Consider the following 51554-nt stretch of genomic DNA (forward strand, 5'->3'; position numbering starts at 1 on the left):
CGGAAATTGTTGATTCTAAAGGAAAGCTTTGTCAGGATTTAACACAAACTCTCAACACTTACATCACAAAAAAGAGAAGAAAGATAACTTCATTTTGATTGGATTTCATTTTTTGTGGAATTGAAAAAAGTTATACTTTAATGCAGTTCAAATGTTTACAAATTGGATGCGGTGAAATGAAAGAAAATCTGAAAATGAACACTCTAGAAAACAATGTAAAGTGTGTTTAGATAGATGTAATCTAGAGCCATGCATGTTGATTTTTAATCCAAGGGTATCCTGCTATTGACACACTTGTTGAATAATGCAACAGAACGTGACAACAACAATAATTAATGAGGCAGACTAGACAGTGCAGGTGAGTGCAGGTAGGGTAAATAGAACAGGTGAGTGCAGGTAGGGTAAACAGAACAGGTGAGTGCAGGTAGGGTAAACAGAACAGGTGAGTGCAGGTAGGGTAAACAGAACAGGTGAGTGCAGGTAGGGTAAATAGAACAGGTGAGTGCAGGTAGGGTAAACAGAACAGGTGAGTGCAGGTAGGGTAAATAGAACAGGTGAGTGCAGGTAGGGTAAATAGAACAGGTGAGTGCAGGTAGGGTAAACAGAACAGGTGAGTGCAGGTAGGGTACACTGTAACGGATTGGCAGTCGTGGTGAAGGAATGAGGCTCAGGAAGCAGCGAGCACAGGGTAGTGGCGTATTTAATGTACACTCACTCATTAAACAAAATACTCCCACACACACGGGAGAAAATACACACGGCGTAAAATAGCGCCAACACGAACATGAACCGTCACTTTAGAAATAATCCCGCACAACACGGAAGCGGACCAGCTAACATAAATAGCCCCGCTAATTAACCAAACTAAACACAGGTGCACAAAACCAAAAGGAAGGGAAAACCAAAAAAGGAAATCAGTGGCAGCTAATAGGCCGGTGACGACGACCGCCGAGCGCCACCCGAGCAGGAGGGGGCGCCACCGTCGGTGGGAATCGTGACATAAACAGAACAGGTGAGTGCAGGTAGGGTAAACAGAACAGGTGAGTGCAGGTAGGGTAAACAGAACAGGTGAGTGCAGGTAGGGTAAATAGAACAGGTGAGTGCAGGTAGGGTAAATAGAACAGGTGAGTGCAGGTAGGGTAAATAGAACAGGTGAGTGCAGGTAGGGTAAACAGAACAGGTGAGTGCAGGTAGGGTAAACAGAACAGGTGAGTGCAGGTAGGGTAAACAGAACAGGTGAGTGCAGGTAGGGTAAACAGAACAGGTGAGTGCAGGTAGGGTAAATAGAACAGGTGAGTGCAGGTAGGGTAAACAGAACAGGTGAGTGCAGGAAGGGTTAACAGAACAGGTGAGTGCAGGTAGGGTAAATAGAACAGGTGAGTGCAGGTAGGGTAAACAGAACAGGTGAGTGCAGGTAGGGTAAACAGAACAGGTGAGTGCAGGTAGGGTAAACAGAACAGGTGAGTGCAGGAAGGGTAAACAGAACAGGTGAGTGCAGGTAGGGTAAATAGAACAGGTGAGTGCAGGTAGGGTAAACAGAACAGGTGAGTGCAGGTAGGGTAAATAGAACAGGTGAGTGCAGGTAGGGTAAACAGAACAGGTGAGTGCAGGAAGGGTTAACAGAACAGGTGAGTGCAGGAAGGGTTAACAGAGCAAGTGTTTGGAGGTTGCAGCCATGTTCCTCCTCTTTATGTTAATGTTGTCATATATGCAAATACACCCAGTGTACAAAGATGTTGATGGAGAGGCAGACGGGGGGGGGGTCTTAGTGAGATTGAGACTCTGGGCGACCCTACCTCCATTACCGAGCATACTACTCACCAATGTTCTATCATTAGTGAATAAACCTTACGAACTCAGAGCGAAGATCTCCTTCCGGAGGGACATCAGATTCTGCAACATACTCTGTTTTTCTGAGACCTGGCTTTCCTCCGACATCCAAACGGATGATATACAACCACCGGGTTTGACAGTTCATCGAGAGCATAGGAAGTGAACAAAAGCGGAGGGCTCTGCTCATTGACCAATAACAAGTGGTGCGATGGAGGAAACGTACAGGAACTTCTGCTCTCCCGACTTGGAATAGCTGGTCATCAAATGTCACCCTTTTACATTCAGAGAGAGTTCTCAGGGATTATCGCCACGGCTGTGTACATCCCGCCTAAAGCCGACACCAAAAATACTCTCAAAGATCTTCATTGGAGCCTGAACAAACTGGAGACTGCTTACATTTTAGTCATTTAGCAGATGCTCTTATCCAGAGCGACTTACAGTAGTGAATGCATACATTTTTTATTTTTTTTCCCCATACTGGTCCCCCGTGGGAATCAAACCCATAACCCTGGTGTTGCAAACACCATGCTCTACCAACTGAGCCACACGGGACCCAGAGGCAGTATTAATTGTTGCTTAAACAAAAGTAAATTGAGAACTGTGCTCCTGAATTACTATCAAATAAATGTACTGTCCAACACTCGTTGATTATATGCTGGACCACTGCTACAAGCCTTTTCGACACGGGTATAATCAAATTCAAATCAAATCAAATTTATTTATATAGCCCTTCTTACATCAGCTGATATCACAAAGTGCTATACAGAAACCCAGCCTAAAACCCCAAACAGCAAGCAATGCAGGTGTAGAAGCACGGTGGCTAGGCAAAACTCCCTAGAAAGGCCAAAACCTAGGAAGAAACCTAGAGAGGAACCAGGCTATGAGGGGTGGCCAGTCCTCTTCTGGCTGTGCCAGGTGGAGATTATAACAGCACATGGCCTAGATGTTCAAATGTTCATAAATGACCAGCATTGTCAAATAATAATAATCATAGTAGTTGTCGAGGGTGCAACAAGTCAGTAACACAAGATTAAGTGTCAGTTGGCTTTTTCATAGCCGATCTTTGAGAGTATCTCTACCGCTCCTGCTGTCTCTAGAGAGTTGAAAACAGCAGGTCTGGGACAGGTAGCACGTCCAGTGAATAGGTCAGGGTTCCAGCAGGTCTGGGACAACAGGTCTGGGACAGGTAGCACGTCCGGTGAACAGGTCAGGGTTCCATAGCTGCAGGCAGAACAGTTGGAACTGGAGCAGCAGCACGGCCAGGTGAACTGGGGACAGCAAGGAGTCATCAAGCCAGGTAGTCCTGAGGCATGGTCCTAGGGCTCAGGTCCTCCGAGAGAGAGAAAGAAAGAAAGAGAAAGAGAGAGAGAATTAGAGAGAGCATATTTAAATTCACACAGGACACCGGAAAAGACAAGAGAAATACTCCAGATGTGACAGACTGACCCTAGCCCCCCAACACATAAACTACTGCAGCATAAATACTAAAAACTAAAAAACTGACTGGTCTGCACAGGCCATCTCCCATCCTTCTTTCTTTCTTTTCTGACCGTGACTCCATTTTGCTCCTCCCCGCCTACAAACAAACACTCAAGAGGGAAGTTTCAATGGGCAGGTCTGTACAATGCTGGTCTGACCAATCAGAATCCTTGCTCCAAGACTGTTTTGATCGTGTAGACTGGAATATGTTCCGGGTCACTCTGGGGATAACATCAATGAATACGCTGACTCAGTAACCGGATTCATCCAAAAGTGCATAGATAATGCGATACCGATATTGTCTTTCAAAACTTACCCGAATCAGAAACTGTGGATTGATGGCAGCCTTGTCAGGAAACTGAAGGAGAGACCAGGGACAATTGTATGGTTAAACTGTACAAATACGACCTATGCAGATTGATCAACATGGCGAGACACAAGTATAGAGACAAAATGGAGGTACAATTCAGTGGGACGGATACGAGGCGTACTGAATGTCTTGCCGTGGATCCCAACACCACCTTACCGGACGAGCTAAACAGCTTTTTCTCACGCTTCGAGCAAAATGACTCTGAGCTGCTGAGGAGAGCCCCTGAGGACAACGAGGGTTATGTGCTTATGGTCTCCAAGGAGGACGCTTGGAGGTCATTCAAACTTTAAGCCTCGCAAGGCTGCCGGCCCAGACGGCATCCCTAGCCGCGCCCTCAGAGCATGTGCAGACCAGTCAGTTTTTTAGTTTTCTGACATTTTCAATCTCTCTCTAGCTCAGGCTGTTATGCCTTCAAGATGTCCACTATCATCCCCATGGCCAAGAAAAATAAAGCAACTGAACTGAATGACCACCAACCCGTAGCACTCAATTCCATCATAATGAAGTGCTTTGAGAGGCTAGTCAAAGACCACATCACCTCCTCCTTCCCTGACACAGTCAACCCTCTTCAATTCGCTTACCGCACAACAGATCCACGGAAAACGCAATCACCATTTCATGGCACACTGCCCTCACCCACCTGGACACGAGGAATACATATGTAAGGATGCTGTTCATAGACTAAAGCTCGGCCTTCAATACTATAGTGCCCTCTAAGCTAACCAAAAAGTTCACAGCCCTATGACTGAACTCCTCCCTATGCGACTGGGTCCTGGACTTCCTGACGGGCCACCCCCAGGTGGGGAAGGTTCAGTAGACAACATTACCTCCTCCACACTAATCCTCAACATGGGGGCCCCACAAGGGTGCATCCTCAGTCCCCTCCTGTACTCCCTGTATACCCACAACTGCGTGGCCTCACACAGTTCTAAGTTCGCTGACGACACGACAGTTGTAGGCCTGATTACCAACAATGACGAGATGGCCTACGAGATGGCCTACGAGATGGTGCCAGGTAAATAACCTCTCCCTCAACTTCAGAAAAACAAAGAGCTGATTGTGGACTTCAGGAGGAACCAGGCTGGGCACGCCCCCATCCTCATCAACTGGGGAGATGGTGTGGAGACGGTCAAAAACATCAAGTTCCTCTGTGTACACATCTTAGAGGAGCTGAAATAGTCAAACCACATGGACACCATGGTGAAGGAAGAAATTCGGCCTGTCCCAGAGGGCCCTCACAGTGTTCTACAGGAACACCATCGAGAGCATACTGTCAGGCTGCATCACAGCCTAGTACAGTAACTCTACTGCCTCTGACTGCAAGGCGCTACAGAGTGTGGTACACTCTGCAGAACCCACCATTGGGTGCACATTGGCTGCCCTCCAGGACCCCTACAACACCAGGTGTCGCAGGAAGGCCAAGAAGATCATCAGGGACCTCGCTTAGCCACCTGACATTTTATTCCCTCTCAACAGACAATTTCCCTGCCCACACCCCAGTGGACATTTATATATATCATTTGAAAACATCTACAGTATATGTTGTTATTATTACTAGATTTGTATTTTTTGTTATTGTTTCATTCACACCTGCACTGTTAGAGCTCGGAGATTAAGAATTTCCCTGTACACTGCAACTACATTTCACTGTACCCTGTGCATGTGACTAAATAAAAAATAAAAAATAATATAAGAAAAAGTGACATTTGACAAATTGAATACCTGAATTCCCACCAAAATCCATGAATTCCATTAATTGTTTGTCTGAGCCAATAAAATGTTTTATGTGCTATAATTCTGTCAATATCTGATGGATTATGACACTTCTAAGAATATTTTCATCCATTGTCCAACTGTTGAATTTATTAGAATTGTATTTAAAAACCTTTTTAACAATTTCGATGACCGTTGCTAGGAAGATGCAACTATCACTCTTTTTAACTATGTCCTTAAACATCTTGATGGAAGTAAGACCCATTCCAGACTACTATTTGTTGACTTCTCTTCAGCTTTTAATTATATACAATCACGTCTCAGCGGAAAGTCTTTTGTCCAATTTTGATCTATCATAATCAGCTGGTTGATTGACTTTTGAACCAATAGAACTTTAAGGCTGAGAGTCAATGGTTCCCTGTCCAGCACACTATCCTCCTCAACTGGTTCACCACAAGGGTGCGTCCTTTCCCCACTGTTGTTTGTACCGCAGAGCAATCACAACTAGACATATCATGAAGTTTGCAGACAACTCAGTTATCGTGAGTTTTTTACAGGATGAGGAGGCGAGCCATGACCCAGTGGTGGAGGAGTTTTTTGGATGGCTTGACCGTTCCAACTTAGAACTTAATGTCAAGAAAACCAAGGATAAGGCTATTGACTGCCACAAATACAGACTGTGATAGATGGTGAGCCAGTGGAGACTGTTGATCGATTCAAATATGTTGTCACTTTCCTTGACAGCAAACTGAGTTTTGAGGCCAATGTGGATGCTATCTGTGCAAAGTGAAATCAGTGCTTCTTCCTGATGGAAGATCCTTCCTGGTAGATAAGACGCTGATGACAATATTTTACAGGTCATTAATTTAATCCATTTTAACATTTAATATGATCTGCTGTTTTGGTCATCTCAATGTAAAGAGTAAGAGCAGGCTGGGTAACATTGTAAAACTAGGAAGCAGGATTATTGGTAGGAACATAACTGGCCTTTCTCACCTGTGTCAGACACTAGTCACACTGTGCAGGAAGGCACAATCCATTCCGAGGGACTCTCAGCATCCCTTGTTTGAGTCATTTATGTTGCTTCCCTCAGAGCGCAGATACAGGCTCCCCACGTTTAAAAACAATAGGCCTAAACTGTCGTTCTGCTATCATCTTCCTCAATGACCTGTAGTAGTACTGCTAGTTGTGTACATGTTGCTGTATGCCTTGTTTTGATGTGTGTTCAATGTGTTTTTACTACGTGCTGCAAAATAAATTGCCCCCCGGGGATAATAAAGAATACTCTACTTAAGGCTGAGGACATCTCCATGTGCTACACATGGATGCATTAGGGATTGTGTTTAGCATCAGTATCTGCATCTGTATGTCTACATCTGTATGTCTGCATCTGCATGTCTGCATCTGTATGTCTACATCTGTATGTCTGCATCTGTACGTCTGCATCTGTATGTCTGCATCTGTATCTGTACACTCTAATCAAAGTTATTGTAATTTATTTTATAAATGACAGCAATAGGTGTTCTGAATAATCTGATATAGGGGTTGCTGTATAGTGGTATTATAAACATGGGACACTTATCCGTCATTACAGAAGCATTGATCCTCTTTGGGAGTGAAGAAGGGAGGAGCCATGCAAAGAAGGGGGAAGCAACCCATAAGAAGGGGGGGACCCAGGAGAAGGGGAAGCGACCCTTTTTTCTTAACCTGTTATTTTCCTTCTCTTGTTATGTCTGTTGCAGCAGGCTACCCAGCTGTGTTCCTCACTGTGGCTGCAGACAAGACAATGACAGGCATGTAATGAAACAGGGTAATATTTGTACAGCTATATGGTTTATATTCCATGTCAGAGATTGGCTGGGATCTGTAACCTTTACAATTGCACTATGCAGAAATCTCTGCACCATTTCCTGGTTGCTAAAACTCAAATAGTTTGTCTAATTTCAGTTTATGTGACAAAATAGGCGTGAGGAAGGGGGGTGCGACACTGCCATGGTGGAGAGGCCTGTCTAGACACTTTACAGGAAAAGAGAACATCTTGTCCTCTGAGACAGAGGTGTGGCAAGGCAAGAGTCAGCCTCTGTACAGATATTATACTTAATGCACTGTATTGATTTTCTTTCATCTAACATGTTAACTACTGTGGTGTAGAAAGTGTTTGCGTGGGTGAATGGTGAGTTTGTCGGCTTATCATGGAAAGGCAGAAACTCACTCAGCCCAATTGGCTGAGATTTACACGGATAACGGTTTCCATGGCAACCACACACCTTGCCGCATCACACATTGTGTGATTTCTTCAGCGCACCTTGTCAAGGACTCTAAACCCTGTGTATGTGAGTGAGGTGTGTGCAAGTCCCTGTTAGAGGGTGGCGTTGTAGATCAGAACACAGAGTGCTGAGATAAAGCACAGATCAAGCTCAGGGTCAAATCAGCCAAGTCAATGTGACTCTCGAGTCTCTGATCCTTGTACATTCTTCCCAGTTCTGTCCCTCACAGGACCACTGCTTTGTTCTGCTGCAGTGCTAACATAACACTGTCAGAGTTGGCTACACTCGTAAGTCGTGACTGGCAAAAATAAATCGTGATTCTGTGACTGTTCCCCTACTGACAGATATCCTGGGAGTTGATAGAATGAACCTACTGACAGATATCCTGGGAGTTGATAGAATGAACCTACTGACAGATATCCTGGGAGTTGATAGAATGAAATCACCTCAGTCCAAGCTGCTAAACATCAGGATTCATTCATCACTTTGAGACATTGCTGAAGGAATAGGCCTGAGGTGACCATATGGCAGTGAGGCATAACAGCTGGTCTACAGTCTACATGACTGGTACTGGCTGGCACTGGCTGAGTGACTGAGGGTTGAGGATGTGAAGGGTGAGGGAGCAGAAGTCAGGATGGACAGTGTTTCACTTCAAAGTTCCTTAGGGTTAGGGTTTAGGGAAAATTGGATTTTGAATGGAATTTGAGGTCCCAACAAGGATAGTATAACATATGCTGTTTGTGTGTGTGTGTGTGTGTGTGTGTGTGTGTGTGTGTGTGTGTGTGTGTGTGTGTGTGTGTGTGTACATGGGTGCTTATGCATGCACAAGTTTGTAAGTACCTGTGTGTGTGTGTGTGTGTGCGTTCACTGTTCAGTGATATTCCCTCTGTCCTCATAGCCACACTGCCAAGGCAATACCTCTGTGTGGAACTCAGGTGAACACCCAGCAAGTCGCTGACCTGTGGGACATTAATATTAGTCACAGATAGACTGACAGTGTGGCCAGTGAGCCTGCGGAATGATTGTTTTAGGTAGCCGGAGCGGTAAAGTTCACCAACACTTTTAATGATCCTAAATTTTATATTTGATGTGCTTCCCTGCAGAGATTTGTGTTTAGTTGGCTGTGGATATAGTTGGTGGTTTATTCAACAACACGTCTCCCAGGTGGGTTAGAACAGAATTGGTGCTGTGACCTATAACCTGAACCCAGCTATGTTCCTCACTGTAGCTGCAGACAAGACAATGCCAGACACGTAAAGAAGCAAGGTAATATTTGTACAGCCATGTGATTTATATTCCATGTCGGAGATTGGCTAGGATCTATGACCTTTAAAATTGCACTATGCAGAAACATATATTGTTTCAGCTGTCTGAAGCTCGAGTACAAAACTGAAAGTAAAGATGCAAAAACAAAAACTTATGAACGGGAAGCATAGAAATAGTGCACATAGAACAGACCTACAGCTTCTTAGACTTGCTTTCAAGTAGAATGATAGATCTATAACCCATATTTCTATGTGAATTTGGTCAAGTTGACCAAAAAGTTACATATTGCCACTTTAATATAATAGAAAATCTGATAGGTTTGATGGCTTGATGTTTAACAGCTCAAGCGTTAAAAAAGTGGATGAAATATCACACCTGCTTGTAATTGTTTCTTTCCATTCCCTGATTATACACTAGCCAGGTTTACATCAAAATACACAGGAGCAATCACTGTTAATTGAATGTCTCACCCAAGTCCTCGGCTATAATCTGTAAACCTATTTCTAGCAACCTCACAGGAAGAAAGCTCAATAGATGTGATGTTCTTGAATCAGTGGTGTTGTTACCACTGCTCTGTAGCTGTTGACGAGGATAGACATAATGTAGGAGGATGTGTGTCTGTAAGAACTGCCAGTGTGCGATCTGTCTGAAATGGGTACTAAAACTCCCATCACATCTTGGAAATATGCTAATTTCAACCTTATGCCCTTTATTGTAATTCAAATTCATATATACCTATTGATTTTTGAAGAATATCACTTCTAAATGCCTCATATTTTGCTCAGTCAAGCTGTATGAGTTGATTTACCTGACCATTATCAGGCAAGAGGAACACCCATCTCCGTCTACAGCGCAGTTCGTTCAAACTCAGGCAACAATGAAGGTCATTAATGTCAATAACACTGACAGGTTCCGGCTTCTTTGAGCTTTTCATGGCTCAATAACGCACATAGCTGCCAACACTGGCACTAGATCTCTGATTGTTATGGAGGTGTCCCTGTATACCAGCCCGATAGACAGAGACAGCAACGCAGCACAATCTTGCACTACATTGGCACCCATCCTCTTCAATTAACCTGCAATTGATCTGCATGCACTCTGTAGTTTCCATGTTCCATTGGAAATAAAACACCAAAGCTCCTGCTTCAATCTGCCATCTATCTCTCAGCTTCACAACAACTTTCATGAGAGACCAAGAGTACACTCTTTGTAGTAGCTAAATATTTTAGCTTTCCTCTGCTTTAAGTATAACTCTTTGCTAGTGCTGTTATTACCTTCAAATTCAATATTCTACAAGACTGTACATCCTTTAAGATGAATAGCAACACCTAACTGGGATGGGAGATATTGATCAGTATAAAAGAGGGTTTTATATAAAAATGATCTATACATGGTTTCATAGCAGGAAACAGCCCTGAAGATTAAACAGGGGGTGTTTTGAGGGGCAGACACAGATGGCCTCAAGAGGGGATTGTTTGTTTGTGTTCCAACAAGGCCATTGCCAATGAGAGTGAAAGCGATACACGGCTGGATACTTCCTTTTTCCATCTCGATGAAAACCTCTGTTAAGGTAGAGTGAGAAATAGTGATGTTGGCAACACAATAACTCTACGCTCGAAGGAAAAAAAACAAGCAACTCCCAATAGCACTTAATTCAGTGATATTTATTTCCAAAAGGCACTCACTACATTTAATGTAATGGTGGCACAAGTAATACTGTGAACAACGTCCAAATACTGAGCAGGTGTTGCCCATGCTAGATCAACATGGGCAGTTAAAAATGCTATTCTAACCATCCTCTTCTGAAGCAAGTGGTGGTATACAATCAATACCATATAGCATTCATATTTTTGCAAAATAGCATGCTTTTGTGTTCCATGTCTTTTTTAATACGCATTTCTTTGTTGCGTTATAACATTGAGAGTCCTTTGCTGCATTCACACCATGCTAATTCTGCACCCATATCAATGCAAACACAAGGAATGAAAAGACTGTGTACATACGTACAAATTTCGGTGTGTATATGCCTGTGTGAAGTGTGCGCTTGCGAGTGGGTGAGAAATTGAGGGAGATATACAAAGAGGTAATGTTATTTAACCCATGCATCTTAAAGGGTTTGTAATTAGATTATTATAATACTATTAGTAAACCACAATTGAAATGCAAAGTTGATTCGTGCATGTTGTCAGTGTCATTATCCCTCCTCTGTCAGAACACATCAATGTTCTTTATAGAACACATCAATGTTCTTTATAGAACACATCAATGTTCTTTATAGAACACATCAATGCAACATGGTACACTATGTATAACAAAGATGTCGTCTCAGAGTAACACACTGTGTTCAAGCAAATTCTTGGATTTTTTGTATCATACAAGTTATCGCCAAAAAACCTCTGTCCCAAATTCTCAAATTTGACAGTATCCTGTCTAAGCAATTAGGGGCATTTCCTCCTTCCTTGCATTGTGGCTAATCTTCCGTTCCATTGTCATAAACTGTCATCTTCAGAAAGCCATTCTAGGTGCAGCCAAAGCTCCTCTTTTACAAAGTGTGAATGCAGCATCCTTTAGTCACATTTCAACGACAACATTAGGACCACAAGCCCTGAGATTCAAGTTTTAAAGAAAGTTCATGAAGTTGGTAGCGTAGTCATACACTTAGACATTAAACAGCTTAGCTCATGTAACATGCACACACAATGTGGCTGTGTTTATTCCTTTTTTATCCATTTTTCATAGAGTTTATGTATTGTGATGGAATGAGAACAAATGACCAAATCCGAGTTACTCTCCAGTCTTTCACAATGTTTGTTCTTCTCTCAGCAGCTCAGTTCTCTGGTCCTAAAATGACCTCAGATAGTGGACTTTGATAGTATTTAGGACTATGTGCATATAGGTCCCAGACTCCCCAAAGAGACATCATAGCAGTCTGCTACTGCATCTTATTTGCTTTATCATTGACTCTTCTGATTAGCAGCCATCTTCTCTTCCCTCAAAATAAACATGACCATCATTTTGGTTGTTCTGTACCACAAGAACCCGGAATCTCAATATTTTACCACGTGATTGTAGAAACTGATGATGCCCATGTCTTAACTTCAGGTTATTACGGCACAGTGAATATTGAATAACATTACATAGCACACAGGGACACAACTGTTCCCCCAATATCAAGCACACAAAGGAGTGAGAGAGATGTAAGGCACATACGGTAGTGATGTTTAAAACGTATTTTTGTCAGGAGGAACAGCCAACAGTCTTAAGGATCCATCTGGATATGCAGCTCCTTTTCTTCAAGTTCAAATGTCTCCTCCTCAGTTTCTTTATCTTTGGTCTGTAGTGGTATGAATGGTACTGTAAAACCGTTCTGGGGCTTGCACACTTCCACGAACAGCGGCAGATCGGACAGGCTGGTATTGAACTCTTTGTCTAACCCCTCATCTTCCTCCTCCTCTTCCTCCTTACTCTCCCCCATCTCCATGGGCGGAGTACTATAGGGCCTGCATCGTAGTTCATCTGGGATGTTTTTCTTCAGCTCGCGGTTCTTGTTCCTCTTGGCCAGCTTGGTGACAGAGCCCAGGCGATTAAAGATGTTGTCCTCCGAGGCCGCCACATTGTCGGACCGGTGTGGATCACACTCGGCCCCTCTCAGACGCAGGTTGTTGAGCTTGGTATCAATGCTCTCCTGGGACGAGGTCTTGTAGGGGTTGGTGTCCAGGCTGTTGAAGACGGCACGGCGTTCCGGGGAGAGCATGTCCATGGAGACGGCCCGCTGGTCCAGGCCCAGCTGACGGCGCTCCATGCTACGGATGGTGGCGGCCCGCTGGAGCTTGTCGCTGACCTCCACGCTCAGACGCCGCCGCGTCTCCCGGAACTCGGCGCGCACGTTGGCCTTCCACTCAGCCGCGTGGGCCTTGATCTCACCGACCTTGTGCATGTCAAGATAAAACCAAGGTCATTTCACACCATGAAATACTATAACGCATGACAATCCAAATTAACCGACTTTTACCTTAAAGGAATAGTTTACAGAATTGGTGGAAGTAACTACCCACTGGGCATATACGTCAGTTCAACTAATGTGAATTCAACGTGAAATCCACAAAACATTTCACATTTTCATTGGATTTAGGTTAAAAGTTGGATGAAAAAAATGAAATACGTAAGCCCATGTAGTATTCAACTACAACATTCCAGTTCTATACCATAGTAGTATACCGTAGTCATATAATCTTACCTCCTCTTTTGTCTTCTTGGACAGAACCCTCAGCCAGTCACCGATCATACTCAGCACTGCAGCGAAATAGGCCAAACCCACCAGGATCCAGAACCACACCAGTGGTCTATACCAATTACGATACTCCACCCTCCGGTCCCCTCCTGTAGGATGTAAACCAACAATGAAATATTCAGCATGATGAGAGACCTGGGTCATGTTCAGGAGTGCTAACCATATCAAAATGTTTTTAAACTGAAACCAAAAATGTGTGTTTCTTATTGGATAAGTGCATGCAGCAGTCCCTCCCTGTTTCAGTTCATTTTCTTCTGTTTGGTGCCTAATGAACACAACCCTGAGTCACAGATTATTTTGGCACATATTTATTTTATTATTATTTATTTTTTACCCCTTTTCTCCCCAATTTAGTGGTATCCAATTGGTAGTTCCAGTCAACAATCCAGAGAACAGAAACGACCAAAGCTAATTTTCTGAAGATAAGCGTTTGTGTGTCAAAGAGCGATTGGAAAATAAATGATAAGTGTGGTGCGGCAGCAGCTCTGTCAGAGAGATCGAGCTATGACAGCCTGGTAATTGACATCAATTTCACTAAGGCAATAGACAATTGATTTTCACATTATGAGCCCTCTCCACGTTCACTAAGACCCCTCCATGAATGATAAATATATAGCCACAGTAGAAATGGCACAGCAGGAAGAAATGACAGACACCTCCTCCCACCATAATAGAGTTTAAAGCTAAATGAATGGGTACAAACAGTTGTTAGAATGATAAATGTGGTAATATTTCAAAAAAGGCACAAGCACATCTGAGCTATCTTTTTGGCAGGTGCATGGTAATAGTTGAATAAGATGAGAAAAGAAACCCGCACACTGCTCTTTAATAATCTTTACATATCGACCTCAAGGCCTTCGTCAGAGCAAGAGCAGTGTGCGGGTAACACTTTAATTTAAATGCTTTATTAGTTGTTTTAAGCATGTACTGTATGAGCCTTTACGATGTCTTAGTATAAAGCTTTTAACGTGAAGTCTGACTCAAAATGGCAGCAATTTAGAGATCCTTATCAGATAAACATCTGGTTATGGCACCTTCACTGCCTAAACCGTCAATGCCTAAACCTTACAGTACAGAAATATGCTAGCTCTCACCTGCCACATAGTCTCCTATTCCAATAGTTGTCAGAGTGATGACAACAAAGTAAATGGCCTCCAGTCCTGTCCAGCCTTCTATGTGTTTGAAGATGACTGCAGGGATGGTGACGAAGAGGATGCAGCCCGCCAGGATGAAGAGTAACGTGGAGGCCACTCGGATCTTTGTCTGGCTGATCTGGTTCTGTTTGCGCTGGGGGAGGAGAAGAGGACACACACACGAACAGGCGCACACACACACAGTGGAGGCGATGGAGGTCATTTTAACAGAAGGCACACAGTGTGTTGTCGTTCTGTGGTGGCATCCCTACTAAGTTCTAGTAATGACATTTGTGACTCTGACAAGGTGGCATCTATTTATCCACTCTGACACCGCCTGGTGATGAGCTAAAGATGCATAAGATGCCTGATTAGATCAAATGAGACGTAACGGTGGTTGTGGCTGTGGGCTGTCACAGAGGCATAGCTCACTCAGTACAGCTTTCACCCCAGGGGTATATTCATTATGCAGATTGTTGCAAAACGTTTAGTCTGTTCAAAATGTTTTGCAACAGAAACCGTTTACTCAAAATGGAAAATGTTTTGCAATGAATACGAGAGTTTCTATTGCACAAATTCAGGTAGGTCCCTACCCATTTCTTTCCGTTTGGTTCTTAAACAGTAAATGGTTTCCGTTGCGAGGCGTAATGAATACCCCCCAGGTATTCCTGTTTGACTGCAACACTATAAAACCCCACAGGGCAGATTGGAGCTGTTGGGCGAATCAGAGTAAAGCATGACAGCCATCGCCGCCTGCTCATTAACATCCCATAATGTAGACCCCATACATCATTAACAGAGGATAATACCTCACTCAGTATGGGCAAACTTTCACTTTCAATTTGGAAACCCCCCCAGATCTCTCTAATCTCTAGTCCAGGGGTATTCAACCTTTACCCTACGAGTTCCGGAGCCTGCTTGTTCTGTTCTACCGGATCATGAATTGCACCTATCTGGTATCCCAGCGGAGCAATTAGAAAATGCAGTGGAAATGGCTTGGAGGTCCAGAGTTGAGTTTCAGGTCTCTAGGCTATCACTATCTCACATTTAAAAGTTATTTTGATGATAATCAATAATTATTCTTATAGTACATCAAAATAGCATCATTATTATTCATATTGTTCATGCTGTGGATTACTGTATGCTGTGAACTTACTCTGAACATTTTCTCCACCTTCGCGATGCTTTTCACAAAAATGGTCCCTAGCTGGTCCCCCACACCAGCTAGCAGAAACCCAAACAGAGGGATGCCGAATATTGCATACAGGATACAGAAAATCTTCCCGCCCTCCGTGCTGGGGGCAATGTTACCGTACCCTGTGGAAGGAACAAAGAAGGAGAAGAGTATGCTTTTCAGATGTGAAAAGCCTTAAACCTCTATATCCTATCAACGACAGACAACCACAGTGGGTTTGTGCAACACAAATCCATCTCCTCTTCCCCATAGACTTATACACACACTGCTATCTACAAAAGGCTAACATGGGCTGTCTGCTAGCTAAGCTTCTGTCCCTTTGCCCACCGCTTGCAGAGTGTCCGTTTCCATTTGGAATCACAGAAGTGGGTATAGGCCAGTCCAACTCTTCTGATTTAATTAGAGCCATGCCACTGAATTGAAAGTGAAAGGACTCCTTCCGCCCCTCCATCAAACTAAAGGCCTTCAGTGGTTTGGAAGGTTCTGTTGAAGACAATGCTATGATTGATGATCTGATTCCACACCTATAACACAACGGCAGAGCAACACAGAGACAGTTTCCTGGACCCTGACTATGCCCATTCCATTTCCTGGACAGAAATTAACTTTCAATGCATATTCTCCATTGAGTGTAGTTTTTTATTCCAGAAGTAGACTCAATCTGGTTCCAGGAAACTGGCCCATACGGTCTAATGTAAATGGCACTACCTCAGGCAAAATGTTAGAATGTTTCATCAACCAATGCACTTGACTTTACTACACCAACACTGCCTGATAACTACTCCAAACATCCTCCAAATCATTCCTAATCCTGTTGAAAATTAATAACAAACACAAACAAAGAAGTAGCGAACCACGAAGGTGAAACATATGGTTTAGCTACGTCAGCTTTCCACCGTCGTCAAGGAGATAATGGAGACCATTCCTCACTCTGACAGTAGCATGACTCCCAGGAGCAGAGCAGCTCACTTTATTTCATCTGACAGGAGCCTCATACTCACACATTGATCTCATATTAAAACCCCTGAGAGGCAGTTTGCTGGTATGGACCTTATTCACAACTGAACGTTCTCCCAGCTACGCGGGTAGCTAATAAACGATCCTGTCTTTTCAAATCAGTGAAGTTGACAATACCATTCTTGTGAGTATCCCAAATGTAATACTATTGTTTTAGGTGAGCAGAGGTTTTAGTCACACTTTACTTGGATAGTCTGGATAGTCCATCTGTAGATGTTCTACAGATAGTATGACCATCTGTTGATAGGAAACTGCTTGCTGAGGTTAGGGTTAGGTTTAGAATAAGGGTTAGGGTTAAGGTTATGTTAGACCTAGGGTTAGGTTTAGAATAAGGGTTAAGGTTATGGTTAGACCTAGGGTTAGGTTTAGAATAAGGGTTAGGGTTAAGGTTATGTTAGACCTAGGGTTAGGTTTAGAATAAGGGTTAAGGTTATGGGTAGACCTAGGGGTTAGGTTTAGAATAAGGGTTAGGGTTAAGGTTATGTTAGACCTAGGGTTAGGTTTAGAATAAGGGTTAAGGTTATGTTAGACCTAGGGTTAGGTTTAGAATAAGGGTTAAGGTTATGTTAGACCTAGGGTTAGGTTTAGAATAAGGGTTAGGGTTAAGGTTAGACCTAGGGTTAGGTTTAGAATAAGGGTTAGGGAAACGGTTAAGGTTAGATATAGGGTTAGTAGTTAGTTTAAATGTTACTGATACTCTATGTTTCACAGAATCGTGGCTGGATGACGACATGGATATTCAGCTAGTGGGATATACAATGCCCCAGCAAGATAGAACAGCACACTCCGGTAAGACGAGGGGGGGTGGTGCATATTTGTAAACAACAGCTGGTGCACGAAATCTGAGGAAGTCTCTAGATTTTGCTCGCCTGAAGTAGAGTATATTGTGATAAATTGCAGGCCACACTACTTGCCTAGAGAGTTTTCAGCTATACCTTTCATGGCTGTTTATTTACCACCACAGACAGATGCTGGCACCAAGACAGCACTCTGTCAGCTGTATAAGAAAATAAGCAAACAGGAAACCACTCACCCAGAGGCGGCGCTCCTAGTGGCCGGTGACTTTAATGCAGGGAAACAAATCAGTTCTACCAAATTTCTATCAACATGTTAAATGTGCAACCAGAGGGAAAAAAATTCTAGATCACCTGTGCTCCACACACAGAGATGCGTACAAAGCTCTCCCTCGCCCTCCATTTTGGTAAATCTGACCACAACTCTATCCTCCTGATTCCTGCTTACAAGCAAAAATTAAAGCAGGAAGCACCAGTGACTCTGTCTATAAAAAAATGGTCAGATGAAGCAGATGCTAAAATACAGGACTGTTTTGCTATCACAGACTGGAACATGTTCCGGGATTCTTCCGATGGCATTGAGGAGTACACCACATCAGTCACTGGCTTTATCAATAAGTGCATCGAGGACGTCGTCCCCACAGTGACTGTACGTACATACTAGAGGTCGACTGATTAATCGGAATGGCCGATTAATTAGGGACGATTTCAAGATTTCGTAACAATCGGTAATCGGCATTTTTGGACACCGATTATGGCCGATTACATTGCAGTCCACGAGGAGACTGCGTGGCAGGCTGACTACCTGTTATGTGAGTGCAGCAAGGAGCCAAGGTAAGGTGCTAGCTAGCATTAAAGTTATCTTATAAAAAACAATCAATCTTAACATAATCACTAGTTAACTACACATGGTTGATGATATTACTAGTTTATCTAGCTTGTCCTGCGTTGCATATAATCGTTGCGGTGCCTGTTAATTTGTCATTGAATCACAGCCTACTTTGCCAAATGGGTGATTTAACCAGCGCATTCGCAAAAAAAGCACTGTCGTTGCACCAATGTGTACCTAACCATAAACATCAATGCCTTTCTTAAAATCAATACACAAGTATATATTTTTAAACCTGCATATTTAGTTAATATTGCCTGCTAACATGAATTTATTTTAACTAACTTAACTTTTCTTGCATTCTGTGCAGCAGTTTGGGCCGCCTGGCTCATTGCGAACTGTGTGAAGACCATTTCTTCCTAACAAAGACTGTAATTAATTTGCCAGAATTTTACATAATTATGACATAACATTGAAGGTTGTGCAATGTAACAGCAATATTTAGACTTATGGATGCAACCAGTTAGATAAAATACGGAACGGTTCCGTATTTCACTGAAAGAATAAACGTTTCGTTTTCGAAATGATAGTTTCCGGATTTGACCACATTAATTACTTAAGGCTCGTATTTCTCTGTGTTATTATATTACAATTAAGTCTATGATTAGAGCAGTCTGACTGAGCGATGGTAGGCATTCATTCAAACAGCACTTTCCTGCATTTGCCAGCATCTCTTCGCTGTGCTTCAAGCAAAAGGAACACTTATGTGAGAATGCCATTCATTGACTACAGCTCAGCGTTCAAGACCATAGTACCCTCAAAGCTCATCACTAAGCTAAGGATCCTGGGACTAAACACCTCCCTCTGCAACTAGATCCTGGACTTCCTGACGGGCCGCCCCCAGGTGGTGAGGGTAGGTAGCAACAGATCTGCCATGCTGATCCTCAACACTGGAGCCCCCCAGGGGTGCGTGCTCAGTCCCCTCCTGTACTCCCTGTTCACCCACGACTGCATGGGCAGACACGACTCCAACACCATCATTAAGTTTGCAGACGACACAACAGTGGTAGGCCTGATCACCCACAACAACGAGACAGCCTATAGGGAGGAGGTCAGAGACCTGGCCAAGTGGTGCCAGAATAACAACCTATCCCTCAACGTAACCAAGACTAAGGAGATGATTGTGGACTACAGGAAAAGGAGGACCGAGCACGCCCCCATTCTCATCGACGGGGCTGTAGTAGAGCAGGTTGAGAGCTTCAAGTTCTTTGGCGTCCACATCACCTACAAACTAGAATGGTCCAAACACACTAAGACAGTCGTGAAGAGGGCACGATAAAGCCTTTCCCCCTCAGGAAACTAAAAAGATTTGGCATGGGTCCTGAGATCCTCAAAAGGTTCTACAGCTGCAACATCGAGAGCATCCTGACTGGTTGCATTATTGCATGGTACGGCAATTGCTCGGCCTCCGACAGCAAGGCACTACAGAGGGTAGTGCGTACGGCCCAGTACATCACGGGGGCTAAGCTGCCTACCATCCAGGACCTCTACACCAGGCGGTGTCAGAGGAAGGCCCTAAAAATTGTCAAAGACCCCAGCCACCAGAGTGCCAAGTCTAGGACAAAAAGGCTTGTAAACAGTTTTTACCCCCAAGCCATAAGACTCCTGAACAGGTAATCAAATGGCTACCCGGACTATTTGCACTGTGTGCCCCCCGCCCCCCAACCCCTATTTTACGCTGCTGCTACTCTCTATTTATCATATATGCACAGTCCCTTTAACTATACATTCATGTACAAACTACCTCAATTGGCCCGAACAACCAGTGCTCCCGCACATTGGCTAACCGGGCTATTTGCATTGTGTCCCGCCACCCACCAACCCCTCTTTATGCTACTGCTACTCTCTGTTCATCATATATGCATAGTCACTTTAACCTGTCTGTATGTAGCCTCGCTACTTTTATAGCCTCGCTACTGTTTTTTATTGTCTTTTTACTGTTGTTTTTATTTTGTTACTTACCTATTGTTCACCTAATACCTTTTTTGCGCTATTGATTAGAGACCTGTTGTATTCGGCGCACGTGACAAATAAACTTTGATTTGATTTGAGATGAACTATCCAAATAAAGTGTTACGGAGGCTTTAATCTACAGATTATACTTTAGGAGGTTTTCTGCATTGTTTTCAACAGAGCACTTCACCTCCTACCTCACAAGAAAACTTGAACGTTAAAAAAAGGAACATTGGTCAATGAACAACGGCCTCAGTGTGAATAAGGGGATACTATAGGCCACCACTATAACCACTGTTTGATACAGAGCAATCTATTGCCTTTTCCTGAGAGGGCCATTATTAAACAGATTGAATGGTCAAGAATAACAGGTAATGTAACTACAGATGTGAATGATCACATAGGCCTCAATGGAAATAAACAGATAGCGGTGACCAATGCAGGTGTGTGTGCAACAAGATGAGCATTTCGCTAAATATGTGTATGCAACCAATAACATTTGATTTGATGCTATTACCTATGGTTGTGATGACTGTTCCGGCGAAGAAGAAGGCACTGCCCAGGTCCCAGTGACTGGAGTTATAGGATGTGTCTCCTATTGGGCTGACCCCAGCATTCACAGCATCTACAGAGTGCTGGACACACAAACACAAAAGACATTCACCAGTTTAAAAGGAATTAGACAACTTCATGTGGATAAAGATGATGGTATTATGTTCAAAATGGCAGCATTGTTTGGTGGTACAGAGTCTCTTGAGAGTTTCTCTTTCAGTTATCCTACAGCTATAAAAGCATGTGTTGATTGCTAAACCGTAACATAATTTGCTTGTTGAATAGCTGAATTCTCAGGGGGGCTTTGGCATAAGGATCTGTCAAACCTTCCCATGTGATTTCCTAAAGGAGCCAGTTGCGTAACATATGACTGCTGTGTAGCTTAGCGCTGACGACGCCTCTGCACGGTGAATCATCAGGACAGTGCCACACACACAGAGAGAGAGAGAGAGGGCACGTGGGGCGGGCGGGGCACATGATGCCCACGATGTCCTGAGCAACCCTCACACTCTGTGCCAGTCTTCCAGTCTACTCGTCAGGAAGCCGGCATGCCAGATGGAACATCGGCGTGTCGCGCCACAGGAAGTAGCTCAGGGTGTGAGGGATGGTGGGATAGGTGGAAATGGCTGAAGGCCAAGTAAACAAGAGCAGAGCAGGAACCACCATGACAGTCCAGAGGTAGGGGGACATAGGTAGGGGAAAGGGGTAGGGGACAGAAAGAGGACAACGGGAGAAGACAGAGGACAGAGGGACCTGATTGTATCTGATCATCACTGACCATGCTGATAGCTGCTTGTGTAATGGAGGTGGATTTTCAAACCATGCTTGAGTGTTGACTAACCTTGCCTGAGACCTGAAGAATTTTGTTACTGTAGCTACAGCGGGCTAACACAGTATCGTGATGCGCAGGAGACCTGGTTTTGAACTCTGGTTGGTTACACATGCAATCAGCTCCTCTTTCCAAACTGACAGTCTAATCATAGCTTATGTTTGATGAGCAGTTACTGTACATCTGCCCCAGGCTTTGTTTGTATCATCACTATATAATGAAAGAAATCTGACTAAGATCTTTGGACACGCTAAATTTTGAAGCACAAAATACCTTCTAATTTCCTGTGGTAAGAATCTACTAGTCATTCGATGCCTCTCCTCTCCCATGTAACAGGTTGTTGCAATGCATGAGAATGGTTTCTCAATCAACTTATCTAGTAAAATAATGTATACAAAAAAGCCCCATCCTATTTGAAGTGAGGAGGAAATTCAGCAAGTCTTGGAGGATAAAAATGATTATTCATTGTTAAAGCATTTCGGGTTGCTTTTAACAATAAATAAGCATTTTTTTTTATCAACTTCCAGTGTCCTCCAAGAGTTGCTGAATTTCCTGTTCACTTCAGTTTGCTCCTCAATTCATGCACCTTGGTTGGAAAGCAAGGATAGCAGCTGTGATCCTTTCCCTGAGCCCCATCCTTTCCACAGATTATTAATGACATCTAAATGAAACCCCTGCCTGTATCAGAGGACTGGTGAAGACCTGGCACTGGGCAGAGCAGCAGCATGCCTGGATAATGAAAGGTGACTCAGCGTTTCTATCAGAATGGGTTTTGCTTCAGGACACCTTGAATAAGTTCCAAAGAGATCAATGTCATCTCCTTTAGAAGCAGCCAACACCATCAGGGTTCTGCACCCTGAAATGCAGATACAGGTATAGGATCTTAATCCTGCACACCAGGAAATGCAAACTTAGTGTATTCAAGGTTTGAAAAGGCTTCTAAAGTTTGTAATTTCCACTTTAAAAATGTCAGACTTGATTTGCCCTAAGTAAAAATGTATCAACCTCGACAAAAATCTCCATTAATTATAATCCACACAATAATTCACATTTCCTGTTACGTTATTTTCCTGCAGTGAGAAACTGGTCGAATTAAGATCCTATATCTGTTTGCATTTAAAACATAACATATGTAGGATCTGATAGATCTTTCACACATGTTTTACTCCTGTGTTAAGGCAGAGTGGGTTGTGAGGTCCTTCTTTAGCCTCTGTTAAACCACATGGTCTGTATTGCTTCTATAACATCCTATTTATACAGATGTAGGATCTTAATTTGAGCCAGTTTGCTATAGCAGCAATATAATCATGCAGCAACAGGAAATGTGAATTAGTATGTGGATTATAATTAATGAACATTTTTGGTAGGGGTTTAAACATTTTTAATTAGGGCAAATAACACTTATTTTCTCCTAATGTGCTTGCGTAGACATTCTTCTGCTGAACCTTGTCTGTTTATTGAGGGCCTTCTCAGTTAACCAATACATGCCACATACATTTATCTTTTTGTCAGGATGCACAGACAACACATGCAGTATTGTGTGAAACTTGCCAAGATATCTTGGTTATATTGTTACATTTTGTTATTGCCACTTGTGCATTGCAGCAAGAGACTAGTACTAGTCATGAGTTGATATAGGGGGACTAGATTCTGTAGTGGATGTAAGCTCAAAGTCACTCCCCACCCCCATAAACAGTGAGAGAAAAAGTGCTGTAGAGATTCCACAGGAGAAGGTTGTCACTGTGTTCACCACAGAACTGACACAGAGTACAGGGGGGAGATATACATCTCCCCCAGTACTCTGGCCCAAACCCTGCTCTTCCCGGCCCTGCCATGCGCTGCCTGTCCTGTAGGCTATACCTCAGGGCTAAGAAACTAGAGAAGCAGCCTGGCACACGTCCCAGCACTGCTTATCATCTGCCCTTTTCTCTGCCAGAGAAATCACCTTTCACGTTGGATTGGAGGAGGATGTTTACGATGCTGTGTGCATAGACGAAGAGCGGTGGGGTGATACAATCATAGCCATAGTGTTGGGTAATTAATAAAGGCGCCAGGGTAGAACCTCAATGGGATGGAGTGACATGCCAGGGTAGAACCTCCGTGGGATGGAGTGACACGCCAGGGTAGGACCTCCGTGGGATGGAGTGACACGCCAGGGTAGGACCTCCGTGGGATGGAGTGACACGCCAGTGTAGGACCTCCGTGGGATGGAGTGACACGCCAGGGTAGGACCTCCGTGGGATGGAGTGACACGCCAGGGTAGGACCTCCGTGGGATGGAGTGACACGCCAGGGTAGGACCTCCGTGGGATGGAGTGACACGCCAGGGTAGGACCTCCGTGGGATGGAGTGACACGCCAGGGTAGTACCTCCGTGGGATGGAGTGACACGCCAGGGTAGGACCTCCGTGGGATGGAGTGACACGCCAGGGTAGGACCTCCGTGGGATGGAAGGGATCGAATGACACACCATACACACCAGCCTGCACCCTGCCTCATGTTTGACAATGCTGGCTCAGTTGTTGACAACAATATGATCTGGCAAAATACAGTACTCAAACAATTAGTCAGAATAAAAGGCAAAGTAACCCAATGGCTTCAGAAAAGATGAAAATGGTCTAATGATCCTCTAGATTCAGTGTGATGGAAAGACCTAGTCACCAGAGTATTGTGGGTACTGTAGTAAATCAAGCTACACTTATAACATGATGTGGCACATTACTGGACTTTGAGGGACAAGATACTGTAATGAGTAACCTGTTCAATCCCAAGCGGCAGTAATCACACCAGAGCAGAGACCCTGAGAAACAGTTGACATTCTCCCAGCCCACTTACATACATCCTGGGTCCTCCAGGACAATAGCCCCTAATGAATAATTCATTCCACAGCAGATGCTTTTAAGACTTGCGGCATAATTTAACCTCCCTGGGCTGAACATGTAGGCAATTATCTCTGCTTTACCAATGAAGAACATGCCTGAAGCCACTTTTTAAATGTTAAGCACTCCAAAGATGATGGTTCAATTTTAAATCCCATTTTAGCTTTTAGATTACAAAATACCTTGCATGCTGCCGCATACGAGTCACAAAAATCCACTCAGGAAACAAAGTACATCTATGTCTAACACTCCTATGTCAGCTAATGTCAGTGTAGAAATGTAAAAATGTATACTACCGGTCAAAAGTTTTAGAACACCTACTCATTCAAGGGTTTTTCATTATTTTTGACTATTTTCTACATTGTAGAATAATAGTGAAATCAACAAAACTATGAAATAACACATGGAATCATGTAGTAACCAAAAAAGTGTTAAACAAATCAAAATATATTTTATATTTGAGATTCTTTAAATAGCCATCCCTTTGCACACTCTTGGCATTCTCTCAACCAGCTTCACCTGAAATGCTTTTCCAACAGTTTTGTTGGCTGCTCATCCCAAACCATCTCAATTTTGTTAAGGTCGGGGGATTGTGGAGACCAGGTCATCTGATGCAGCATGCCATCATTCTCCTTCTTGGATAAATAGCCAATACAAAGCCTGGAGGTGTGTTGGGTCATTGTCCTGTTGAAAAACAAATGATAGTCCCACTAAGCCAAAACCAGATGGGATGACGTATCGCTGCAGAATGCTGTGGTAGCCATGCTGGATAAGTGTGCCTTGAATACAGTGTCACCAGTAAAGCACACCCACACCTCCTCCGTCATGCTTTTTGGTGGGAAATGCACATGAGGAGATAATCTGTTAACCCACACCGCATCTCACAAAGACATGGCGGTTGGAACCAAAAATCTCCAATTTGAACTCCAGACCAAAAGGAAAAATTTCCACCGGTCTAATGTCCATTGCTCGTGTTTCTTGGTCCAAGCAAGTGTCATCTTCTTATTGGTGTCCTTTAGTAGTGGTTTCTTTGCAGTAATTTAATCATGAAGGCATGATTCACACAGTCTCCTCTGAACAGTTGATGTTGAGATGTGTCTGTTACTTGAACTCTGTGAAGCATTTATTTGGGTTGCAATTTCTGAGGCTGGTAACTCTAATGAACGTATCCTCTACAGCAGAGGTAAATATGGGTCTTCCATTCCTGTGGCGAACTCATGAGAGCCAGTTTCATCATAGCGCTTGATGGTTTTTGAGACTGCACTTGAAGAATCTTTTAAAGTTCTTGAAATGTTCCGTATTGACTGACCTTCATGTCTTAAAGTAATGATGGACTGTCATTTCTCTTTGATTATTTGAGCTGTTCTAGCCATAATATGGACTCTTTTACCAAATAGGGCTATCTCCTGTATACCACCCCTACTTTGACACAACACAACTGATTGGCTCAAACGCATTAAGGGGGAAAGACATTCCACAGATTAACTTTTAAGGCCGCACACCTGTTAATTGAAATGCATTCCAGGTGACTACCTCATGAAGCTGGTTGAGAGAATGCCAAGAGTGTGCAAAGCTGTCATCAAGGCAAAGGGTGGCTATTTGAAGAATCTAAAATCTAATTTGATTTAACACTTACTACATGATTCATGTGTTATGTTATAGTTTTGATGTCTTCACTATAATTCTACAATGTAGAAAATAGTAAAAATAAAGAAAAACTATTTTGACCAGTAGTGTATATTTTTAGGGGACAACGTATTTTGGGTTGCAGATACTCTATATACACTGAAACATGTCAATTAATGCCGAGTTGCCTATTTAAACTCTGCAGTAAAATATCCATTCTGCATTCTAAGCATTACAGGGCCAGAGCATGCAGTGAGGCATGGCAACTGCATTGGCATCCCTCCATCCCCTAGCACCATTTTCCAGAGAGGAATTAATCCGAAATGGGACAGCCCTCTGCTTTAGCCCGTTTCCCTACTGCGTCTGAGTTCTACTGTAACTAAGATAAACGACCACCTCGTTTCACAGTTAAAAAGTTCAAACAAAAACAATTACAAACGCTCTCACTTCCAATCATTGCCCAAACCCGAGATCCTTGAGTAATAGCGAGCGAAGAGTATCCAAGTCATTAATGATTACAGTTCACACTGGCATCTTTGTGTTTCACTGTGTATTAGTGAACCGGCCAGCATAAACTCCGCTTGACTCCCTACCTGGCAATTTGTTTCCCTACACCAGTGGGACTATGGCCTGCATTGTCCTGCATTATCCTGTCCTGTATTATCCAGTGTTTCACAGCTGAGGGGTCAATATCTGGCTGATCCAAACACTGTTTTACGAGGAGCTGGGAGCGTTCAGCCCTGAAAACTCTGCTGGCGCTTGCAGAAGTGAGAGCGCTGCAGGATAAGTCAAATAAAGCTCTGTTTATTAGGCTTCTCCTCACCAGATTCACTACTTCACGGTTTTCATTTTCCAGGAAGTGAAACGTTAGTTTGAAGAAGCTATTGTTTTCTGGAAGCTGTTGTGAGCTGGGTGCGAGAGGTTCGTCTCAATGACCTGTGGACCTTTGTAGCTCAGTTGGTAGGGCATGGTGCTTGTAATGCCAGAATAGCGGGTTTGATTCCCGGGACCACCCATACGTATGCACGTGTGACAGTAAGTTGCTTTGGATAAACGTGTCTGCTAAATGGCTTATATGATTCTATCAACTAAAAGGGAGTAGGACTCTAAGAACAGGCAGGTATACCCTTTCAAGTCAAATGGATCAAGATGAATCTAAAAGAGGAAATCTATAGAATGACTTAATGTAAAAAGCATACAGTTGCATGATAGGGGTATCTGCCAACTTTCTTATTAGCTATAGATAGACCTGATGAAAGAAAGAGAAGTCAGTATTGCTGCTGACAGCTACATAATGTATTCCTGGTTGTATGGACATCATCATAGCTATCCTATGATACAGATTAAATAATGCCATACATCTGTGACGGACCGGGATTCGAACCTGATTCTCCCGTGCGCCACAAGACTGTGTTAGCCTGCTAAACGAAAGCTTAGGCATTAGCTTGGGGAGCTAACACAAATCTTCAGGATTCAGACTTACAATTCTTATCAATCATGCGTGCTTCAGCGAACCACCGCCGTTACACATCCACCTAGATGTAGTTATTGTCAGTTTGTCATTCTGATCACTATTCTACCACTTCTCCTCAGTCGTGTCTCTGAGCAGTTATTATGCCAACCACGTTCCCCGTGAGGCACTAGCAATAACGAGTGTCATTAGGCATCACAGTTAGGAGAGTCTGGCAGTGATAGCCAAGGTCTGAATTACTCCACATGCTGGCACGCAGGCGTCTGGGCATAATGGCCAAAGTAGCACACACATAGGGCATTTACCAATCATAATGCAGAGTCACGCCCACAGTATGGTGGTCAGTGGTCGCTTTGAATTCAGTGTGACACACAGCTAGACTCTATAGTCATGTTATTAAACTAGCCTGTTTAGTGTGGTTCCTATCTTAGTCCAGGATGGCTGGCGGTGTTTAGTGTATAGTGTTTGTGTGGGGCTTGGCTAGCATTGGATCAATACAGAGTTCAGGTTTCAGGAGACCTGAGTCCCCACTAGGGACCCCAGACAACTGGAGACAGGAGAGCTCCAGTATCGACTGCAGACTGGCCTAGTGGCTGCTGCGGTCTTTCCTTACCTTGATGAGCGCCTCCAGCTCCGTCGGTGAGACACAGGGGTGTTTCTGCAGGAACGCTGCCTTCTCCGCTGTGATGGTCACCTTCTGGTTGCTCTCGAAGGGCTGCTCCAGGGCCCGGAATACCAGACCTCCCCCGACCAGATAGGCCACCACAACCACGAACACCGCCACCACCGTCTTCCATTTCATGACGGTAAACAGGGGCGAGCCGTCCTTGCCCAACGCCTCCATGCTGGCCACCATGCTGGCGGGCCTTGACGGAGAGAGTCGGGGAACGGTGCAGCCCATGGGGTTCTGCATGGTGGCCACACTGGCCTGCACCAGGCTGGAACTCATCATGCCTGGCTGGACCTTCTTTTGGGGGAACAGATTGGTCTGGGCTGCCACTGCAGAGAATAAAATGATGAAACATTATTGATAGGAGCTGCACTATGGGTAAAGTTCAATTTGTAATCACACACTGGACAATCCAAAAATCTATGAAAGGAAGGGGTGGAATACACTACCGTATGCACGTTAGGAATAGGTGAATAACCTTGTAAGAATACCATATTGAACTGGGCTTGATTTCCTGGGCAGTTTGGGCTTCAGTCTATCAGTCCCAGGAGTATGACAATGAAACAGTAGTGGAGTGTGTCTTGATGCTTGAGGTTTTGAGATGGTAGAGAGAGCGAGAGAGATAGAGAGCGAATCTCAAAGTGTTCTATGGGCTTTCAGAAAACCCATTACGGTTAAAAGCAGGCATCTCAGAGCGCTATTTCAGCCAGTGGATTCACAGGATCTGGACTGCTATGGCTCGTAGCCTCAAGCAGGCTGAGAATGCTATGTTATTATGGATTAAAAAGTGAGCCATCTTTATGAAAAAATGATGGGTTGGTAGATGATGTCCTAATGCTGTACTGTCTGAATAATATTTGAAAAGAACACCGGGAGTTGATTTTCTGTTTGTCCCCTTTTGATATGGATTTGTAGTTATAAACATTCACAATTCATAGCCAAAGCATTGAAATATTTTTTCCAGCTGCATTGCTTCTTTTTCATGAACCTCATAGTCATACCTTCAAGATGCTCGTTTTCACCATCACATTATGTAAGATTATGCATATGCTCGTATTCATTCCTTTACACTTGTGTGTACTAGGTAGTTGTTGTGGAATTGGTAGATTACTTGTTAGATATTACTGCATGGTCGGAACTAGAAGCACAAGCATTTCGCTACACTTGCATTAACACCTGCTAACCATGTGTATGTGACAAATACATTTGATTTGATTTTGATTTGAAAGTCGTCACCGTTCTGGCACATCTCATGTGTACACACTATACAAAGAAGCCTTGGTTTTGATGATGAAAACCAATGGAATTAGTGCTGGTGATTTATGTAACCATTTAATAATGTCACTGTAAGGAAAAACATTCACTACAGTGGTCTTGCAGGTTCAATGAATTTTGATGAGTAACACTGCCTGCCACAAAAAGGAGAATAATTGTATGTGCAACACTTGGCTGCATGTAGCCCATAAAACACGGCTGACATTTCTCCCAGAAGGTCACACTGATGATAGCAGCAAGACAGGTAAATCACTTGCTACACTGGTGGTTGGAGAGGCGGCTGGGTAAACATGTGACTGTGCACGAGAAGAGGGCAGCCGCATGGACGTGCCATACATGCAGGATTGGCGGGAACTACCCATGCAGAGCTCGAGCTCTACGTCCGATGAGGTCATGTGTTTTTACCCCATCTCTCAATGGAGCCCTATACTGCAGCAGCTGTAACACACCAAGGTATCTTTAATGGCATTATATTAGCCATTTATCCTTCACCTCAACTGACTAGAGTGTGGCCATTGTCAGTTCCCCTCAAATAGAACATAAACAAGGGCATAGACCTTGGTGAGTGACTAAATTATGTTCACATATATTTATACATAAAAGGCCAATAGGAAACATGGTTCCCTCTTCGGACTGGGCGCAAACTGGTTGAATCAACGTTGTTTCAATGTAATTTGTCAACATATTGTGGCGTGGAATCTATGTGGAAAATACATTGGATTTGTAAAAAGTCATCAACGTAAACTGTTGTTTAAGGGTGAAATTTCAACATAGAATTATGTCATCATGGTAACAAATTTTCAACATATTTCACACAAGGTTTGGCTATGTTGAATTTGTACCTTTGAAACAATGTCAGATCTGCAACGTTATATCCACTATCAGAAAAAAAAGAACTGGACAGCACATCCTACTGGAGAGTTGATTTACCTACAACTATCCATCTGGTCTCCCATCCAGGATTTTAACCAAGCCCAGCCATCCTTGGCTTTGATATTTGTCACTGACAATTACCAATGTGCTATCATGATAATGATGATTGAGAGGTCTCTTAATCACTAACTAGACTCTCTGGTGCTATGGAAGTCCTTCGAAAGGGCATGTTTAACAGGGCAAACGAAATGCAACCATACATCATCAATGAGGCTATTTAGACCTATATAGAAATTGCATAGTTATCAACAGCTATTGTTTCAATAGACAACACATATAGGCCTAGGGTTTCAAACTTTGGTTCAAGTTAATAATGGACATGTTGGATTCACGTCTCCAAGTTAAAGACCATGACCACCTTAAATCTAACTTTACTTAAAGTGCATTTAGTTTGATTTGATCCTATTTTTTAACTTAGATTTTTGGGTGAGATGGAGACATATCAATTCTTAATTTGGAGACTGGATTTAATGTCTGGGTTTAATGTCAGTGGTACAAAATATACATCTCCTTCAAAATGTTGATATTTGGTTGCGTTGACAACCAAACACAATTCAATAACACTTTTGAAATAAAGTAAATAGTCTATTAACTTGTGGACAAGTTAACAAATCATGTTGGATTCACATCTCCAACTAAACAAAAATGTAAGTTAAAGAATAAGATTAAGCCAGTGGCTCAGATGAAACTATCTAAGCATTAGTTACATCTCTTTTAAATGTTAATATTTGGTTGCATTGTCAACCTAACACAATTCTATATGACTTTTGTAATACAGTAAATAGCCTGAAGGCTCTTACAAACTAATGTAACCATTTTTATTCAACCTTAAAATGAGTAACAGTAACCTCAATGTGGCCATGGATGAGTAACTATAAAAGTATTATGTTATCATAGAAAGTGTGCATGTTCAAGATAGCAAGTAAAGGTTGCAGGTCTGTGGAGATCTACACAATAAATATCTGTGCAGAATCTCGAACATCATTGATCACTTGCACTACGTACTTTTAATGTAATCTCAACTACAATCCAGGTCATTTGGTTCTGCTATTAGATGAAGCACAGTGATAAAACATTAAGTTGTATGAATAAAACATATGACATTGTATTCCCATTTGAACATTGTTGTTTGAAGTGCAGTGATAACACATTTAGATGACAACTATACCAAAAATCAGACATGGTTTTTCCATTGGAATTTGGTTGTGCTTTTAGACAATTGGAAGCATAGTGATAACACATTGGGAATTCAACAAACTTCAGGCTGTCTTTTTGAGTGTGTGAATAAAGGTTGAAATCTCATTGATCAATGTCTCAAACTAAAATTACCCACATTTCCACGTTGAAATGCCGTGGTGTGCCCAATGGGGTGTTTGTGAGGATGGGATGGGGAAATGCTACCAGCATGAGGTAGGCTAATAACTGCAAGGAGTCGTATCTGTGTAGTTAGAGTAACAAGAATTTAAGCTTTCTGCCCATATAAGACATGTCTATGTCCTGGGAAATGTTCTTGTTACTTACAACGTCATGCTAATCACATTAGCACATGTTAGCTCAACCTTCCCGCGGGTGGGAAACCGATCCCGTAGAGGTTATTTAGGGTTGGGATCATTCTGAGGAAATGTTCACATGGTATGTTTAAAAGCAATAATTGATGATATATCTCTGTCCGCTTTTGTATATAATCTAGATCTTGCATTCTACTGTACTAGGTACTGATTCATCAATTTTCTGATGTGTTTTCTTGCTTGATCATGTGACGTGCAATAATCCTTGAAATAGAAGCCAGGTATGTGTGCCGACCACAGGAGGTTGGTGGCACCTTAATTGGGGAGGATGGGCTCGTGGTAATGGCTGGAGCGGAAATAAGTGGAATGGTATCAAATACATCAAACAGATGGTTTCCATGTGTTTGATGCCATTCCATTCGCCTTCATTACGGCCATTATTATGAGCCGTCCTCCCCTCAGTAGCCCCTTGTGGTGCCAAGATTTACACTGATGATGGCCTGAGGCCGAAATGTTTGTTTTGTTTTCAACTTACGCACTATGATTTTTTGGGCACCCTGATGTTTTAATAAAGATATTTCTTTTGCACTCAAGACTCAGTTTTGGATTTATATATTTTTTTGACAGTATGCAGGTCTCCATCTCTTCCAGTATTGTTATTCTGACTCCTACGCACCTGGAACAGACACTATTCAGTAGTAAGGTCCTTAAAAAAGAACAGACAACCTCATCATTTTTGAGTTGGGATCAGAGCCATAGCCAACATGTGGCTCCGGGTGGGATGAAAACAGGGCCTACTCTATGGGGTAGAGGGGCCAGGCATAGAATTAGAAAAGAACTGAGGACCATCGTGTCGAGATCAATGCTGAGCTCACTGAGCAACCTGCTAGCAGAGGTGGAGAAACCTAGAACATACTGGGGAAAAAACTTAAAATAATTATTGATCAGAGATGGACTGGCCACCTTGCCACGGTATCAGTCATTCTGAAATCAAGTGAACATCACAGAGATGCTCAGTGAAATCAAATCTACTCACGCATATGGCACAGATGTAAGCCAAGCTTTAAGTTTATTGCTAACATATCTCCTCGACCCTTCTAACAAGTTACTGCAGTCAGAAGCTACGGATCTGCACACCGGTGTCAAACTTTTCCGCAGTGCGTATGGGTGTGTTGAAAAACTGCAATGTGGTGCTGGATTCGAAAAGCTTAGCGAGGCATGCCAGTAGGGCACGAGCACACCAGATCCAAGCAAACAACTGAGACTCATGAGTAAAACTCTGCAGGAATATGGAGTTGAAAGCAAAGTGGGTAAGCATGATGATGGAAGCGAGAGGAAGTGTAAATGTGCTGTGCTGGGGGAAATGTCATCACGATTTAGCAAAGGAAATAGTCAACTGGTGGAAGCTCTGTACCATGGATCCCGAGAACCCAAACTTTTTGGATGTGAACAAGGTTAAGCCACTGTTGGATCTAACCAAAACTGAACCAGTGGAAGCAGAGTTTATTGTGGCTGGTACATTCTTGCAAAGTGAAATCGCAACCACAGCCAGCAAAAACCAATGGACCCCACTCAGTGTTTTTCCAAAGATACAGTGGGCCTTTGTCAGCAATGTCGACTGTGCTGTTATCACTGAAACATGGATTAACATTTTGGGCATCTACAATAATGTGTGAAAATTCCTTCTCCACTAGGGCTGGGAGGTATACCGGTATTGATGCATGGACTGGTCTGGTTAGTTCTCTCTCTCTCTCTCTCTCTCTCTCTCTCTCTCTCTCTCTCTCTCTCAACAATGTTGATGACAACGAGGCAGTTGACACTTTGCTTCTTAATATAAATCTACTAGCATTCTATAATTACACTATTAGCTTGTGTTTCTTACATCTGCAAACCGCTAGTGTGTCTTTTCTTAGCAAGACGTTCCTAAATCTTGTTAGCCGCTAATCGCTAGCTAGCTAATAAATGTACTGCGTAAGAGCAAACGTAAATAGCTATACAGCCTGAAAATACCAGTGATGGTGTAGACCTAAATCAGCATGTTTGTGCAACAGTATCTTCTAAATTAGAGGTAAACGCAAAGCAAGAATATGTTAGCTACATGAAGTAACTAAGAGAAAACATTCAATGTAGCCAAAGATTATAGGGTCCCATAGGAAACACCTATCAACACTTTAGTTCCTAACCTGTCAAAATATCTCCTCCCTGGCATTTTCATTCGTTGTCATGTCAAACACTGTATTAAAAGTGCCCAATATTATATAATTAGAATAGACATTCTATTTCCATGATTCCAACAGTTAGCCCTAGTGTTTTGCTCTAAATCGCAAGTCAAATTGCAACATTTGGTTAAAAATAAAGCCCAGATTGCTTTCCCATATTGTGCAGCACTACGTGGCAGTGTGGAAATGATCTCAAATGCAGAAATTGATGAAAATTAGGACTGTTTTGGGGTTGAAGTGCAATTAAACAGTGTAAAACAATCAGAATGTAGAACGACCCATTGATATCACTTAGAATATATGTGTTGCCACCCCAAGGTCACGCACTACTCAAAGAACTTAAATTATTAAAAAACATAAAATACCGTCAAATCGTCATTTTTTTTTTAAATACCATGATATAATATTTGGGCCATATCGCCCGGCCCTATTCTCCACTATGAAGAACGTATTCAGTGAACACAGACACAGCATGTTACATCAATGAAAAGATCAGCTTGTCCAGCTGGCATTTGAGAGTAATCTGACAAGTACATTTCACCAGGAAGGAGAATGGAATCAGAAACTTCAAAACCTTATCGAGTAGGCTGCAACTCTTCTAAATGGTAAGTTACAACATTTATGGCCCTGGCCACCATGCAAGAATTATTCATTCCGATTTTTTTATGTAATGTTTAATTACATTAGTCCTATGCTTTTTACTTCAATGCATACTAGATTTATCTGTGATTCTTCATGTCCAATCGATGGTGCTGTTTTAAATGAGCACATCTTGGGCTACCAGTCTTCATGGGGCTTCTCTTCAAAATGGCATGCTTTCTTATGTACAAAATTACAGTTGTGTATGTGGCAGCATTTCAGATAGGCCTACATTTTTATGTCGCAGTACTATAGGACCAATATAATTTGTGTAGCCTACTAAAATAAGTAATCAAATGTTCAATCGGTTATCATTAATTTGCATTACAGTCGTTGTGTGATAGGCTACTGTAAAACTGATGTCCATACCATGAAAATGACACAGACTATTTTTTTGCCCCCCTCCCTGCTCTCTTGCTATAGCGTGTGTGCGGTTTGGTTTTACTATCCTTGTGGGTACCAGAAGTCAGACAAGGACGATTTGGACAAGTGGGGACATTTTGGGGGTTAGGTTTAGGGTTACAATTAGGGGTTAGGATTAGTTTTAGGGTTTGGTTTAGGTTAGGTTAGGTTGAGGGTCAGAATTTAAGGGTGAGGATTTTGAACGGTAATACATTTAGTGGTCCCCACAAGGATAGTAAAACAAACGTGTGTGTTGCTCTCTGAATGGGAATTTACTTTAATTTGCTGCAGATTGAAAGTGGCTACTGTCATGTTGGGCATTTAACATCAAATATGAATATAGAATAATGACTTGGTTTGAATTAGTTAGTTTATCTGAAACTCTCCCACGGAAAATAATGCGCACCTGGAGAAGTGGCGGCTTGGCTTACTATAGGTTACGTTCATTGCGTAGTGAAACAAATTCGACAGAAATGTAGCCTGTAGCTCTAATGATTGAAGTTTAAGCTATGAAGCCTGTAAGAATCTTTCATAAGCTAGTGGTGCTCATCGTGTCGAGCTGTTCTGTGCTTGTTGGTAGGCGCAAATTGTGTGTTGGCCTATGGCAGCTAAGGCTGCATTTCAGATAAACGTGTGTGTCTTAATGGGACATATATTTCGTGCGTTTTTATATAAAACAACGGTTGTTGATGTGTATGGCTACATTTCAAATCCATTTTTGTACATTCGAACAGCAGTAGGAACACTGCCTTGTTTTATTAGGACTAAAGCAATACTAGCTGATTTAAAATGCCCCCTCAGGCATGTCATCCTGGTACCAGGCCTAGATGAAATGGATCCATAATAAGTAACAGTTGTGGTAGGCTATGCGCCATTCCTCGTTGGATAGTGGTCATGCAACACATGCTCCTGTACGTGGTGTACACATTCACTGCTGTCATAAATTGACGTATGTCAATAACATCAGTTTTATGGTTATCAATACAGTTAAAGTTTCACCTATAGTCCAATTATATAAAGGTTAGGCTATTTCAAGTATGTTTAATTAAACAAAAAAGCCTATAGTACACGTAAGGTAATCTTGGAAGCTTTAAACTCAATCGATCTGTTTTTAATGTTTTATTGATTACCAACAAACGTTCCAATACAAACCTGGCGAAGGGTTGGGGTGCCCTGGTTTTCTTGGGTTCTCTGTGGGAAATTTCATCTTGATTTTCGGTTTGCCACAATGGACCGAACCCTTGGCGAAAACAATTGACTGGAAACAAAAAAAAAACCTTGTCTTTATGTGAAATCTTTCAACGCCCTTTCTATTGAATCCTTTGTTTTTAACCGAGAGAGAATGGAGAACGGTAGAGAGTAAAAACACATCATCCGTGTATTATTTTGCTAGTCAATGAGAGCGAGGTGTACACCCGGGTAAAAAGCTCATTACAAGCTCCCCTCTCCCCGCAGCAGCCTCTACTCAAGGAACACCAGCGCGGCGCTCACTCGATATTGCTCGTTGCACCACATTCCACGCCAGTCCTTTTGTATTGTAAACAACTACAACACGTAGGAAGAGACCGGGCTCCTACGGCGTTGACGAACTTCACGATTACATGTTCAAGAATTGCTGTCTCTACCGCTGTAACAAATGTAGACTTCAGCAAAGGAGTAGGCTAATTGGGTGATGGCGCGTATGTCTCCCGCTCTTTTTAATGCTAGTGCGCCAAGAGGTGGCGTGTTCTTACGGCAGCACTCCGACCCCGGGAGGCATATGCCATCCACGTTCAACATGGAGAAGTCAGGTTTGCTTGCATTTTAGATGGGCACGGCATTGATTAATACAGCTTGTCTTGTTAGCCAACCTTTCCAAAAAAAAAACGAGGCTTGTATAGGCTGTGTAGAGCATGGAGCTCACGGACAAAAGCTCCCCTTATGAATGAGGTGGAATGCGGCAGCCCCCAGGTATTGAATATAGCAGGTGGTGGTAGCTGATAGTGGATATAGTGGTCCCTGCGACAAAGCTTTATCATAACTCCCTGTGTTTCTGTACACATCATTACAGTATCCAAACATGCAGAAGAAATCAATCACCGGTGGGTATCTCTGCCCACTTCTCATTTTGAGTTGGAACATACATATTTTTGGCGTACAACGTACAGTATTTTTAGGTCAGACAAAGCATTGGCATGAGTCATATTTCCATGGTGCAAAGATTAGGAAGTCAATTAGAGATATATTTTGTATACAAAAATAGGCTACTATATTGTTTTTCAATGTGCCTAAAACGACGTTTTGTATAGTTGATGTGTAGTGGAGTTGTCACAAGCGTAGCCTAGTGGTTAGAGCGTTGGACTAGTAACCGAAAGGTTGCACGATCAAATCCGCGAGCTGTCAAGGTACAAATCTGTCGTTCTGCCCCTGAACAAGGCAGTTAACCCACTGTTCCTAGGCCGTCAATGAAAATAACAATGTGTTCTTAACTGACTTGCCTAGTTAAAAAAATAACCAAAGTTGTTGGATTATTTATGACTTAAAAACGTACTGTAACTACATGGATGGATACTGGCGTGAGCGTAGCAGAACAGCGAATATGAGCACCCTTTGAACTGGATATGCATCAAGTTATTTCAGCACCATGGACAGCTCCTACGTTGGGAGAATGGTGCGCTGAGGTGTTTCCATCCTTTACACCTCTCTCTCGCATTCTACATGAACACACTACACAGAACAATGGACTTTCATTAAAAAGATTATCAGACTTCAGAATACCTTAAATCCAAATGTCCAGTGAGTCAACTAAGCTTGCATAATGCCAATCACATTGGGAAAGTACACATAATGACTGGGGGTGGATATGATGGTGATGATGACGATGATGATGGGCATGATGATGGTGGTGGTGGTGATGATGATGATGAGAAGAAAATAGATTCCTTGTGGTCAAAGTGCAATGTTCTGCCCAGCAGGTGTGTCTATCAATGTATGATTTATTCAACTCAGCTCAATAATGTTTGACTGAATTTGTGGTGATCAAAAATAACCTCTGAATTTCAGACAAAGCTATACCGTTATGATAAATAATTCCAAGAGGTGTACACTTACCTGAGATTATTGTGCAGTGATGGAATGTACTTAAGTAAAAAAAAATACTTTAAAGTACTACTTAAGTAGTTTTTTGGGGTATCTGTACTTTACTTTACTATTTATATTTTTGCCAACTTTTACTTTTAATTCACTACATTCCTAAAGAAAATAATGTACTTTTTACTCCATACATTTTCCTTGACACGTAAAAGTACTCATCAACACTAAACAGAGAACATCTCTGGTCATCCCTACTGCCTCTGATCTGGTGGACTCACTAAACAGAGAACATCTCTGGTCATCCCTACTGCCTCTGATCTGGAGGACTCACTAAACAGAGAACATCTCTGGTCATCCCTACTGCCTCTGATCTGGTGGACTCACTAAACAGAGAACATCTCTGGTCATCCCTACTGCCTCTGATCTGGTGGACTCACTAAACAGAGAACATCTCTGGTCATCCCTACTGCCTCTGATCTGGAGGACTCACTAAACAGAGAACATCTCTGGTCATCCCTACTGCCTCTGATCTGGTGGACTCACTAAACAGAGAACATCTCTGGTCATCCCTACTGCCTCTGATCTGGTGGACTCACTAAACACAAATGCTTCGTTTGTTAATTATGTTGGAGTGTGCCCCCGGCTATCCGTAAATAAATAAATAAAAATAAAATGGTGCCGTCTGGTTTGCTTAATTAATATGGAATTTTAAATTATTTATACTTTCACTTTTCATACTCAAGTATATTTAAAACCCAATAATTTGTTATTTTTACTCAAGTAGTATTTTACTGGGTGACTTTCACTTTTACTTGAGTCATTTTCTATTAAGGTATCTTTACTTTTACTCAAGTATGACAATTGAGTACTTTTCCCACCACTGTTAATGTGTCATGATTCATGGATTACATTCTCATGAAGTCCAGTTCTGATTTACTTCCATGACTGTACTGATCATACATCTGCAGTAAGATGCTTTTGTTTTGTCCTGTAGAGTTGTAGTCATGTTCATTGGCTGACATTGAGAGGTGGTGTTGTTGATTGATGACAATCTTTGGGAATGCTCTCAGAAAGAGAGTGCAGGAACCATCTCCAAGTCCATGCCATAACAATGTCTTCCAGTGGGAGAGGAGAGCAGGTGAGCATGCCATCTTCTGGCCATCCTGAGAGATACACAATAGAATGGTCTGAATGTGAATGACGGTCTCCCTCCAAGAGTTATGCCAACGAGAACTGACCAAGATAAAGTATGAAACCAATATGGACACATACAGGGGCGGAAATCCCGGGGGGGACGGGGGGGACACGACCCCCCCATCCTGGCAAAAATATGATTTGTCCCCCCCGATATATCACTGAAACATAACTATGTAATTTAAATAATATTAATAATACGCAATGAAAGCAATTGTGCTGATTATAGACACTTAATAGCGCGTTTTTAAGTTTCAAAAGATTGCGACCCCCCTGCCCTTTGCCTCACAATGGTTTGATCCACTGCCAGTTCCTTAGTTTGCACGTAACTGCCGTGAGGTTCATCCAGTCAATCGCGCACACACACACACTAGCTGAATATGCAGAGCTAGCGCGCAAATATTAACTATTAAGCTAGCTAGTACCTATTCCATTTATGTGGCGTCGTCAAAGATGGAATCAGCATGCAGATGATGTAAGTTAGTGCTTCAAAGTCCCTGTGATAAGGTTAGTGATAAACTGAAGTCCAAACTGAACAGAACTACACTCTCTTCTACCATTGTCTTAAATATATTTAATGGTCTCGTTGCAAAAGCTAAATTGTTGCAAGGGAACTTTTATTTATTTATTTTATTTCACCTTTATTTAACCCGGGTAGCAAATATTATAGCAAACACCACTGAAACTGAATTGGTGCTCGCTAGCTTTGCAAATTCAGCTATTGTTGGAAGCCAGCCAATATGAAACAAACTATTAAAATTACAAAAGGTTGCAGCATATGTTGTGTAAATGGTGAACTCATACAGCTGTCAACTCTTGTCATTTTAATCCGTTTCACATTTGCTAGCTACCTTTTAGATCGAAGCCCAAATAGAATGATTGAAGATGATAGAAGCCCATCTCCTACTGTAAATAACCTACACACTGTGTGTGTAGCCAGCCAGCCAGGTAGAAAAATGGCAGAAAAATAAAAGACGGACATCAGAGCATTTTTCAATACACTAAAACGCATAGTAAGAACCCTAGTAGCCTAATATCTCAAAGACTAGTTGATAAAATGTTCATAAGAAAGAAATGAAATTCTAATGGAAATGTTTCACAATGATGTCATTAGGCAGAGCAGGCAACAGACGGCACACAGACAGCAGAGTTGGGGACAGATATGCAGGGACAGACTGGCAGAGACAGGGAGTCTCAGGTAAGTTTGTTGAGTCTTTGTTTGGCAACATTATGAAAGGTTCTCAATTTTTTTGACATGTAAAATAGGAACATAATTGGAAAATGCCATGGATACCCCCACTCTCAACTTAAACTGGTGACTGAACTAAGATTTGTTAAAGGCAATGGTAATGCTGTTGTGATTAGTTGTGTAGTTTTGGGTACCGGTAGTTAGGAGTACGGCAAACACCTTATTTCTTTGGTTCCTCAATATACATTTACCGTATTACAATGTAGGCTATGTGTTACAGCACTACTTTTGGTGTCCCCCTCAGGAATTGCTCTTGAGAAAATTTCATGTAATTGTCCCCTCCAAAGTGGATATCAGATTTTCGCCCCTGGACACATGCCGTAGTATAGATTGATGCATAATCAGCGTAATGTGGAGTATTTGAGAATAGGAAAAAGTTGAGCTCACACACACCACTATTAAGATTGTTCTATACATCAGTTGGGGTCTCTATAAGCTTCAATATAAGGTCCTAAACGTAGCATGAAGTATAGTCAAACTTTTTGCCTTGGGGTAAGTTAAGCATATGGTTGAGCTAATGGCAAGTTAAGCAAGTGTTTTCTTCCCAGGCGTAATGTAACTCATTATCGATGGGATACAAGGTCACTACAGGGTCACGCCTATATTACAAATACAAAGTGTTTGTTCGGTGTTAAGTCTGTGTTAAAATATGTTTCAAATGTTGAAAAGACTGTTTGAGAAATAAAGATAGACATGGTTTTAAAAAGGTAGTGGTAATATTTCATTAAGTAGGCAGCTTAGCTTACTCTGTTCCATGGCTCAATTTACCACATACCCAGGGGAAGTTGTGCCAAGAGACCAATTTTTTTGGACAAGCTATGTTTTCAAAACTGTTATGTTTACATGAATTCTGATTATTTACAGGAATACACAACATCCTGAAATAAACTCAGCAAAATAAGAAACGTCCACTCACTGTCAACTGTGTTTATTTTCAGCAAACTTAACATGTGTAAATATTTGTATAAACATAACAAGATTCAACAACTGAGACATAAACTGAACAAGTTCCACAGACATGTGACGAACAGAAATTGAATAATGTGTCCCTGAAAAAGGGGGGGGGGTAAAAATCAAAAGCAACAGTCAGTATCTGGTGTGGCCACCAGCTGCATTAAGTACTGCAGTGCATCTCCTCCTCATGGACTGCACCAGATTTGCCAGTTCTTGCTCTGAGATGTTACCCCACTCTTCCACCATGGCACCTGCAAGTTCCCTGGATATTTCTGGGGGGAACGGCCCTAGCCCTCACCCTCCGATCCAACAGGTCCCAGACGTGCTCAATGGGATTGAGATCCGGGCTCTTCGCTGGCCATGGCAGAACACTGACATTCCTGTCTTGCAGGAAATCACGCACAGAACGAGCAGTATGGCTGGTGGCATTGTCATGCTGGAGTGTCATGTCAGGATGAGCCTGCAGGAAGGGTACCACATGAGGGAGGAGGATGTATTCCCTGTAATGCACAGCGTTGAGATTGCCTGCAATGACAACAAGCTCAGTCCGATGATGCTGTGACACACCGCCCCAGACTATGACAGACCCTCCACCTCCAAATCGATCCCGCTCCAGAGTATAGGCCTCAGTGTAACGCTCATTCCTTCAACAATAAACGCAAATCCTATCTGGTCCAGCGATGGTGGGTTTGTGCCCATAGGCGACGTTGTTGCCGGTGATGTCTGGTGAGGACCTGCCTTACAACAGGCCTACAAGCCCTCAGTCCAGCCTCTCTCAGCCTATTGCAGACAGTCTGAAAACTGATGGAGGGATTGTGCGTTCCTGGTGTAACTCGGGCAGTTGTTGTTAACATCCTGTACCTGTCCCGCAGGTGTGATGTTCGGATGTACCGATCCTGTGCAGGTGTTGTTACACGTGGTCTGCCACTGCGAGGACAATCAGCTGTCCATCCTGTCTCCCTGTAGCTCTGTCTTAGGCGTCTCGCAGTACGGACATTGCAATTTATTGCCCTGGCCACATCTGCAGTCCTCATGCCTCCTTGCAGCATGCCTAAGGCACGTTCACGCAGATGAGCAGGGACCCTGGGCATCTTTCTTTTGGTGTTTTTCAGAGTCAGTAGAATGGCCTCTTTAGTGTCCTAAGTTTTCATAACTGTGACCTTATATTACTACTGTCTGTAAGCTGTTAGTGTCTTAACGACCGTTCCACAGGTGCATGTTCATTAATTGTTCATGGTTCATTGAACCAGCATGGGAAACAGTGGTTAAACCCTTTACAATGAAGATCTGTGAAGTTATTTGGATTTTCATGAATTATCTTTGAAAAACAGGGTCCTGAAAAAGAGACGTTTCTTTTTTGCTGAGTTTATACGTAGATATCTTTGTTAGAAGTATACTATATTTCCCTTGATGGAGTGATGCTGAATGTCAAAAATTGATAAACTTACCCCACTGTCCCCAATTTGTCAAATAATTTCTACATTGAACCCAGTTCAAATTCACACTCAGCAATGCACTTATCAACCGTTCATGTTGTGGAAAGCAGCAATTAAAATATTACACCCTTTGAACAAGACTCTGACACAAAAAGACAATCCTCACAGTCCCAACTCTATGTTATTATCTTGTAGATCATTTACGCTCATTCAAACAGACCCAACATGGCAGGACAGTGACACTGTGCTCCCCATTTACCTAATTCGGACATGTGCCACTGACATGCCCAGTGAGCCAAGCAGCATCTTTTCCCTCCGGCCCTGAAGAGAGACTGGCACTGGGGTTTAAGCATTTGATTGGCTCTCACTGGTGTCAGCAGGGCAACATAATCAGAGTGCCACTTCATTCTGACGCCTGAATAAAGGCAGCAAGCACTGTGAAATGTGAACAAATATGGGTCTGGAGTTGCTAGACTGTAGGAAAACGGCAGCATGTAGGCAGTGGGATTGAGATACCTTCCTAAGAGAAGCATTTCAAACATAGGCACAGACACATGCATACACACATACGACAACATGTACGTACTATACACACATGTACACATGTCATTTGAATTGTAGATATGTGGTATTGGAGTAGAGGCCTGAAGGCACACAGTGTGTTGTGAAATCTGTTGTGAATGTATTGTAATGTTTAAAAAATGGTATAACTGTCTTAATTTTGCTGGACCCTAAGAAGAGTAGCTTCTGCCTTGGCAGGAACTAATAGGGATCCATAATAAATACATATACAAACATTGGTGCTTTTATTTTGTTATTTTTCCTCTGGAGTTGTTGAAACGTTCTATGTGTTTTTAGCAGATTGTTTATGTTATGCTCTTTGGCTGATGTACAGTACATCACCATTAAATGTCATTGTGAAGTAATACTGTCATATGGCCAATAGGTGGTGGTGTCTAGCTGCTGGACAGTAGATCTTGCGGACTCAACATAGCCAGCAGGAGGCTCTCCAATAACATTCAGGCTACTGAGGTGACAAACACTAGCGTCGTTTTCATGTACCAGAATTTATGCCAATGATGAACATGCCAGAGGTAGAAAACCATTATGACCTTTTAAGTACATCTCTTAAATGCACCGTGTTAATAGCTCCCAACTACAACATTACGATGAAACATCCTCAAGTCAACTATTTTTCCAAGTCTTTTAACACGCAGTGCTAAACATGTTTGATTGTGTGAAAGGTGAACTGTTGAGGTTAAGACAGTTTTATAACACAGTTTTATAACGATCGTCACATGGTTTAACAATCTATTTAAAGTTGTGAATGAGTGCTATGTTGTGAAATGAAATGAATGAATAAGGATTTTAATAGGTCTATGAGCTCTTCCCTAAAGCTATGCCTAGTTAGGTAGGTGGACACTGCAAACCCTACTTCTGCTATTGTTAAAGCCTTAAAATATACAGATCCACACAGCAATTAATGAGAGTACATCTAGCTACATTGTTTTGCACAGTTCTTTAACAGTAGGTATATATAAGCAAAAAGGCCCGAGGAGGTGTGGTATATGGCCAAAATACCACGGCTAAGGGCTGTTCTTATGCTGGACGCAACGCGCACCACAAACCCTTATTGCTATTATTAACTGGTTACCAACGTAATTAGAGCAGTAAAAATAAATGTTTTATCGTACCCGTGGTATGCGGTCTGATATACCACGGCTGTCAACCAATCAGCATTCAGGGCTCGAACCACCCAGTTTATAATACTCTATACAGCACACAGACTTCCTCTAAATGAGTGGACTTTGGATAATGCTATCAGTCCCTCCACTTCCACGTCAGATCCTTATTGAAGAGGGGTGAGGTGGTGCAGAGCGACACACTCACACACACACACACGCACGCACACGCAAAGTTGAGACGTGGCCCACAACAGAAGTGGCCACAGAGACAAACCGTCTTTGTTTAGGATTAACAATTAAAATGCTCCAAAGGACCCTTAATGAGCTGGCTGGCTTCTAGCCCAAAATTCCCCAAGGGAGGAGAAAACACACCCCAGCACATTGAATGGTTAATGACCAACCAGATCCTTACTGACAGTCGAAAGCACAGGCATACACGTAATCATGAATATGGACTTACGGCGCTAATGTTTTGTAGCATTTGGGATAAACATTGTTGGCAAATATTTAGCAATTCATTAAAAGGTGTAAGGAAAAACTAGAAATTGCTATTTGGAGGTAGGATTTGTTATTGGGACAATATGGGAATATCTGGTGCTTCTGTTTTGGTGTTTAAAGTGTACATTCATAACACATACTGTACATAACTCATACTGTACATAACTCATACTGTACATAACACATACTGTACATAACACATACTGTATATAACTCATACTGTACATAACTCATACTGTACATAACACATACTGTACATAACTCATACTGTACATAACACATACTGTACATAACTCATACTGTACATAACACAACACATACTGTACATAACACATACTGTATATAACTCATACTGTACCTAACACATACTGTACCTAACAGATACTGTACCTAACACATACTGTACATAATACATACTGTACATAACACATACTGTACATAACACATACTGTACATAACACATACTGTACATAACACAACACATACTGTACCTAACACATACTGTATATAACTCATACTGTACCTAACACATACTGTACATAACACATACTGTACATAACACATACTGTACATAACACATACTGTACATAACTCATACTGTACATAACTCATACTGTACATAACACATACTGTACATAACACAACACATACTGTACATAACACATACTGTACATAACACAACACATACTGTACATAACACAACACATACTGTACATAACACATACTGTACATAACACATACTGTACATACCACATACTGTACATAACATAACACATACTGTACATAACACATACTGTACATAACACATACTGTACATAACACAACACATACTGTACATAACACATACTGTACATAACACATACTGTATATAACTCATACTGTACATAACTCATACTGTACATAACACATACTGTACATAACATATACTGTACATAACACATACTGTACATAACACATACTGTACATAACTCATACTGTACATAACACATACTGTACATAACTCATACTGTACATAACACATACTGTACATAACACATACTGTACATAACACATACTGTACATAACATATACTGTACATAACACAACACATACTGTACATAACACATACTGTACATAACACATACTGTATATAACACATACTGTACATAACTCATACTGTACATAACACAACACATACTGTACATAACTCATACTGTATATAACACATACTGTACATAACTCATACTGTACATAACACATACTGTACATGACACATACTGTACATAACACATACTGTACATAACTCATACTGTACATAACACATACTGTACATAATACATACTGTACATAACACATACTGTATATAACTCATACTGTATATAACACATACTGTACATAACACATACTGTACATAACACATACTGTACATAACACATACTGTATATAACTCATACTGTACATAACACATACTGTACATAATACATACTGTATATAACTCATACTGTACATAACACATACTGTACATAACACAATGTAGAGCAATGCATAATAATGTCAAACTCCCTGTAATACTTGCACATTTGCAGCTTTTTGGATTTTAGTGGGAGTTTCATGAAATATGAAAGACTTTTATAAGTGTATTGTAATGTGGTGAGGTAAGTATTATTGTCATTTGTATCATTCAGGGAACCTTTCAGAAGTGATTTGGCTTTAGCTTTATTTCTAACGCTGTTTGCTCCTAGCAAGAGGCTTACCTCACCTCTGAAAATGTACTGATTGAGGTTTCCTTGCTACACCTAGCCGTTGAGGTGCACACCTCACCCGTGATCACTTAATGTAATCTCACTCTGATTGAACTCACCATTATCCCAGCACTATTCAGCTGAGCATGTATTTTTTCTTCCTGCTCCTGATAGGTGTCTTATGGCTTGCCAGCACTAAAAGGAAACACCTGCATTTGAAAATTCTCCTTTCCTGTGTACTTACTGTGATCTTTGGATAAAGGCAGTGGCTGGGAAGTCTGACTTCATGCCTTTCGCCCTTTACAGGGCGTGGTCTACAGATAGGTGGCAGTCTGACTCATGTGTTTTTGGTTTTTGAATGGACTCCACCTTAGTTTCTTTCACTCTACCTCCCTGGGCAAATCTTGTGGATTTGTTGTGGTTACTTACCACTGTTTTTACTGTCGTAGCTGTAGGGGTGATAATTGACCAAGCACAACACAACTGTGAGTGTGGATAAAGCTTTGATCTCACTGCTACTTTAAGACATGTGGTCCTGATAGCCATTGTTGTAGACGGCACTTGTTCACATTTTTTAGGATATAAAATTATATTCGATTAGACAGTTCATTTTTCCTGGCTCGGTGTGAGATAAGCTTTCTAAGGTTTCTGAATGAATAGAAGGTGATTTTCTTAGACTGCAGATTGGATCCTGTGCTTGGCTCTTTCCGTGGTGGGTGACTGCTACAGGGTGATTAATGTGTTCATTTCCTATTATTAAAGACCAGTGCTGCAGGCTACAGATATGGGGCCCGTCATAAATCTTTGCCAAATGAACAGTCAAATAATCGCACATCGTAAATGAAATCTAGGCTCATTAATACTGACACCCAGACAAAGGGAGAGTACACACATGTCTGGTGTGTCGTGTGTCCTGTGTGTGTGTCGTGTGTGTGTGTCGTGTGTGTGTGTCGTGTGTGTGTGTGTGTGTGTGTGTGTGTGTGTGTGTGTGTGTGTGTGTGTGTGTGTGTGTGTGTGTGTGTGTGTGTGTGTGTGCGTGCGCATGCGTGCGTGTGTGTGTGTGTGTGTGCGCGTTTATGTGTTTGTGTGTGTGTGCGTGTATGTGTTTGTGTGCAAATTTCAATTATATCACATACTAACACACACACACTCGGCCATCCTGGCGCACCACTCAGAACAAGGACAGGCTAATGATAACAAGTTGACACTGAGGGTTTTAGTGTGTGTCTCTCCTCTCGATTAATACATCAATGTGGTCATCACACAGCGACCCACATTGTAAAGACAAAGAAATCCTAATATCTGAATGATAGAGTAAATTAACTCTATATAATAACACAATGACCTCTATGTAATAATATAATGACCTCTATCTAATAATATAATGACCTCTATGTAATAATATAATGACCTCTATATAATAATATAATAACCTCTACGTAATAATATAATGACCTCTATGTAATAATATAATGACCTCTATGTAATAATATAATGACCTCTATATAATAATATAATAACCTCTACGTAATAATATAATGACCTCTATATAATAATATAATGACCTCTATATAATAATATAATGACCTCTACATAATAATATAATGACCTCTATATAATAATATAATGACCTCTATGTAATAATATAATGACCTCTATATAATAATATAATGACCTCTATGTAATAATATAATGACCTCTATGTAATAATATAATGAACTCTATGTAATAATATAATGAACTCTATGTAATAATATAATGACCTCTATGTAATAATATAATGACCTCTATGTAATAATATAATGAACTCTATGTAATAATATAATGACCTCTATGTAATAATATAATGACCTCTATGTAATAATATAATGACCTCTATGTAATAATATAATGACCTCTATATAATAATATAATGAACTCTATATAATAATATAATGACCTCTATGTAATAATATAATGACCTCTATATAATAATATAATGACCTCTATGTAATAATATAATAACCTCTACGTAATAATATAATGACCTCTATGTAATAATATAATAACCTCTATCTAATAATATAATGAACTCTATGTAATAATATAATGACCTCTATGTAATAATATAATGACCTCTATGTAATAATATAATGACCTCTATCTAATAATATAATGACCTCTATGTAATAATATAATGACCTCTATATAATAATATAATGACCTCTATATAATAATATAATGACCTCTATGTAATAATATAATGACCTCTATGTAATAATATAATGACCTCTATGTAAGAGACCTCTATGGAGTCTCTCATCTCCTCTAGAGGAGGAGGTGGAGTCTCCCATCTCCTATAGAAGTGGAGGTGGAGGTGTAGCCTCCCATCTCTTATAGAGGTTTAGGTGGAGTCTCTCATCTTCTCTAGAGGTGGAGGTGGAGTCTCCCAAATCCTCTAGAGGTGGAGGTGGAGTCTCTCATCTCCTCTAGAGGTGGAGATGGAGTCTCCCATCTCTTATAGAGGTTTAGGTGGAGTCTCTCATCTATTCTTGAGGTGGAGGTGGAGTCTCCCATCTCCTGTGGAGGTGGAGTCTCCCATCTCCTCTAGTGTTGGAGGTGGAGTCTCTCATCTCCTCTAGAGGTGGAGGTGGAGTCTCCCATCTCCTCTAGTGTTGGAGGTGGAGTCTCTCATCTCCTCTGGAGGTGGAAGTAGAGTCTCTAATCTCCTCTAGAGATGGAGGTGTAGTCTCCCATCTAATCTAGAGGTGGAGGTGGAGAGGGAGTCTCCCATCTCCTCTAGAGTTGGAGGTGATGTCACCCATCTCCTCTAGAGGTGGACGTGGTCTCCCATCTCCTCTAGGGGTGGAGGTGGAGGTCTAGTCTCCCATCTACTCTAGAGGTGGAGGTGGAGTCTCCCATCTACTCTAGAGGTGGAGGTGGAGTCTCCCATCTACTCTAGAGGTGGGGGTGGAGTCTCTAATCTATTCCAGAGGTGGAGGTGGTCTCCCATCCCAGGTGGAGTCTCCCATCTATTCTAGAGGTGGAGGTGGAGGGGGAGTCTCTCATCTCCTCTCGAGTTGGAGGTGGAGTCTCCCATCTGCTCTAGAGGTGTAGGTGGTGTCTCCCATCTCCTCTAGTGGTGGAAGTGGAGTCTCCCATGACCTCTAGAAGTGTAGGTGGAGTCTCTCATCTCCTCTAGAGGTGGAGGTGGAGTCTCCCAAATCCTCTAAAGGTGGAGGTGAAGGTGGAGGTGGAGTCTCTTATCTCCTCTAGAGGTGGAGGTGGAGCCTCCCAAATCCTCTAAAGGTGGAGGTGAAGGTGGAGGTGGAGTCTCTCATCTCCTCTAGATGTGGAGGTGGAGTCTCTCATCTCCTCTAGAGGAGGAGGTGGAGTCGCTCATCTCGTCTTGAGGTGGAGGTGGAGTCTCCCATCTCCTATAGAAGTGGAGGTGGAGGTGTAGTCTCCCATCTCCTATAGAGGTGGAGGTGGAGTCTATAATCTCCTCTAGAGGTGGAGGTGGAGTCACTCATCTCCTCTAGAGGTGTAGGTGGAGTCTCTAATCTCCTCTAGAGGTGGAGGTGGAGTCACCCATCTCCTCTAGAGGTGGAGAGGGAGTCTCCCATCTCCTCTAGAGGTGCAGGTGGAAGTGTAGTCTCCCATGTCCTCTAGTGGTGGAGGTGGAGGTGCAGTCTCCCATCTCCTCTAGAGGTGGAGTCTCTAATCTCCTATAGAGGTGGAAGTGTAGTCTCCCATCTCCTCTAGAGGTGGAGGTGGAGTCTCCCATCTCCTCTAGTGGTGGACGTGGAGTCTCCAATCTCCTCTAGTGGTGAAGGTGGAGGTCTAGTCTCCCATCTACTCTAGAGGTGGAGTCTCCCATCTACTCTAGAGGTGGGGGTGGAGTCTATAATCTATTCTAGAGGTGGAGATGGAGGTGGAGTGTCTCATCTCCTCTAGAAGTTGAGGTGGAGTCACTCATCTTCTCTAGAGGTGGAGGTGGAGTTTCTTATCTCCACTAGAAGTGGAGGTGGAGGTGGAGTCTCCCATCTCCTCTAGAGGCGGAGGTGGAGTCTCCCATCTCCTCTAGAGGCGGAGGTGGAGTCTCCCATCTCCTCTATAGATGGAGGTTGAGTCTCCCTTCTCCTCTAGAGGTGGAGGTGGAGTCTCTCATCTCCACTAGAGGTGGAGATGGAGGGGGAGTCTCCCATCTCCTCTAGAGGTGGAGGTGGAGTCTCTCATCTCCACTAGAGGTGGAGATGGAGGTGGAGTCTCCCATCTCCTCTAGAGGTGGAGGTGGAGTCTCTCATCTCCTCTAGAAGTGGAGTTGGAGTCTCTCATCTCCTCTAGAGGTAGAGATGGAGTCTCCCATCTCCTCTAGAAATGGAGGTGGAGGTGGAGGTAGAAGTGGAGTCTTCCATCTCCTCTAGAGGTGGAGGTGGAGTCACCCATCTCATCTAGAGGTGGAGGTGTAGGTGGAGTCTCTCATCTCCTCTAGCGGTGGAGAAAAAGGTGTAGTCTCCCATCTCCTCTAGAGGTGGAAGTGGAGTCTCCCATCTCCTCTAGAA

At 42.3% G+C, this 51554-nt stretch overlaps 1 protein-coding gene across 1 annotated transcript; it reads right to left on the reverse strand.

Moving 5' to 3' along the window:
• Positions 1 to 10574: 10574 nt before the first annotated feature.
• On the reverse strand, positions 10575 to 37135 carry LOC106608174 (potassium channel subfamily K member 10). Its single transcript, XM_014205959.2, has 7 exons — positions 36354 to 37135; positions 28169 to 28554; positions 20718 to 20835; positions 15509 to 15669; positions 14314 to 14506; positions 13166 to 13308; positions 10575 to 12856 (listed from the first exon to the last, which is right to left on the reverse strand). The coding sequence occupies exons 1-7, from the start codon at positions 36406 to 36408 to the stop codon at positions 12188 to 12190; spliced, it is 1725 nt and encodes a 574-aa protein (XP_014061434.1). The 5' UTR covers positions 36409 to 37135; the 3' UTR covers positions 10575 to 12187.
• Positions 37136 to 51554: the final 14419 nt, after the last annotated feature.

This window comes from Salmo salar, chromosome ssa06, assembly GCF_905237065.1.
Source record: "Salmo salar chromosome ssa06, Ssal_v3.1, whole genome shotgun sequence".
In the NCBI taxonomy this organism is placed as follows: Eukaryota; Metazoa; Chordata; class Actinopteri; order Salmoniformes; family Salmonidae; genus Salmo; species Salmo salar.

What these genes read in the sequence shown, in the direction of transcription:
- LOC106608174 (XM_014205959.2), bottom strand. Translation starts at nt 36,408, where the DNA reads ATGAAATTTCCCACAGAGAACCCAAGAAAACCAGGGCACCCCAACCCT. An exon ending in AGCTGGAGGCGCTCATCAAG is followed by an intron (nt 20,836 to 28,168) that starts GTAAGGAAAGAC and finishes TTGTGTGTCCAG; the next exon opens with CACTCTGTAGATGCTGTGAA. An exon ending in AACAGTCATCACAACCATAG is followed by an intron (nt 15,670 to 20,717) that starts GTAATAGCATCA and finishes TTCCTTCCACAG; the next exon opens with GGTACGGTAACATTGCCCCC.